The 72,089-nt window shown below is 35.7% G+C and overlaps 1 long non-coding RNA gene across 2 annotated transcripts; it reads right to left on the bottom strand.

The window, feature by feature from the left end:
- Positions 1–51,703: 51,703 nt before the first annotated feature.
- Positions 51,704–61,538, bottom strand: LOC134480957 (uncharacterized). 2 transcript variants are annotated; one of them, XR_010056024.1, is made up of 4 exons: positions 59,388–61,538; positions 54,903–55,014; positions 54,251–54,367; positions 51,704–52,035 (listed from the first exon to the last, which is right to left on the bottom strand). It is a non-coding gene; the product is annotated as an uncharacterized LOC134480957 (long non-coding RNA). The 2 variants fall into 2 exon arrangements; XR_010056023.1 differs by lacking the exon at positions 59,388–61,538 and having other exon boundaries at positions 54,251–56,385.
- Positions 61,539–72,089: the final 10,551 nt, after the last annotated feature.

Raw genomic sequence — 72,089 nt, 5'->3', positions numbered from 1 at the left:
AAACCTGAGAGGAAAAGTTGAAGACAGAGATTTCTGTGGTTATCTGTCTTCCAGAATTCCAAAATACTGGTGATTTATGAATCTTGACACAGAGAAAAGCAAACTGGACAAGGTAAATGGTACTACGAGTTTGCTTCTCAAATATTGTAAACTCCTCAACCAGCTGTGAGTGGGTTAACAAATCAAATCAAATGGTTCTACACACTGAGGTCAAGATTGTGTCCTTGATGAAAGGCACTGCAGCTTTGGCAAACATGGAGGAGGCTGAGGTCAGTATTGACTTGGTCCCATCAAGAGAAGTCTTTCACTGTTTGTCCATGTGATGGGAAACAGCAAAGTTTATATAGAACACATTTCCTTTGAAGAGATTCTTTGTCGTGATGTCTCCTCCAGATGTTAATCAACTCCCATCCCCACCTTGCATGAATTTTGATCCATTCCTTGTCTTGAGCTGTGTTTAAAATGATTTTCACAACTGCCACTTTTTATGTTTAACTGTGTAAGGATCGTGATGACTTCTGATCAGTTCCATGTGTCTGCCTCATTATTTACAGATCATGAACTGTGCACTTTTTAATAAAATTGCCACTCTGTTAAGACATGCTCCTGTCTACACAATAAATCAGACTCCGGGCATTAATACTTTATACTTTATGAAATAATATCCCCAAACAATTGATTTTATTATAGCAATTATATGTGTGTAGGAAGGATGAAAATGGGTATCACAATACCGATTTAGGCAGAGCATTTTTCCCCTCTTATGTTTGGCTTGATATACTGTAGCAGGTGAAAAACTCAAAGTTCAGGTACAAAAAAGAGAGTTTGTGGTTGGAGATGAACTCAGTGAATGAAGTTCATGCCATAGAGTATGAGCACTAAGCACAGTTTAGATATCTAGCATTTGCAAATTCCTGGGCAATCCTCTCAGGTGAACTAGTTTAATTAGCAGGAAACCTTAGTATATACCACAGCACACAGAGTGGCCAAGAAGAATATCCAATGCCACTTTTTATGCAGACATGTATATGTATATATGCATGTGCGACCTCATGTAAAGATGTATATCAAGACACAAAACCATACATGCATTCATGCATGGATACATATATGTATGCTTATTATTTTAAAAGGAATCACATTAGATAATTTTTTTTAAAAAGGTTACATTTGAAGAAAAAATCGAAAATTGCTGAATTCCATAAGGAATTCAGTCAAGGATGGTTGATTCTGTAAGGTTAATATCAGTTTCCCTGAAAAACTTCAGTGGAATTATGAAAGAAATTTAGAAGAATATGAAACATAAGAAATGACTTTTTCTATGGTCAAAGATATAAATGAGCAAAAAATTGATTCCCAACTAATGTTGACAATACCATGAACTGCTCAAGAAAAGAGATTCCTAGCCTCATTTTTTTTTTAACTAATGAACAAATGGTCTCAGAAATACATTCCAGGTGCATAGGGAGGATTACTTATTAAAAGCAAGTTGTTCTTGGTCATTGCCATAGTCATGCTCAGGAGGTGACTGGCAGGAGAGGGACCTGAAGTTTCAATGAAAGAGATAGACTAGAAGGTTCTATTAAAATGACAATGCACTAAAGAGCACTGAAAAAGTATAAGTATATGACATCTGGCCTTGGCCATAGGATGAGGCTTCTTAGAGGGAACATTTGAGAAACGTGAGAACTAGAACACACTCATACCGTTTCTGTAGTATGGGAAGTGGAGTTGGACTGAAAACACATGGCTTGGATCTAAGAATCACAGTAAGAACCAGAAAAGTTGATTTGATCAAAAATAAACACACAGCACTCGGCGGCACATATGCCCACAAATAAACAAGAGGTTCTTGTCAGAAAGGGACTTCATCCATTCACTGCAACTCCCACTGTAAGGAAAATTAATGAAGCATTCACCTGGGAGGGGACTGGAAAGGAAGCGGTGCATGCAGACATCTTGGTGCTGATTGGGAAGCAGCCATGGTCTCAGCACACTCCTTTCACACAGTTCTCTGGAAATGTAAGAAACCTGGGATTATTAATGTGTCCCTGTTACCTGTGTGTAGGAGACGATAATTGTTCAAATGTTTCCTTTGAAGTTATTTTAATATTCAAGAATCCTCTAGTCCGTCCTAATTAAAAGGTATAGAGTCATGGTGAGGTATCTGACTGGTCAGCTTGTGAAACACTGTGATTCTGAAAGATTTGACATGAAGAGTTTTATGCTTTTTTTCGATTTATCTGGGTCTTATAAATAGTAAAAGTGTAACTGAGACTCAAAGCAAAGTCCAAAGGCAGTGTCTAGTTTGGTATAAGGGAAGCAGTGAATGTTTCCTTTATATGAACTCTTCATAGATGTATCTACAGTTATTAGAATATTGGAAATTTATAGGGACTTCTGCTTACCAAAGCACATTAAACTGCTTGTTACAACCATAAATTTCATCAGTATTTAAATAGAAAATTCAGTTTTAAAGCTTTGTAAATATCATTATCATTTGTGTGGGTACATAGTCATTGTAGATTAATTATAAAAAGGTAAATATTACATTTCTCATGGTATAAACACAAGACTCATGTAAGTAGTGTATAAATTGGAAAGGAAGCCTTACCACCATGCAAAACATAATGTTTGCCTTAAGTCATCAACTTATTACCCATCTAACATTTATCTATTTACTGCTCTGAGTAACTGCCTCATCTTTCATCATACAACTACTTAATATGCTGACATATTCGCTTTTTAAAAAAACATAAGGATGGGGAGGGGAACACCCATATAGAAGGGGAGGGGTAGGGACTAGGGGGATGTTGGCCTGGAAACCAGGAAAGGGAATAACAATTGAAATGTAAATAAGACATCGCCAATTTAATAAAGATGGAGGAAAAAAAATAAGGAATTATTGGCTCATTACCTACATTTTCCACAACTAACATGACTAGTATTTGAAAATTAATAAAAAGTAAAAACCAACACAATTTCATAACCTCTTCTCAGTATCTTGCAAAGTCCCTTGTTTACAGCATAAATTCAGAAATTTGACTGAATTGATTTATGACAATACTTGCTCACAAACATTGCAAAGGAAATCAATATTTAAAATATATTTCATTCACAGAGGAACTAGCTCATCTAAAATAGACTTTAAAAGATGAGCTTTTGTAACATAATGCAAAAATATTATTTCATATTTTCATTTGTTGTCTTTTGTTGACAACAAAACTTTTTTCCACTTTTCCTTTTCAGAAAGTTTTATTGATTAATTTAACAAATATATATTGTATGATAGCATCATGCTAGCTACTGATGCATGGTTTGATATTTCAGGTAAAGAAAACATCAATAAAACAAATAAAAAAGGAAGATGTATCCTTTTGGTGTGCAAGCTATTCTTAGGCTAGGTATCCACAATGTAATGGACAGAGTTAGTGAGGCACGTATGCAAATGAATTTTCTGCATCTATACAATGGTGCTATATGTTGGCACTTGTTGCCATGGTGTGAAGGAAATGTTTTCTTTCCCACCTTTTTTTTTATTAGATACTTTTCATTTACATTTCCAATGTTACTCCCTTTCCCAGTTTCACAGAAATTAGCCTTCTATCCCATCCCTCTTTCCTTCTTCTATAAGGGTGTCCCCCTTCCAACAACCTTCCCACCCCCTGGCATTCCCTTACATTGGGGGGTCCAGCCTTGGCAGAACCAAGGACTTCTCCTTCCATTGGTGCCAACAAGGCCACTCTCTGTGTCTTAGTTAGGGTTTTATTGCTGCAAACAAACACCATGATCAATGCAAGTTTTTTAAAGGAAAACATTTAACTGGACTGACTTACACGTTCAGAGGTTCAGTCCATTATCATCAAGGCAGAAGCATGGCAACATCACAGCATCCAGGTAGGCATGGTGCAGGAGGAACTGAGTTCTACATCTTCACCCTAAAGGAGCCAGGAAAAGACTGAATATCCTCAGGCATCTAGGAGGAGGGTCTCCAAGCCCATCCCCCACAGTGACACACTTCGTCCAGCAAGGCCACACATTCTAATACTGCCATTGCCTGAACCAAGCATATGCAAACCATCACATTCTGGTACATATGCAGCTGGAGCCATGGGTCAGTCCATGTATATAGTCTTTTTCCCCCAGCATTTTTAAAGATATTAAAGTAGTATGATTATTTGGGAAGAGTGATAGGACCAGAAAGGCAGAAGACAGGATCAGTGGTGTGTGTGTGTGTGTGTGTGTGTGTGTGTGTGTGTGTGTATGTGTACAGACGTGTGTGTCCAAAATGAAGAGCAGGGAATAATGATCAAAATATTGAATTGATTCTGAAAAAAAAACTGAAGAAAGTAGATGAAAATATTCTGCAGCAATTTCTTCTTATTGACTGTTTTCTTTGTAAAATGAGACACAATGATCTTTGGAAAGAGTAAAGACAAACATTATACCATCTACTAAGAAAGGGAAGTTATCAAACACATTGCTTATAGGGCTTTCAATTTTACCTTGTAAGAGCTCTCGCCTTGAATTCATTGTGGCAGCTTAGTAGTGTATTCTAAAAGATAATTCATGGCAATAAAAATAATAGATTTGCAGAATCTGTCCTATATAATCAGTTGATAAGAAAATTGATTGTTTGTTTATCCTCATAATTTTAGAGGGGATAAGAAAACCTTTCACTCCCCTACCAGCTTTGCTTTTAATCTGATTTTATGTTCAAGGCAAAACATCGCATTGATTTCCTTTAGCAAATTGCTTATTCCAAGCTATGACTGCAACTCGTCTGACAGCCCTTAGATCAATGATAACGAATAAACAATGTTTGTGTCTTTGGTAATCATTTGTTTGCAAGCTGTAGAAACAGATCAGTATCTCTTTAGCAAACAAAAGTAATTTATTGGCAAAGTAGAGGATAGCCCACAGAATCCAAGCAAAGCCTGGGGAAAATATTATTGAAACTGGCTGAAAGAAGAACTCCAGCAGTTCTTATAATTCACCAGTTAGTCTTCTCCGGAAACCATGGATGTTTAGATTAACCTGGATAGATTGCTTAGCTTAACAACTTATTTCTTTATAGGTACTATGAAAAGAGTGTATACTTGTTACTTTTCCTCCATCCTTAGAATGTTACTGCTCCTGTGACATTTCATTTGCTCCAAGACCTTAGATTAATCGAACAATATATTGATTTGAAATTAAATCTAAAATAAAACTCTATCCGGCTTCATTTGCACAGTACTTTACAAAGATGTGTAGTACGGTGGAAGTTTTGTTTAATTAGTGAAACTTGGCATCCGAACTGGCTTTTAATGGTCTTTATATAGAATATTCTTATAAAACATTCTTCAGTTTGATAAGTTTAAACATATTCATTTTTCAAAATTACTTCATCAAAAATAGATACTACTTATGTTCTATATCACTACTGCCTTTTGCTATTTTCACATATCACAGCTTCAGATATTATTAAAGATTAATGAGCACATACATATTCTCAAAATGTGGTGAAAAATTAAACTTCTCTCTTTGTGCTAGCAGAATTTAGCATTCATTTAATTTTAAAATATTTATAGTTTACAAAATGTTCTGATTAATTTCTATCTATAATTTCTCATCTCTGCCCAAATCAATATTTCTTATTAGCAATTATAATCAATTATATTATTAATAATTTATATCCTGATATCAAAATAGATGGTAGGTTTCTTAACTTTCATCCAAGCCTCTTAATCTCTTGATTAACTATATTCCTACTTATCAGGAAAGTAAATTTTAGTATGTGATGCTGACAGAAAGATTAGTCATTAAAAACTTACCATTTCAGTTTCTTTATTGCTTGAATTTGATTGAGGTTTGTCAGCTCACTAGGAAGGAACTAGTTTAATCAAAGCAGGAAGGGAAGTCAGAACACAATTAAGATGTAGGACAGGAATGAGAAATAATCAAGAGAGAGGAAAGATGAAATAAAGATGGGATACTTATTAAGACATAGACATAACCGGGAAGGGGAATAACAATCGAAATGTAAAAATACTCAAGTTAATAAAGATGAAAAAAAAAAGACATAGACATAGCTCATCAAAAGGATAGACCTGTTCTACTGATTATCACACTAGGCCTTTGTGCAATACCCATTGAGCAGTCTTCCTTGTGGAAGTTTCTGGAAATCTGACTACAAATGCATGCGTCTTGTAAACTAGAAATGTAATCAATATCCTTCCTGTTAATTTGAGTATTATATGACAATTTTTCAAAGTCTGATGTTTTTTTAACTCTATGTTTATGTTACACTTTTCAACCTGTTTTTCTCTATTTTTACAAATATTTAGACTATAACATCTAAAATCATGTCTTCATAAAATATACAGTGGTATATAATATTTGAAATATATTCCATATAATTTATGAAAACTATTTGGGTTAATTTTGTTTGTACATATATACAAACACATATTTTAATCTTATTTTTCATATTTCATGTTTACCTCTCTCCATCCAGGCCACTTTTCTCTCATAAGTTTAAAGAAGTTCTGATATATGTATTATAGAGATATCTCTCTGATCTATTTCTCATCCACCATACAAAATATACCTTCGAATGACATGAGATTGTTGTGGGCAAATAATCTGAGGAGAAGATGAAGAATCACTGTTGCTTCTGCCACTGTTTATGAGACTGGCCTTGCCAAACTACTGTAGTTGAAACTGGAGGCAAAATGCACGCAGGTAAGACCATTTTTATTAGAACATCATAGTACACAATGAATAGAAGTGCAATCTTCAAGTTTGGTTGGGAAATTTATTTCTTTCAAAGTTTCATGGCTTTCTTATTGATTAATGACTGGGGAGGTAAATTCACTCTTCCATTTAAAAAAATATAACAGCCTCGAGGTCAGTAATTTAATTTTTTTCTGCTGGACTTTTTATAGTTATAAAACAGTCAAGCACTTTCCTTCTAAAAGTAAATTGAGTGTGGAACAAAAAGCAGGTATTCTTGGACTCATCACTAAAAACAAAAGCTCTCTTTAGCTGTCCCTTGTTTGAGTGAAGAGTCACAAATGCGTTTAGAGTGTGCATGCTGTAGCACATGACAAATGGAGTTCATGGGTCAGTTGTACATAGATTTTTATTTCAAAATATTTTCTTTCTGAGCAACTGAACCTGGGGATGGCAGGTAACAGGTAATAAAATGATGAAAGCTCTCTAAAACATATATTGTCTAGGAAGTTCATGTTTTATTATTTTTGTTTTAGTCAATTTTAGATATATGAGTATGGAAATATTTTGTGCACCACTTAGGTATCATAAAAGGTCAAAAAACGACAGTAGATACCCTGGAAATAGAGTTACAGATGCTTTTGTGCTGTCATGAGAGTACTTAGAGTTGAAATTTGAAAAGCACTTCCTGGAAGAACAGGAACTGTATTTAATAATTGATCTGTTTGTCTAGTCCCCGAAGTTCAAGCTTTTGTGCTGTATTGTGTGAATTTTCTCCCATGCTCCAAGTAACATTTGACAAATAAATTTGTTTTCGATATACAAAGTGGTAGATTAAAACCAGGAAACCACACTATGACCTTATGCTCAGAGATTATTAACACTGGGTTACTACTCCATTAACTTTACTTTTTCCCTGCCACATGTATCCTGTTTCTGGACCTTAGGATACTGTAAGGTTGATAGGTTGATAGATAGTCTACAAATTCATTGTTTTCTTTTTCATTTAAGATTTCTTTTTTTTAAAAAAAATGCATCTCAATTTGGCTCCTAATTCTTTTTCTTCATCTCTTATCTTAACTTCCAGAAGATTAAAGAAAGCTGGAATTAATGATATGGACTATGCCCAGGTCTGCCTCCCTCATTTGTATACATAAATTACAGAAAGCAGCATTGAAATATGGAAAGTGATTTGTATTGCAGGATGAAGTGATGCAGAGATTAAAATATGTGTTAAAAATAAGCATATGTTAGAAAAGATGTTTCCTCCTTTAAACATGTACAAGCACTAAGAACTTGTCAACAAATACATTAAATGTTTTCAAGACCTCAGTGACCAATGTTGATAACAGCGAGGAAAGAAAGTTGACAGACAATCTGCACTTTTCTGCTACAAATCAAATCCACCAGCTGTGCACGGACTGCATGTTGACCCTCCCTTTCTTCTCTTCCTTCTCTTCCTTCATCTTCAGGGCACCACAAAGATCTTCTCCTATAGTCCTCATCAACAGCCATCCAATTGTCTCAGCTGCCAACTCCCACAGCAGGTCTCTGGAAACAAGCTGGCCATGGTAGCCAGGGAAGCAGATTGGTGATCTTAACACTTTCCTCTGACCTCCAAATCAAACCCCTAGATTTATCCCTAGCTATGGCCAGGGATTACTACAGATTCTGGTGCCACATCTTGCTTTCCTCCTTCCTGTGAAGCCCTTCATCTGAACCTCCTTCTGCCTGTGTAACTCATTCCTTAATGTCAGTCCCAATACCTAGAAGCACATTCTATTTGGAACCCCAGTGGCCATACTTGGCAGCATCCTAGAAGCATTTCCTACCAAGCAACACAAAACCAACACATCTACTAAGACTTCACAAAGTGATAGAAACTAAGGAAAGTGACACCAACCAAAGAAGAGAGAAGCAGTTATCAAAACCTATAATTTCCATAAACCAAACCCCAGATGCCTAGATAGCAACATAAAAATAAAATTAAAGCAGTGAAGATAACATACATCCACTAGAGTCCAACAATCTTATCACCCTGGGCCCTGAAAGATTCAAAGAGCTGAAACATAAGACAAGGACTTCACATTGCATTTATGATAAGTTGTAGATTCTTAGAGAGTCTATGAATTAAAAGAGAATAATTCATTGATGTGAGACATTTGAAAATGCAATCAGTAGAGTAAAATAAACAATATTTCAAGACATGAAAATATATTTATAATTAAGGATGAAAATTTAAACTCAGAGAAAACTTGAAAGAATAAACTAATGAACTTGACCAGGAACCTCAGACATAAACCTCATCAACATAGTACAAGAAATAGAAGAAAAAATGTTAGGAATTGGAGACAAGGTAGAAGACATAAATACCTTGGTCATAGAAAGTGTTTACTTTTTAAAAATTCAGACATAAAACATTCAGGAAATCTGTAACTTATGGAAAGACAAAACTTAAAAATAATGAGAATAGAGGAAGTAGAAAAACACAGGTGAAAGGCACAGAAAATCTCTTCAACAATATCATAGAAACAAATTTCTCTTATCAAAATAAAAATTGTTTTCTCAGAGAGCACATATCCCAGATAGTAAAAGTTACAAAACAAAAGATGGAGGAAGTAATATATACCATGATACAACCAAATTTAAGCAATATCTATCTACAAACCCAGCCCTACTGAATTCACTAGAAGAAAAACTTCAACCTGAAACTGATCAACCAAATAAAACAAAGACTAGATAATATCAACCAGCAAATCAAAAGAAAGGAGAAAAATAACCACCCTAATCAAAAACCTGAATCAGCAAACACTGCTCATTAATTATCTTAGTGCTAAACTTAGTATCAAGTGTATAAACATCTGAAAAAAAAAAGAGAGATCGGCAGAATGGATTTCAAATGAGAACAGAATCAAATGGGATCTCATAAAATTGCAAAGCTTCTGTAAGGCAAAGGATACTGTCATTAGGACAAAACATCAACCAACAGATTGGAAAAAAATCTTTATAAATCCTACATCTGATAGAGGGCTAATACCCAAAATATACAAAGAACTCAAGAAGTTAGACTCCAGAGAATCACATATCGCTATTAAAAATGGGGCACAGAGCAAAACAAAGAATTCTCAACCGAGGAATATCAAATGACCAAGAAGTACCTAAAGAAATGTTCATCATCTTTATTCATAAGGGAAATGCAAATCAAGACAACTCTGAGGTTCCACCTCACACGAGTCAGAAAGGCTAAGATCAAAAACTCAGGTGACAACAGATGCTGGTTAGGATGTGGAGAAAGAGGAACACTCTTCCATTGTTGGTGGGATTGCAAACTGGTACAACCATTCTGGAAATCAGCCTGGAGGTTCCTCAGAAAATTGGACATTGAACTGTCTGAGGACCCAGGTCTACCACTCCTGGGCATATACGCAAAAGATGCTCCAACATACAACAAAACACATGCTCCACTATGTTCATAGCAGCCTTATGTTTAATAGCCAGAAGCTGGAAAGAACCCAGATGCCCTTCAACAGAAGAATGCATACAGAAAATGTGGTACATCTAAACAATGGATTGCTACACAGCTATCAAAAACAATGACTTTATTGGCAAATGGATGGAACTAGAAGTAAGTCAATATAACCGTTTCAGTATCTCACAAAATAAACTTCAAACCAAAATTTAATCAGAAAAGATAGGAAGAACAATATACAATCATCTATAGAAAACACATCATCAGGATATTTCAGCCCTTGACATCTATTTCCCCTCCAAGGGCTTTATAGTTCAAATAAGTTATAATAGGTGATTTCAATACTCCACTCTCACCAAAATCCAGGTCATAAACATGAAAACCAAGCAAAGAAATGCTGGAGCTGACATTATAAACCATTTGAACCTAACATATTTACACAATACTTTACCAAACACAAAGGGATATAGGTTCTTCTCAGCAGCTCATGGAACCTTAAGCCACATTGAAAAACATTCTGGAAACAAAGAAAGCCTCAACAGATACAGGAAAACTGAAATAACATCCCAAATCCTATCTAACCACCATGGATTAAAGGTGGATTTCAACCAAACAGGGATGATAGAAAGCTTAAAAATTCATGTAAACTGAGCAAGTCATTACTGAATGAAATAAACAAAGAGTAGAAAACAGTAAAAAGTTTTAAGAATTGAAAGAATCAAATGAAAATGAAAACAAAACATGCTCATACTTGGGTGAAATACTGAAGGCAGATTTAAGACAAGTTTATAAGCACCAATTGCCTACATTAAATAAATAAATAAATAAATAAATAAATAATAACTGAATAGATGAGAGATAGAATAACAGACAGACGGACAGATAGATAAATTCGAGATATTTTCCGTCAGTTGTTTAACAGAATACCCGAAAGCTCTAAAACAACATGAAAAGATCACATCAAAAACGAGTAGAGGGCAAAAAATAGTGTCAGGACTGAAATCAATAAAATGGAAACACACAAAAAGCAATTCAAAGAATCAGTGAAACAGTCATTTTTTGAGAAAATTAATGATTGACAAACTCTTATTCAACTAAAGGCAGAGAGAAAATTAATCCCACTCACCAAAATTAATGATGGAAAAAGGGATAAAACAAGACACCAGGACACTTAAGAGAATCAAAATCCATACTTTAAAAACTTGTACTCTGCAATATTGTAAAGTTTTTTTAAAAGAAAAGAATTTTTTTGATATATGCTACTCACCAATGTTATATCGAGTAAGTAAGTTCTATGAAGACAGCTGAAGTCCTAAAACCCTAGTGAAAAAGAACCAGTAATTAAATGTCTCCCAAACAAAAATGTTCCTGAAATTATTGCACAAACTAGAAATAGCAAAAACCTTATCATATGTCCAATTATTTATGTGATACCACATCCGTCTACCACCTCATGAGAAGAAAACCAAAGAAACAGAATTGCAGACCAATTTTCCATTTGAACATACGTGCATCAATTCATTTTTTAAAAAATTGGATTGTTTTTGTTTTGTTTTGTTTGTTTGTTTGATTGTTTTTACATTTCAAATGTTATCCCCTTTCTCCATTTCCCATCCATAAACCCATTTTCCCATACACCTCCCTCTTCTTCTATGAGGGGGTTCACCCACCCATCCACCCACCCCTTCCTACCTCCCTGCCCGGACATTCTCCTACACTGGGGTCCAGCATTGGCAGGACCAAGGGCTTCTCCTCCCATTAGTTCCCAACAAGGCCATCCTCTACTTTATATGCAGCTGTAGCCGTGGGTCTGTCCGTGTGTACTCTTTGGATGGTGGTTTAGTCCCTGGGAGCTCTGGTTGGTTGGTATTGTTGTTCTTATGGGGTTGCAAGCCCCTTCAGCTCCCTCAATCCTTTCTCTAATGCTTCAAATTGCTGACCATGTTCTCAGTTCAATGGTTGGCTTTTGGAGTCATCTCTGTATTTGTTATGCTGTGGCAAGGAAATCCAAGATATTACCCTTTCTGTTTCTATTTATTTTATGTTTATTTATATTTTTGTACCTTGACATTTTGTCTGCCTATATGTTTGTGTGATAGAGAAAGATCCCCTAGAACTGGATGGATTTACAGCCAGTTGCAAGCTGCCACTGTGTGCTGGAAAATGAACCCTAGACTGTTGGAAGAACATCCAGTACTCTTATTCCATGAGCATCAGAGCACAGGGAACCCTGTGGAAGAGAAAGTGGACAGAGTGCTAGGTGAAAGAGGACTCCAGAAGAAAAAGACACTCAGTAATAAAATGATCATATAAACTAAAGCAGCAAGCACAGACCCTACATGTGTCTGCATCTGGTTCTCTGCATGTATAATATTGTTTTTAACTTGGTATTTTTTTTATTAACTTGAGTATTTCTTATATACATTTCGAGTGTAATTCCCTTCCCCGGTTTCCGGGCAAGCATCCCCCTAATCCCTTTGTGGGACTACTGAATATAAAATGAAAGGGGTGTGTGACCCTTATGTCTCCTTTTGGTACTCTCCTGCTGTTGGTTTACTGTGGAGAACTCTAACATAGTAGTCTATGCTTCATCTTATAGTATTTTATTTTGCACATTTGGCTGTTATCTCTGAGAAGCCTTTTTTTCCCTCTTTTTAAATTCCAGACAGAAAAAGAGTGGATCTGGAAGGGAGAAGAGGTAGTAGTGGGGACTTAAAGGAATAGTCAGAATATACTTTATGAGAAAATACTTTATTTTGATATATCAAGTATATATTCAAGCATATATATGTGTGTGTGTGTGTGTGTGTGTGTGTGTGTGTGTTTGTGTGTGTGTATTCAAAGTCAATTTATTGAAAAGTATATATTGGAAAACCAAATGCAGGAACAAATCAAACACACCATCAACCATGATCAAATAGTCTCATGATAGAGAGGCAGGGCAACATTTGTATATTTATCAATGTATCTGCCTTAGTCAGGGTTTGTATTCCTGTACAAACATCATGACCAAGAAGTAAGTTGGGGAGGAAATGGTTTATTCAGCTTACACAATCACATTGCTGGTCATCACCAAAGGAAGTCAGGACTGGAACTCACACAGCACAGAAAGCAGGAGCTGATGCAGAGGCCATGGAGAGATGTTACTTACTGGCTTGATTCCCCTGATTTGCTCAGCTTGCTCTCTTATAGAACCCAAGACTATCAGCGCATGGGCTGCACCAACTGCAATATGTTGGGTCCTCCAACTTTGAAGCTAGTTGAGAAAATGCCTTACAGCTGGGTCTCATGGAGACATTTCCTCAACTGAGGTTCCTTTCTCTGTGATAACTTCAGCTTGTGTCAAGTTGACACACAAAACCAGCCAGTACAGTAACCAACAATGATACAATCATCTCATAACGTATAAAAAAGGCCTTTCCCAAAATCCAATTCTTCATTATGAAAGTATTGGTGAGATGAGGAAAACCTGGGACAATACTTCAATATAATAAAGTCAATTTACAGGAAGTCCATAGACACCATTAGCCTAAATGTACAAAAACTCAAAATATTTCCATTGAAATTAGAAAGAAGGCCACCTTGCCCACATTCTGTTCAAATTCATATAGTACTTGAAGGCCAAGATACAGCAATAAGCCAACAGATGAAAAAATAAAGAAGGTGCAAACAGAAAGGGAAGAAGCCATAGCATCTTTACTTGCTATGATATGATTGTATTAATAAGTGACCTTAAAAATTCTACTGGGAAAACTGCAGCTGATAAAAAATCACACACACACACACACACACACACACACACACACACACACACTCATTAAGTAGTCTTTTTATATAAAAATAACAAACAGATTAAGAAAGAAAACTGGGATACAACAACTCCTTTCATAATATTCCCAGAGAGTTAAAATATCTAGAGATAACTCTAATCAAGCACGTGAAAGATCTGCATGACAGTTTATGATATTAAGAAATACACTGAACAAGACATCATGTGTGAAGAAGATCCTCCCATGCTCATGAATCAGAAAGATTAACATAGTAGAAAAGGTCTTCCTACCTACCAAAAATAACCTAAAGATTCAATACATTGCTAATCAAAATTCCAGTACAGTTCTTCACAGGAACTGAAAACAATTTTCTCCTTCTTAAGGAAATATAAAAACCAAGACTAGTTAAAACAATATTGAATAATAAAAGAACTGCTAACAAGATCTCCTTCCCTGTTCTCAATTTATACTACAGAGCTATAGTAATAAAACAACATTTTCCTTCAACCCTTCCCCCAAATGTAAACAAATAAATGAGTAATTAAAAAAGTCATGTTATTGGGTTCAAACAGACCCACTGGTCAATGGAATATAATTGAAGACTGAGAAATATGTCCACATACCAGTGACACCTAATTTTTGATAAATAAGCCAGAAATGCACTCTGGAAAAAGTCAGCTTCTTAATCAAAGGCTACAGTTCAAGTTCAATGGCTGCATGTGGAAGAAAGCAAGTAGAACTGTACTTATTACGCTGCAACATACTCATCTCCAAATGCATCAAAGACCTCAATATAGAACTTGATACACAGATTCTGATAGAAGAGAAAGTGAAGAGTAGTATCCATTGACTCAGGAAAAGACTTCGTAAACAGGGACCAAGGCCAGCAATTAATTATTGGGACCTCATGAAATTAAAAAGTATGGTACTCATCGCCTGACAAAGTGACAGACGAAAATCACGAGCAAATAGAGGGCCCATATGCAAAATATAGAGAGAACTGAATACACTTCACATCAAGAATGCAAATAACCCCATTAAAAGTTGGGACACGTATCTAAACAAAATTGTCAAAGGATAAAACTCAAATGGCTAAAAAACACTTTAAAATGCTCAACACACTTTGGAAATGAAAATCAAAACCAATTTGAGATTTAAACTTACAGCAGTCAGAATAGCCAAGATCAATGAAACAAATGGCAGCCAATGCTGGCAAGGATGGAGAGTAAAGGGAAAAGTTCCCTATTGGTGGTGGGTGCGCAAACGTGGATAGCACTGTAGAAATCAGCATAGTATTACCTCAGCAAGATGGAAAGGGTATACCTCAAAATCCTGCTATGCCACTCTGTGCACATACTCAAAGGATAATTAATCTTATCACAGACTAATTTGCTCAACCATGTTAATTGCTGCTTTATCCATAATAGCCAGAAAGAGCAAAAAAATTTATATCTCTGTCAGTGGATGAATTGATAAAGAAAATGTACTAAATTTACCCACAGGAATATTAATTAGTTATAAAAAATGAAGCAAAAAAAATTTGCAAGTAAACTTACAGAACTAGAAAAAAATCCCAACCTAAGTGACGAAACCCAGACCTAATTCATCAAAATGGTATGTGTTCACTTGTATGTGGATTTTATCTGTTAATTCATTGCTAAACAAAAGTGCAATCCATCTAACCATAAGAGTCATAGAGTCAGAGACTGGAGGGGAGGGATAATAAACCTTCCTAGGAAGGCAGAAATAGAACATATTGTTAAGGGCGAATGAGATTAGGAACTAGAACTGGTGACTGAGTGAGGAAATATGGGAAGGAGCAGAGAAAGCTAAGGGCCATTTGAAATGTCATATAGAAACATGAGACAGTAGAAACTTCCTAAAATATACACATATGTGAAATTGGCTTAGTCAGGGTTTGTATTCCTGAACAAAACATCATGACCAAGAAGCAAGCCAGGGAGCAAAGGGTTTATTCTGGATAGACTTCCACATTGTTGTTTATCACCAAGGAAGTCAGGACAGGAATCTACACAGGGCAGGAACTTGGCAGGAGCTGACACAGGCCGTGGAGGAGTGATTCTTATTGAATTGCTTCCCCTGGCTTGCTTGTTTTCTTAAAGAATCCTAGACTAACAACCCAGGGATGATAGCTCCCCACTTGAAACTAATTGAGAAAATGCCTTACAGCTGTATATCATGGAGGCATTTCCTTTCTCTGTGATAACTCAAGCTTGTGTCAAGTTGACACACAAAACAAGCTAGTACAGAAGTCAAGAAGAAATTTCCCAATAATTGGGAAGAAAGAGTCCCAAATGCATAGCTCTCCTCACTTTGTGAAGCTTCCAGTCCCAGGAATGGGTTACATCTAATAGAGTTGTTGACCAAAGTGATCCCATGAGAACGAATAAGCAATTCAGGTCATTGCCAAGGATATTGGCTGCTTTCCATAAACTGATGGTAAGGCCATATGGCTGAAAACAATATCTATACAATTCCTTAAAACCTGAGAAGTGTCCTACTGCCTATGTATAGCCTTCCACTATATTGAATTTGTTCATAGTGCTAGAAGTATTATGAATGATACAAAACAAAAAGAGTAAAGAGAAACCCAGCCATAAACTCTTCAATCTATAATGGTATACTCTGTGTATGATATAGTGGCACAATGGTAGCACACAAACTGTGGAAGTAACCACCCAAAATCTGATTTGATTTATAGCCCATGCCATTAATAGGACACTATATCCAAAAGTACTTTGGTGTTCAAGAACCTGAGATTAGGTATGCCAGACATCTATGAAAAACAAACAAACAAACTCCTCCTCCTCCTTCTCCTCCTCCTTCTCCTCCTCCTCCTCCTCCTCCTCCTCCTCCTCCTCCTCTTCTTCTTCTTTCCTCAAGATTTATTTATTTCATGTATGTGAGTACACTGTCACTGTCTTCAGACACACCAGAAGAGGACATCAGATCCCCATTGTGAGCCATCATGTAGTTTCTGGGAATTAAACTCAGGACCTCCTGAAGAGCAGTCAATACTCTTAACCACTGAGCCATCTCTCCAACCTGAGGAATTTCTTTTAAACTTACAGATCCTCGGATATATATTATTGGATTTAGGATTTTGGGAGGAAATTCCTGTATATATGACCCTGTTTATCAGCCTGTATGTTATGTCTTTGTATGTTTTATTTGACTCTTGTTCTTCTGTTTGTTTTCCATGGTCTAACTTGTCTCAATTCCTTCCTACTCTCTATTTTACTTTCCTTTATTGTATTATTATTCCTTCAATATGTATCTGCTTTCTAATGAGAAAGAGTGTGATTCCTGATCAGAGGAAAGGTGGCAAGGACCGGAGAAGACTTAGAGGAGGAGTTATGTAATCAGAAAATGTTGTATGAAAAATACCCATTTTTCTATAAACAAAGGAACCTCAATAAATGTACTATTTTGTAAGAATAAAATACTGTAATTTTCTAAATTACCAAACTCTGTATCAGAGAAAGTTTTTTTTTTAAACTTTTGCCATTTTCTCCTAAAAGTCACTTCAGTTTCAGTTGTGAATATTGAAACCACATGAAACAGGTGATCAGATGTGTCATCAGGAAGGTACAGGCCTCACAAAATGTCCCAAAAGAAATTCAGATGGTAAAAGCAAAAAATAAGAACAAAAAAATCAAAAAAACAATATGACACAAAACAAAACAAGAGAATGGCAACAGAGAGAGTTTCTAGAATGCTGTAATTACAGTATTACAAAATTCAACATGATATACTTTCAAATGACTGAAAGTAATGAGAATTAGGAACCATAATTTTCAGCTAATAGAAAGCACCTTGGTAACTGGAAGTACTGAAGCTTCCTATGATGCTACAATGTAAATAAAATCTTTATTGTGCTGCATAATGCCTTCTCACCAACTCAAAGGAATCAATTTTATCTCTTTACCTGGGACATCATGAAATCTTGTGACCCAAACTTTTCTTGGAAAATATTTTAATTATATGTCCTTTTAGTATTTTATATCACCATAAATCAAAGTTTATTATATTTAAGTGTTAGCTATCTTCCTGTCTTCCCATCATTTTGACACAGTCCATATTCCATACAACTACCATCAGAGTTCCCACTTCAGCATAATTTAACATGGCCTTGTAAATCATATTAAGAAAATTAATAGTCTTTCTCAAATGAAACCAGGTGTTGCACATATTTGTCAAGGGAAACATTTGTTTGGTACAAGTCCACGCTTTAATTTTGAACATAGTTCATGACAAAATTTAATTTTGAATATTATTTGTTGAAAAAATCAGTGAAGAAAATATCCTCCTCTCCTTGGGAACATAATGTATTATTTATAGTTCTATAGCAATTAAATAGAATTAGTGTTGGGTACATTGGTTTTTTTTTTAATAAATCCTATTTGAATTAACAACCTGGAATATTTTCAAGAATACAAAATTGTGTTAGTTATGTGTGTCTCTCTTATAGAGAAAATTTCTGTTTTAGAATATTAAAATTGAATGTCTAGAGTGGAGCATTATGAGGAGGAGATCAGAGCATCAATAATGAACTTCAAAAAAGATAGATGCTCGGAACACGGCTAAGCAGTAGAGTGCCTATTAAGCTGAGTCAAGACCATTAGTTTAATCCCCAGAACCCTCTGAAAGAAAACCAATAGGTTATTTTTCTATTATTTACTTGTTTATTTACTTACTTATTTACTTTGTTAGTTATTTTATTTATTTACATTTCAAATATTATCTGCCTTCACAGTTTTCCCTCCACAAGCCTCCTATCCCCTCACCCCTGCTTCTATGAGAGTGCTCCCACACCCATCTACTCACTACTGCCTCAGCATCCTAGCATTCCCCTATGCTGGGTCATTGAGCCTCCACAGGACCAAGGGGATTCTTATAGGTAGAAAGAAACACCATGAATTTATGCTACAGAGGGTCATAAATTCTTATGGTCAATCCTTAATATCAATGAGGATTTGTTTAAAGACAAAACACAACTAAAAGTCAAAATCTGTTTATGTAATAGTCATAAAATGACATATTATTCCAATGTAAAATATACTCACTGGTGAATGCTCTTCAAGTCAGCTCTGTTGTAGGTCCTGAGTTACTTCTCAGTTAGACATAAAAACAAAGTAAATAAAAATATAATTAAAAATAAGGTAAAAACAGTAGTTCAATATCTGTATTCAATAGGTAAATAGAAAACAATGGTATAGGGAAATCAGTTTATTTTGGTTTATTTTTTCATTGTTTTGTTGGGTAAAATTGATAAGTTTCATCGATAAAATTGAAATTCTGAGTTCTGTTCAAGTATTTCATTACTTTCTACTCAATCTGTCTAAGTGATGCTATGTTGCAAAGCAAACAATGTAGGCAACACACTGTGCATGTGTGTGTGTGTGTATGTGTGTGTGTGATAAATTTCTATATTCCCTGATGCTTACACAGTCAAACTCAAACTATTTAATCAGTAAAGAAACATTTGTTCTTCATGAGTTCAAGATAAGTTGAAGGCTAACTTTGAGCTGACATTCTCCCCACCTGCACCATCATAATCCAGCTTTCCCAGAACAAACTTTCCACGTTCACATGACAATGTCCTCCTATCCTTCAATACTATTCTTCAGATCATACAAAATGACTGTCTCCATACATTGCTACTCTTCAGTGGGACAGAAAGTATCATTCTCTAAGCAGTCAAACAACATTCCTGAGTCTGGCTTTTGGTAAAGAGACATTTGAGACTTTCCTGAAGCAAAAGGTTATTATTCAACTAAGTGGATCAAGGCAGTAACTAAGTCTGGTTATCTCTGCGAGGTTGAGAGACTTTCAGTATATTATCCAAGTGAATGTCAAATAAGATCTAAAACATCATGCTCATATACCTGAACGTGTACTTACTTAAGCCCCCTTTTCAACAAACTCTGCAAATATTATGTGATTGCATATGTCAGATGTGGTTTGGATGATTGTAGAGAGTTGTTTTTGAGGAGCCAGTCAGATTCCAAGTGTTCCTAACTTTTAAATCTGTTGAAACGGAAGTTGGATTTATGAGATACCTGAAGCAGCCTCAATGCCATAAACTATTTTATTTCCAGGCATGCACAATACTGCTTGTGTTGCTTTTCTTAATGTTAACATTTAAGATCACCAGCAATCCTTGTGCATCTGTGTGCTCTCACATATGTACACATGAGCGCACACTCTCTCTCTCTCTCTCTCTCTCTCTCTCTCTCTCTCTCTCTCTCTCTCTCACAAATATGGACCCTGGAAGGGTAAAAATATCTAGCTTAAACTTTTCCTAAATTTCTGTAAATATTATCATGTTTTGCTAGAAATACAGTTCTGATTTGAGTTGTTCAATATAAACCATTGAACTACACAGGCCTGACAAACTAGGGTGCTATAAATACACTTCATTTGTTGCTAGTAACTACTCAGACTACCATGCCACTTGCAATCGGAAATAAATTCAAATGAAATACTTTACCTTGAGATATTAAAGCAACTCAAGACTTTTATTGTAAACTGTAGCAAGCAGGATAGGACAAGGAATCTGCAAGGTGATTTTTCAAGTTGCTACTTTGTCTTGTGGTTCTCTTTGGGGTATTAATCATTTGTATACTACACTGCACTCTGTGTGTTCTCAAATATTTCATTGTAACCATGAGTGACAACTGAAATTTCCAAATAGACTACACAGGTTTAACTTTTCTTTCACTTTTTTTGTTACTTTTTTTCTCTTAAAAAAAAAGTCACACTATTTGCCTTTCCTTTTGAGGCAGACAAGACAATCAATCCTCATTGTAAACATAGGAATTCTCTCATCGAGAAATATCCACAGCTCTAGAGTTCTTCCTTCAGGCACCAACCTGTTGAATTGCATACACATATGCATTCTCAAACTCACATTTGTCCTTGGCTTACTGAACAGTGGTTTCTGGCCAGCCATGTTTGTGGCCCTCTGAGAAATTTTAGTGCAAAACAAATAAATGAATGAATAAATAAATAAATAAATAAATAAAGCAAACAAGCAAACAAGAAAAAAATCTAAGGATTGCATAGCTAATACAATTAATAAATTAAATCATAAACACATTGAAATTCTTCAACTAAAATACAACCCCATTGTATTTTATTTTAAACTTTACATAGAAAAATGTGTAAGCCAATGCTTATCTTTCTTACCTGAGTATACAATACAGTATCCTGATTGTGGGAAAAATTGTAAGATATTATATTAATGGTTTGTCTGCTATAAAATATTTTGTTCACAAAGAATTTTTTTAAAGAATTTGAGGTTCACGATTGGTATTCTAAGATGTACAACTTCTATCTTCTCTCACAGCAATGCAGAAACACATTTGCTAAGACCGCGGGGGCAGGGATATTCTTAGACTTGATATTATTCAAAGTCACCATTTCCATTGCAAGACTAATAGTAACCAATAGATGATAAATTAACATTCTATGTTAATCCTGCTGTCACATGCTGTTTATCCAGAATTGTCATCTCAATGATGACACACTGGGTCATATTAAACATTAAATACACTTTCTATTACAAAACTACTCCACTTTCCTCTTTGCTGTATTGTAACAGATCTTTAATTGTGCAGTCAGGCACAACGGATAGTTTATAGTTCCTAGATCAAAAACTTTATTTAACTCTAGAATAGTTTGTTACTGTCTGCAATATTGTACCCTGTCGCCGAGTTCTAATACTATATCTCTGCTCCCTAGATTTTCAATTCTAAATTGAGATAATAATATATGTTTCAGTAGATTCTTTGTTTGGCTAAGTGAGAAAGTCTGTGTGTAATCCTTAAAATAAACCTAGAACCAGTGAGAATATGTATTCATTATTGTAATTATTTTTATGCTCAATTAAGTCACTTAATAATTACTTAAATTATCGCAGTTCCACATATAGACTAACAGGGGAATATACAGAATTCAGTGTTTTTATTTGTCTATATGCAGATGTGAGGAAGATGAATGTAACTTGCCTAAAGTTGTCTATTCAAATCATTTATCCTCATAATTGAGTGTCCTGTTAGGGTTTGTGTTCCTGTCATGGAACACCAGGACTCAAAAGCAAGTTGAGGAGGAAAGTGTTTGTTTGACTTATATTTGAATATCACTTTTCACATTCAAAAAAGTAAGGGCAGGAATTCAAACAGGGCAGAATCCTCATGGCAGCAGCTTATGCAGTGGTCATGGACGGATACTGCTTAATGGCTTGCTCCCCATGGTTTGCAGAGGCACTTTTCTTATGTGAGCCTGTACCACCAGAGCAGACATGACCTTACCAATACTGGCCTAAGTCTTGTCTCAGAAGTTACTAATTAAAACAATGTACTATGGCCATAGTTAATACAGAAATATCAAATTATTAACAACTGCACAAATCATGTGGCCGGGTATATTCTGACATTTTTATTGTTATTCTGTAGCATGTGTTTATCCTGCTCCTTAGTACTCATTTGCTATTGTGCAAAATGGTAAGAGTTATCTTCTGAAATTTACATTTTCCATTGTACATGCATGCCTGTACATAAACAGATTATTAAACATGTAGGTAGATAACTAGACTATGAAGAAATGAATAAATATATTTTTAAACTTCACTGATTAACTTTGGGAAGGTGGGGGAAGAATTGTAGGAGTCAGAAGGTCAAGAACACACAAGAAAACCCACAGATCAACTGAGCTGGAGACAAAATGGGTTTACAGACACTGAACTGACAACCATGGAGCCTGCATGAAAGTAACCTCCATGGAAACTGCATAGGACTAACTTAGGTTCTCTGGAAATATATTATGGATGTGTAATATAGTCTTCTTGTGAGATTCCTAACAATAGGAACAAGGGCTGTCTCAGACTCTGTTGCAAGCTATTTGAACCCTTTCCTCCTACTGGATAGCTTTTGACAAGCATTAGTAGGAAAGGAGGTATCTAGTCCTCCTGCATCTTAATATACTATTTCTGGTTGATATTCAAAAGAATCCTTTCCCTTTCTGAAAATAAGGGGAAAAGGCGGGAGTGAAGGGGTGGGGAAAGAGGAGTGATGGCATAAGGCACAGGGTGGAGAGAAGGGAGGAGAAACTGTTGTGAGGATGTAAAATATATAAATAACATAGCAAAAATACTATGAATACTACACATCGTTATTCGAATGTACATAGAATATATTTATTTATGTTTAACATCTAATGAGTTACAGAGGATAGCAAAATCATTACTGAAAAATATATTCCTTAATACATGTAGTGGAGAAGGGATAGTTTCTATTGTATTTTGGTAAAATTGTGCATCTATTTTCTGGAAAGACCAGGACTTCCACTGTGTATCTATGAATGATTTTAGGACTCAAGGATTCCCATACCATATACCTGTCTTCCAATGTAACATTTACATTTGCATACAATACATTAGTTCTCTATCCTTCATTTGAATACGGTGGATTTTGATGTTATAGGTGTCACATGATTCCACACCGGATATTGGCACATAAAAGAATGTGGGAACTTCAGAGCCATTGACATCAATACAAAAGATACAAATCTGTTATGCTCAGAGACAATTCAAAAGGACTTAAGTGTCTGATTAGGACAGTAGTGATCTCTAGTTACTGTCACAACTGAGACCAAGCATCTCATATGCCTATGCACCAGTGCTTTGCCAGGCTGATTAGGCCTTATAGGAACTCTTCTGACATCAGCCTTGTTCTAAAATAAATCTGTATTTTTCATTGTGCTCCAAACCCACATCATCTGTAATAATTCAAAATTATGCATTTATTTTTTTTTTAATTATGCATTTAAAATGAGGATTTGTGGCACTAGAAAGGCATTTATAGGTAACTGGAAGAGATTATGAAATTGTCTTTGAGCCTTGAGATTTTTGTTAATGAACAACACAAGAGAGTTGAGGGTAACATTTTTTGAAGCTGAAGTGGCCTGGAGAAATCTGCCAGTGTAAGTTTCTAGGGGATTAAGGGAGACAGCCGTGGGAAGCAGGAGAAAAGGATGCTTATGTTGGAGAGTCAGGGGATTGGGCAACACTCTTCACCAAGTTTCTCTGTAAAAATGAAGACATGCCTCATAAAGTCTATGATCTAGGGAAAGACTCTCCAGGCAAAGTTTTGAAGATGCCACCTGGCTTTTCCCCTCATTTTTGAGTCAAATAACAGAGGACAAATAAGAGTTAAGGAATGAATGGCTAGGTGTGCAAATAGTCGGGGTTGAAGAGCTCTAAATTAAAACTGCACCATGGTGCCAACAACTCCAGATGGCAAATCATTCACAAATTAAGAAGCAGGTTCCAGGCAAGGATTCAACTCAAGGTAGATTGACAAGATTCTGTAATGTGACCTTAAAAATAGAAGAGGAGTTCTCCTAAACTCATTAGGTAGACAAATATTTCTCTAGGGATCACAGAATTACTGCATGAAGATCTCTATTAAACAATTCAGTCTCATAGAATCTTAAGCAGTGTTCCACAGTAATAAATCAAACATGCCAGAGATGGGTCTGAAGAAATTTACTGATCTAAAAATCTATCTAAAGAATTCTAAAGATTTTCTGTGCTCTAACCAGAAGCTTAGAAATCAACAACCTGTACTTAAATGAACAGCAGGAAGCATCCTTTTGATGCAAAATTCTAGAATCACAAAGAACATTAAAAAAGTAATATGGAGAATGTATGTTCCTATTATTTCTGGTAGATCAGGAAGACTGATAAGGCAGGATAAGAGGTCCAGTCAGCCTATTTAAAAGATACATGGAATAACTCTTAAGTTAGCACTATTAATATTAAATCTAAAGAATATGATTAAATCAGTTTCGAAATTAGAAAAATTTGAAACACAGAAAATGAGACTCTGAAACTATCACTTTTCTCATGGCATAAAGACTGTGCAAGGCAGAAGACAATGAAAGGTTCACATTTTAATAACAGTCATATCACCAGTACAAATCTACTTACAGCACTACGAGTACCAGCCTGTGTAAGGATGGTTGTTATTCCTTGAAAAGAATAACCAGAGTGGTTCATCAGGAAGTAATTCAGATGGCATTCTTCTTCAGTTGAACATCAAGGACTTCATATTTCAATTATGTTATAAAATGTTGACGACCAAACAAGATCTACATAGTAACACCTGGTGAGAAGCCTAGCTAGATGGGATCAGGCCTCACACACAGGTCAAGACAAATAACGTGCGTTGGGAGAGGGAAGGTCCATCTTTTCCTGGAATAGAAATGAGCAGCCTGTTAGGGTATTTTACACAGATATAACACTAAAACAAGACAGCAGAACATGTATATGTACAGAAAGATCAGGAATTTGACATTTTACAGAGGAGGAGCAGGAGGAAGATGGGGGAGATACTGTTCAGTTAAAGGGAGAGAAAAAAGAGAAACAATGATTGGCGGATATACATCACCTAGAAAGGGGAAAGGAAGGGCATGCTGAATATTATCCATGTGCATAATAGGAACTTGTCAAAGAATTAATGAAGATAGCCTTAATGAAAACAAGTGTTCCGATCTACACTAAAAATGAAAGGCAAATCTTTATGGGTTCTCTGTAAAGAAAGCTGTTGCCCATACCTTCTCAGCATGAGGTGGGTCCTGGTGGTCATATTTTCAATATTATACATATTTTGTTCATTTCCAAATCATAGTATTCAGGAGCTAAATATATAAAATGTTCCCATAGAGTGAAATTTAATCTATAATTTTATGTAGAATACATATTTAGCATAGATTTGTATGCCTCCAGAGACCATTGTAGAACTTTAACTTACACAAAGATAGATGCCAAAGAATGATGAGTTTTGCGGTATGTGGGACCCCAAAGAGTCTACTGCCACATACAAAGACATAACATTCCATCAGGGAATTCTCTAGTGCCTCTCTGTGACAAGCATCACGAGGGAAACTTACCTTAATATGTCGCTAACTTGGAAATGTAACAAAATTCAGATAAAAAAATGAAGATCTATCTTTGGTGAGAGCCATATTGAGTGGCTAAATCCCCCAATATTTTGTAAGTTGCTTCAACAATCTCAGAAATGTTTCGAATCACCTTAAGAAACTGGAGGATAGAAATAGCTGCTTAAATTCTGTTCTTGTGTCTAAGAAACTCTCTTGAGTTATTTAAGTCTGAGAGAGCATGTAGGGGCACAGAGACATTAAATATATCTTTCTGAAAGGTATATTTTATAGACGGTGAGTAGTTCGGTTGTTTCGGCAGTTGAGCAATTACCAAAGTTAAAAATGTGTTTCTTCTCTATCTTGTCAGTTTCACTGTTGCATAGAAAATATTTATGGTCATTTATGCATCATTTATGACTTTTAAGTTAGAAGTGAAAGCAGAGGTTTAGCATTGGAGATAAATGCATGATTAATTCTTACATGTTTTTACAATTCACAAATTATTTTTAAATCAATACCTATTTATAACAAAATAACCTCACACATAGCTAATTTACAGAGATCAAAGATTTTATTCTTCTTTTTTTGGCCTATGCAAATTAGGTCTTGAGACTGTGATTCCTGAGAAGGCATTACTGATGTCTATTGGCATAATATTTGTCACTGAATTTTCATTTCAGAAGTTTGCCATATTATATGAAATATAATGAAATATGACAGGTTGTAACTATGGGAAATCATGTCTCAAATGATTTCACATGCTCTTTTAAGAGGACACAACATCTGGTGCCCTAGTTAACCATATGTACCAAGTATTAGCAATAGTTTTGTAAATCTTCATTGTAAAATATGTAGTTTCACTAGATTTATTTAAAGAAGAACTAGGCTATTAATTGGCACTCTGGAATTCTACATAATTTTGTGCTGCAACATCATAGCATGCCCCACTGACTACAGTATTAATCTCAATTTAAAATGCAAAAAGGTGCACAAGAAACTGGAAATGAAGATCAAATCTTTACTAATAATTTCTCTGCATGGTTAAAACGAGTTTTCCCTAATTTTAGATCAGGTTTTAATGAATTTGATCTTTTCTAATTAGAGAAAATGAATCTTCCAGTTTTTGAGATGTAGAGATTTCAAAATTCAGTCTGGTTAGTTAAATAACTAGTTTTTGCAGTCTATTTTAGGTGTATCTGCTGGGATCCATTAAGGAAATAAAAATGAGAGGTTGTGGAGAATGTCCCAGTCTGTTGAAGTTCTTGACTTGCAAACACATGAACCTGAGATTCATATACAAACCAATGTAAGACAAAAAAGCATGTTGGTTGATGTTTTCAATCCTGTTCTGAAACAGAGATAGGAAAGCCCCTAATGGTGTTCACCTGGCTACACAACATAGCCTACTAGTAAAGCTTTATCCCAGAGAGGATTCTCTCTCAAAGAGAACAAATGAGATGATAATTTATCTCAACACTGGTGCCTACTCTTGCCTTCTGTCCTCTCCACGTTTTATAGATATGTTCATAAAACCCAACAACTATGCTTCTGCAAACATGTGCATGGCAGAACACATCAAAAATATGGAAATGGTAATGGTTTGGTCATCTGAACACTATCTCAATTAATTTAAATGTTTAGTTTTTTATTTCAGAATGCTTGCTTTCTTATGTGTATATTAATTAATGTATTAAAAGAAGTAAATATTTGTAAGATTATCCATATTACATTTAACATTTAAAAATTTGCGCATTTAATTTTAGATGTATTTGATCCTTTGAAGGCTACAATATGGACACAGTAGAGGGGATTTTAAAATGTCTTCCCTGCATTTAGTAATAATACTATTAAATTAATTTATTCAACATAAAATGTTGGCACAACAGGAATAAACTGAAAATGTCTTCTAAAGACAGAAATTTTCTGTATGAGGGGAAACCAAATATGAAAGAGTTTCAGATCTAAATAAATGTAATCTCACCAGGAAAGGTTGAACAAAAACCTGCATGCATTTTAAGTAAAATATTAATATTTAATTTAGGATGTTGTATATTGGCAATTATTAGAACTGGTGCAGGAAAATAAAACAAGTAAGTAATAAGTTCAAAGTTTGACAAAAAAGTCATTAATTTACATAATTAAGCAGGACATAAATAATCTAATTCTATATTTTTGTAATATTATATTATATCTTAATGAATATGGAAGAAATTTATTTACTTTTATAAGGATGTTGAGTATCTTCGTGTAAACAACTGAATCAATAATTGAGTAGTACATGTTACTAGTCATTATTATGGCCAAATAATTGGGAGTGTAAACTGATAAAATTTATAACAATATTATCCATTGACACAAAAATAAGTAACCTTCAATTTCTCAGGAAATAGGTCACTCCAAGGGATAGAACAGACTTCTCAAAATGTAAGCAAAAGTGAGCAAGTGTAGGGATTGCCCAGGGACCATGAATACCATGCTATGATAAAAGGTGAATAAGGAGGGATGAAGTATGCTTCATGTGGAACAGAAATCAGGTTATTAAAGTCAGGTACATTTCCTCACCGAGGTAACGTTTTGTATTTCAAGGATGAAGACAGTGGTTTTATGATACTGTTTGAAATTTATTTGGGTCATTTTATATGTAGTGAAGCTGCGTTTCATTTCCACATAAATGGTAGTTCAGAGCTTATCTCTTTTACACACAAATTCACAACCCAACAAGGACTGCAAGTGCAAGCAATCGTGGTAAAGTATTAATCTGGATATATGCTTCAGCTGAAGGCCATGCACAGCACTGCCAAGATTTTCTAAACCAGATTTCTAGACATCACTAGAGTATGTATGTCTATCTGTTTCATAATATCCATCTCACTGTCACTTCCTGTGCTAAGTGTCCTCAGTGTCCACACATACTTGTTAAGGTCTCTACACGCTATTGTGGTATAGTTACAGCAAACTTATAGCCTGCGTGAACCTACTGAGTGAATATTACTTTCATTTTCAACATTATTATATTTTATTTCTTTATATATCCGGTTGCATAAACTAGTCATGAGCAATAACCTAGTATACAATTTTACAGGGGTGGTGTTTAAAATATAAAGAGTATTTTAGGATGTTCCTATTCTGCATATGGTAAACTCCAACATTCACCACTGAAATTAAGACATCCATTAGATTTCTTCCTTTAGATAATGTGGAAATTTTATTTTTTTTACAAATTTTAGGGTGGCCTAATAAATCATTACTCACTCTCCATGATTATTGTCTGTATACAAAGCTTATCGGTAGTAGATCTAAAACCCAAATCATCTCTCTTGTCAATTGATTTTTAATAATCCACATTATCTATTCAACAATTCAATGTGACGGCTATGTGAAAACCTAGTCTATAACCTTTACCTGAAGGCATAATCATGACCATTTAAAATTATATATGGTGATATATGGATTTATTTTCAACAACATACTGTACCAAGTTATTTATTTGAATATTTTCCAAAGGAAAATTTATAGGCCTACTACTCATCATATGAAACTTGGGACCAAAGAAATCTCTAATTATTATCTAATCTAATTTAACAGATGAACTCTGTCAGACCAGCTTTCTGAAGACAAAAAAATCTAAAGCTTGCATTTAAATAACTTCTAGTCTTTCTGCAATCCTTTTTTTTTTCAGATAAAGTTTGCTTCTCCTCTGCATTTCATAAATACTAAAATACTATTACTTGTAGTGTAGAAGTAAAGTCATGAAATACAACTTTAGCTTGGGCTTTCTGTGTGCCCGTGAAACAGAACCAAACAAGTCACACAGCTACCTGCACCCAAATTCCATGGTGGAAAGAGCTGGACTCTCACGAGTGCAGGCGCTCCTGAGAACTCAGAGGAGACAACCACATTCTGCCCACATTCCTGACACAAGAGGAAATCACCTAATGCCATCTGTTCCCCCTGGGCACAGGAACCTAGGAGCAGTCAGGGGTAGGACCCTTTCGGATTCTGTCTGAGCCAAGAGCTGAAAGACAATCACCAGGTGCGCCTACATACCTGAGAGCATAGCTCTCTGTTTCCAGATCTGGCTGAAAGAAAACAGGTCTACAGGAGGGACAAGCCACTGTCAGATACAGCAAGACAACCTAACACCAGAGACAACCTGATGGCAAGAGGAAACACAGAAACCTAAGCAACAAAAAAGACTACTTGGCATCATCGGAGCCCAGTTCTCCCACCAAAGCAAATAGTGAATATCCAAACACACATAAAAGCAAGATTTAGATTTCAAATCACATCTTATGATGAAGATGGAGGACTTTCAGAAGTACATAAATAACTCCCTTAAAGAAATAAAGGACAACACAAGTTGTTAGAATAGAAGCCCTCAGCTATCAAAACAATGACTTTATGAAATTCATAGACAAATGGATGGAAGTGGAAAATATCATCCTGAGTGAGGTAACCCAATCACAGAAAAACACACATGATATGCACTCATTGATAAGTGGCTATTAGCCCAAATGCTTGAATTACCCTAGATGCCTAGAACAAATGAAACTCAAGACGGATGAACAAAATGTGAATGCTTCACTCCTTCTTTAAAGGGGGAACAAGAATACCCTTGGGAGGGAATAGGGGGGCAAAGTTTAGAACAGAGGCTGAAGGAACGTCCATTCAGATCCTGCCCCACATGTGGCCCATACATATGCAGCCACCAAACTAGATAAAATGGATGAAGCAAAGAAGTGCAGACTGACAAGAACTGGATGTAGATCCCTCCTAAGAGACACAGCCAGAATACAGCAAATACAGAGGCGAATGCCAGCAGCAAACCACTGAACTGAGAACGGGACCCTTTTTGAAGGAATCAGAGAAAGGACTGAAAGAGGTTGAAGGGGCTTGAGACTCCATATGAACAGCAATACCAACCAACCAGAGCTTCCAGGGACTAAGCCACTACCCAAAGACTATACATGGACTGACCCTGGGCTCCAACTGCATAGGTAGCAATGAATAGCCTAGTAAGAGCACCAGTGGAAGGGGAAACCCTTGGTCCTGCCAAAACTGAATCCCCAGTGAACGAGACTGTTGGGGGAAGAGTGGTAATGGGGGAGGATGGGGAGGGGAACACCCAAAGAGAAGGGAAGGGGGAGGGTTAAGGGGGATGTTGGCCTGGAAACCCAGAAAGGGAATAACAATTTAAATGTAAATAAGAAATACCCAATTTAATAAAGATGGAGGGAAAAAAGTGAAAAAAATAAAAAAAGGAAACAAAAAGAATTCCTTAAAGAATAACAGGAAAACACAATCAAACAGGTGAAAGAATTGAACACAACCATCCAGGATTTAAAAATGGAAATAGAAACAATGAAGAAAGCACAAAAGGATACAACCTTGGAGATAGAAAACATAGGGAAGAGATCAAAGTCATAGATGCAAACATCACCAACAGAATACAAGAGATAAAAGAGAGACTCTCAGGGGCAGAAGATACCACAGAAAATATTGACACGACTGTTAAAGAAAATGTAAAATGCAAAAAGCTCCTAACTCAAAACATCCAGGACATCCAGGACACAATGAGAAGTTCAAACCTAAGGATAATAGGTATAGAAGAGAGCGAAGACTGTAAAAATAAAGGGCCAGTAAATATCTTCAACAAAATATTACAAGAAAACTACCCTAACCTAAAGAAAGAGCTGTCCATAAACACACAAGAAGCATACAAAACTCCAAATAGATAGGACAGGAAAGAAATTCCTCCTGACACATAATAGCTGAAACACCAAATGCACAAAACAAAGAATGAACATTAAAAGCAGTAAGGTAAAAAGGACAAGTAACATATAAAGTCAGACCAGGCTTCTCACCAGAGACTATGAAAGCCAGAAGATCCTGGGCAGATGTCATACAGACCTTAAGAGAACACAAATGCCAGCCCAAGCTACTGTATCCAGCAAAACTCTCAATTAACATAGATGGAGATACTAATATATTTCATGACAAAACCAAATTTACACAATATCTACTAATCCTGCCCTACAAAGGATAATAGATGGAAAACTCAAACACAAGGAGGGAAACTATACCCTAGGAAAAGCAGGGAAACAAAAAAAAAAAAAAGAGAGACGCAAAAACATAACTCCACCTCTAACAACAAAAATATCAGGAAACAACAATCGATATTCCTTAATACCTCTCAACACTAATGGACTCAATACCCCAATAAAAAACACATAGAATAACAGATGAATACATAAAGAGGACCCAGCATTTTTCAGCATGCAGGAAACATACGTCAGAGACAAAGACAGACACTACCTCAGTGTAAAAGGCTGGAAAAGAAATTTCCAAGCAAATGGTCTAAAGAAACAAGCTGGTTTAACGAATAAAATCTACTTTCAACCAAAAGTCCTCAAAAAAAGATATGGAAGGACACATCATATTCATCTAAGAAAAATTCCACCAAGATGAACTGTCAACCATAAATATTGATACTACAAATGCAAAAGCACCTACATTCATAAAATAAACATTACTATAGCTCAAATCACACATTGCACCACACACAATAACAGTAGGAAATTTCAACACCTCACTCTCATCCTTGGACAGATCAAGAAACAAAATTAAACAGAGACATAGAGAAAATGTCAGAAGTTATGAACCTAATGGACTTAACAGATGTTTATAGAAAATTTAATCCTAAAACAAAAGGATATACCTTCTTCTCAGCACCTCATGGTACCTTTTCCAAAATTGACCATATAATCAGCCACAAAACAGGCCTCAACACATACAGTAAGAGAAATAATACCATGATTCTAACAGATCACCAGGGACTAAGGCTGGTCTTCAATAACAACAATAAAAGAAAGCCCACTTTTAAATGAAAGTTTTACAATGCTTTACTCCATGATAACTTGATCAAGGAAGAAATAAAGAACTAAAGACTTTTTAGAATTTAATGAAAATGAAGACACAACATACCCAAACTTATGGACAAAATGAAAGAAGTGCTAAAAGGAAAACCCATAGCTCTGAGTGCCTCCAAAAAGAAACAGGAGAGAACATATATTAGCAGCTTGACTTCACAACTATAAGCTCTAGAACAAAAAGAAGCAAATACACCCAAGAGGAGTAGAAGGCACAAAATAATCAAACTCAGGGCTGAAATTAACCAAGTAGAAACACAAAGGACTATACAAAGAATCAAAAAATCTAGGAGCTGGTTCATTGAGAAAATCAACAAGATAGATAAAACTTTAGCCAGAATAACCAGAGGGCAGAGAGTGTATACAATTTATCAAAATCAGAAATGAAAAGGGAGATCTATAACAACAGAATCAGAAGAAATTCAAAAGACCATCAGATCCTACTATAAAAACCTATATTCAACAAAACTTGAAAATCTGGAGGAAATGGACAATTTTCTAGACAAATACCCTGGTACCAAAGATAAATCATGAACAGTTAAACCATCTAAACAATCCCATAACTCGTAAAGAAACAGAAGCAGTCATTAAAAGTCTCCCAACCAAACAGAACCCAGGAACAGATGGGTTCAGTGCAGAATTCTATCAGACTTTCATAGAAGACCTCATACCAATACTCTCCAAAATATTCCACAAAATAGAAGCAGAGGATCACTACCTAATTCCTCAATGAAGTCAAAATTACTCTTATACCTAAACCACACAAAGACCCAATAAAGAAAGAGAACTTCAGACCAATTTCCCTTATGAATATTGAAGCAAAACATAGGCAATGTAATTCTCCCAAAACATATCCAAGACACATCAACGATCATCCATCAAGATCAAGTAGGCTTTATCCCAGTGATGCAGAAATCGTTCAATATAGGGAAATCCATCAATGTAATCCACTGTATAAACAAACTCAAAGAAAAACACGTGATCATTTCATTAGATGCTGAGAAAGCATTTCACAAATTTCAACAGCCCTTCATCATAAAAGTCCTAGAAAGATCAGGAATTCAAGGCACATAGCTAACTTAACACAGTAAAAACAATATATGACAATCCAGTAGCTGAGATTAAATTAAATGGAGAGAAACGTAAAGCAATTCCACTAAAATCGGGGACTAGACAAGGCTGCCCACTCTCTCCCTACTTATTCAATATAGTTCTTGAAGTTCTAGCCAGAGCAATCAGACAACAAAAGGAGGTCAAGGGGATACAGATTGGAAAAGAAGAAGTCAATATATCACTATTTGCAGATGATATGATAGTATATTTAAGTGATCACAAAAGTTCCACCAGAGAACTACTAAGCCTGATAAACATCAACACAGTAGCTGGATATAAAATTAAGTCAAACAAATTAATAGCATTCCTCTACTTAAAGGATAAACAGGCTGAGAAAGAAATTAAAGAAATGAAACCCTTCACAATAGTCCCAAACAATATAAAATACACCAGTGTGACTCTAACCAAGAAAGTGAAAGATCCAGGACTAACTTCTTTATGTTTTTTCTTATCTGCCTAACAGCAATGTATGAACTTTCTTTTTTTTTTTAACTTATTCACTTTACATCTTATTTACTGCCTTCCTCCTGTTCAGCCCTCCCTCATCCTCTTCCCTTTCTTCCCAGAGAAGTGGAAACCCCCTTGAGTATCCCTCCTCCCAGGCACATTAAGTCTGTGAATCTATACACATAGTTTTCTACTGAGGCAAGATAAGGGAACTTCTTACATGAAGGTTTCTATACCAGAAAGGCAGCAATAACTCTTTTAACAGAGTGTAGAGTCCACTCTACAGAGAATCTGTAGAACCCTGCTAAAACATATGTCAGTTTGCACTAATGTCCCTCAAATAACTTTTAGTCTCTTCCCCAAATAGTTTGTACACTAAAGCTCAAAAATCCTTTTCTTTGCTCCTGAAGTTTGTGTTTGAGCTCCCTAGTCTACTTGCTTTGATTTCACTTTTTCCTGTACATTTCCGTGAACCTAAATTATTAATAAAATTCTGTATTTTTTCATAAAAAAAGAAAGTGAAGGGTCTGTATGACAAGAACTTTAAGTCTCTGAAGAAAGAAATCAAAGAAGATCTCAGAAGATGGAAAGACCTTCCATGCTCATGGATTGCCAGGATTAATATAGAATGAAAATGGCCATTTTTTTCAAAAGCAATCTACAGATACAATGAAATCCCCATCAAAATTCCAACACATTTTTTATAGAGACAGAAAGAGTAATTTGCAAAGTCATTTGGAATAAAAAAACACAGAATAACTAAAACTATCCTCAACAATAAAAGAACTTCTGGGGGAATCACCATCCTTAACCTCAAACAGTATTACAGAGCAATAATGATGAAAATTGTATGGCATTGTTACAGAGATAGCCAGGTAGATCAGTGGAATAGAATTGAAGACCCAGAAATGAACCCATACACCTCTGTTCACTTGCTCTTTGACAAAGGAGTTAAAACCAACCAATGGAAAAAAGATAGCATTTTCAACATATGGTTCTGGTTCCGCTGGAGGTCAGCCTGTAGAACAATGCCCTGTACAAATCTTAAGTCCAAGTGGATCAAGGCCCTCCACATCAAATCAGATACATTCAAACTAATAGAAGAAAAAAATGGGGAAGAGTCTTGATTTCCTAGGTTCTGGTGAAAATATCCGGAATACCAATCAGTTATTCTCTAAGATAAATAATTGATAAATGGGACCTCATAAAATGCAAAGCTTCTGTAAGGGAAAGGACACTGTCATTAGAACAAAAAGACAAGCAATAGATTGGGAAAAGATCTTTAACAATCTCACATCTGATAGAGGTCTAATATCCAAAATATACAAAGAACTCAAGAAGGTAGATTTGAGAGAGCCAAATAACCCTTTAAAAATGGAGTACATAGCTTAACATAGAATTCTCACCTGAGGAATTTCGAATGGTTAAGAAGTATCTAAAGAAATGCTCAACATCCTTAGTCATCAGGGAAATGCAAATCAAAATAACCCTGAGACTTCACACAAGTCAAAATGGCTAAGATAAAAAACTCAGGTGACAGCAGATGCTGGAGAGGATGTGGAGAAAGAGGAACACTCCTCCATTGTTGGTGGTATTGCAAGCTGCTACAATCACTCTGGAATTCAGTCTGGAGGTTCCTCAGAAAATTGGTCATTCCACCACCTGAATACCCAGCTATACCTCTCCTGGACATATACCCAGAGGATGCTCCAACATACAACAAAGACACATGCTCCACTATTTTCATAGCAGCCTTATTTATAATAGCCAGGATCTGGAAAGAATCCAGATGCCCATCAACAAAGGAATGGATGCAAGAAATGTGGTACACGTACACAATGGAATATTACTCAGCTATCAAAATCAATGACTTGAACTAGAAAATATCCTGAGTGAGGTAACCCAATCACAGAAAAACACACATGGTATACACTTACTGATAAGTGGATATTATCCCAAAAGCTCGAAATACCCAAGATACAATCCACAGATCACATGAATCTCAAGAAAAAGGATGACCAAAGTGTAGATACTTCACTCCTTCTTAAAAGGGAGAACAATACTGTTCATAGGAGGGTGTATGGAGGCAAAATTTGGAGCAGAGACTAAAGGAACAACCATTCAAAGCCTGTCTCACATTTACCCCATATATATACAGTCGCCAAAGCTAGATAAGATTGAAGAAGCTCAGAAGTGCATGCTGACAGGAACCAGATATAGATGTCACCTGAGAGACACAGCCAGAGCATGTCAAATATAGAGGCGAATGCTAGGAGCAAACCACTGAACTGAGAACAGGGTCCCTGTTAGAGGAATTAGAGAAAGGATTGAAAGAGCTGAAGGCACTTGCAACGCCATAAGAACAGCAATGCCAAACAACCAGAGCTCCCAGGTACTAAACCTCTACCCAAAGACTATAGATAGACAGACCCATGGCTCCAGCTGCATATGTTCCAGAGGATAGCCTTGTTTGACACCAATGAAAGGAGAAACCCTTGGTCCTACCAAGATTGATCTGGTCAGGGGGCAGGAAGGGGGTGTTGATGGGAAGTGAAAACTCTTACAGTAGAAGGGGAATGGGGGTGCTTTAGGGGGGCTTATATCTGGGAAACAAGGAGAGGTAATAACATTTGAAATGTAAATAAAATATATCTGAGAAAAGAAAAAAGTGATTTTCAAAAAAATGTAAAAGAGCTTATGAATGTTTTTAGTAAATAGCATATGATCTCTATTCATTTACTTCAAAATTCTGAATTATATACTGATTTGTGTACAAACATATAAATTAGATATATCCAACATTTTGAATTTACTAAGTGTTTTTATTACTTTACAATAATGAAATAAAACACATAGTCAATTGAAAATTTAGATGACATCTAAATTCACCATACTATACTGTTAAGTCCTCTTTCCACCATCTTATTATCTCTTATCTAAGATTCTAAGAGGGTGAAGCACTCTAGATTTGGTAAAGAATATCATCATGTATATAATTCAATTTTTTGACATTTATATTCAATTTTTTCCCTTCTCTTGGTTTCATGACCATAAACTTCCTATCTGAAACCTCCTCTACCTTCTTCTTTGAGGGTATTCCCTCAACACCCCCCCCACTCCTTCCTACCTTCCTGCCCTGACATTACCCTACTCTGGGTCATTGAACCTTTTCAGGACCAAGGCCTTCTCATCCTATTGATGCCCAACAAGCTCATCCTCTGCTACATATGCAGCTGGAGTCATGGGTCTGTCCATGTGTACTCTTTGGATGGTGGTTTAGGCTCTGGGAGCTCTAGTTGCTTGGTATTGTTGTTCTTATAGGGTTGCAAACCCCTTTGAGCTCCTTCAATCCTTTCTCTAACTCCTCTGATGGGGAACCTGTTCTCAGTTCAATGGACAGCTGCAAGTATCTTCCTCTGAATTTGTCATGCTCTATCAGAGTCTCTCGGGAGAATGCTATATCAGGCTCCTGACGTATGCAATTCTTGGCATCAGCATTATTCTCTTGGATTGGTGGCTCTTTTGTATATGGGCTGGAACCCCAGGTAGGGCAGTCTCTGGATGGCCTTTCCTTTATTCTCTGCTCCAAACATTGTCTACCCATTTCCTCCTGTGAATAATTTTGTTCCCCCTTCTAAGAAGGACTGAAGCGTCCTAACTTTGGTCATCCTTCTTCTTGTGCTTCATGTGGTCTGTACATTGTATCATGAGGAATCTGGGCTTTTGAGCTAATATTCACTTATCAGTGAGTGCTTACCATGTGTGTTTGTTGTTGTTGTTGTTGTTGTTGTTGTTGTTGTTGTTGTTGTATGTGCATGTTTGAGATACCTCGTGATATTTTCTAGTTCCATCATTTGCCTATAAATTTCATGTAGTCATTGTTTTTTAATAGCTGAGTAGTTCTCCATTGTGTAGATGTACCACATTTCCTGTATCTATTCCTCTATTGAAGGCCATCTGGGTTCTTTTCAGCTACAATAAATAAGGCTGCCATGAAAATAGTGGAGCACGTGTCTTCTTGTATCTTGGAGCATCATTTCTGTATATGCCCAGGAGAGGTAGAGCTGAGTCCTCAGGTAGTGCAATGTCCAATTTTCTGAGGAACCTCCAGACTGATTTCCAGAGTGGTTGTACCAGTTTGCAATCCCACCAACAATGGAGGAGTGCTCCTCTTTCTCCACATCCTTGGCAGGATTTGCTGTTATATGGCTTTGAGAATATAGATGATATTCTTCCTTCTTCTGTGGACAGTGAATATATGATTCTGTCCTCTAACCATGATGGTATCTCCATGCTGAACTTTCAGTGTTCAGCAGCATGAGAAATATATTTTTATTGGTATAAACCATCTAGTTTGTGTGTTTCTATATTAGCAGTAAATGACTGTATATTACCTGTAATGTGCAAAACTCTGGAACCTGGGCTTCTAGTCGCCATTTTCAAAGGAAGCATGAAGAGCAGTTTTTAGTATTAGAATGTGTTTTTTAAAATATACATTTTTGAATACATAGTCATGTGCACACAAGAAAGATTATTTGAATTAGCATGTTGGATTTATAAATTTATCAACCATGCAATGAAAAGACACCAGTAATTTAATTGAGGACAACTGATTGGAAATGATTGGAATGACAAAATCTAGGAGGAAAATTATATAATTACATTTTAATTTCCAAAAATAATGTTATACTTTTGTTCTTAATGCTTAATATTTCTTATTCTGCTTTGTGTTCTATAAATGTTTTGTGTAATTACTTGACCTACGTGAACTTTATTGTGTGAAGCTATTTTTATTAATTTAACTATAGAAGTCTGGGCACAAACGCACAAAAATCTTCCCCTATTTTTACCTATTCTTTTCATCTCTGGACACTTCTTCATTTTTCATATCTAGAAAAGAATGTAAAATCTTATCAAGACCAATTTCCTTTCGAGTGTCCTACCTTTGACAACAGGCTGTAGGACAGTTGTACCAATTTCCGTCTGACCAGAATTCTGCCCCAACAAAGATGAATCAAATCAAAGCTACCTAGTGGCCTTCTCTTCACGCCTGCAGATATTTGAATCTTATGGACACACGTTGCTTCTATAGTTCAGGAAGAGTTTTGCTTAGCTCCATATCACAGTTTTTAGAAATTCTTTCCAGACCAGGGCTAAAAAATGCTGTTAAAAACAAAAAACAAAAGAAAACAAACAAACAGGTCCGTTCCAAATCAGCTGGACCACTATTCTTTGTCAAGGATCAAGAAAATAGTTCTTTGGAACATCAGCCTTTTAACTTGTTCATATGTCTTTAGGAAATATTTGATTTCTTTCGCAATACTGTTTCTTCTCCACTTTCCTTCTCCATCCTACATTATGGTTAAGGTTGTTGCATCTTCTGCTCACTTGCCTGTATTTTGTATTACATTGCATTATTCTGTAAGTTTATTCTAACTTTATTAGTTACTAAAGAGTAATTCACAGCAGGAAGGAATGGTGCTGTGCTCCCTACTCTCAAATTATCCCACATCATCTTCATGCAAAATGTGGCACCTTCTGTGAGCCAATTTTAGTGTATTCTTTCCAATGTATTTCTTCTCTTTAATGGACATCATAATTATTCCCTGTATATCGTCAAATTTTCAAAAATTCTCTACACGGAACAAGAAGCCTCAGTATTCTACATTAAGATGCTGTATCACATAAATAACTTGCTATATTTTGTCACTCATTTTATAACCCATCCTGGGTCATTGACAACTAAAATATCCTTGAAGTTTCTTTCTTAAATTTCCAGATATGTAGCCATAGATTTTTATAATGAAGGGCTGCTTCTTTCTCCATGTAACCTAAATCCATGGACCATTATTCTGTTATTCTTTTCATTCCCTTAACTCCCTGACTATCTGTCATTGTACAACTTCTCAGTGTCTAGCCAAGTACAAAGTAACTTTATGTAAAGCCTCTAAACCTTCCTGCAAATGGTAGGAACAGATAGGAATTGGTCTAGCTTGCTCTCCTGGTAAATGAGGAGTCCTAGTTTATAACCTCAGTCAGATTTCATGGATTGTCACAAAATTGCTGTTGTGTTTTTGCTTTATGATTACTTTAAACTACTGTAGCCATCTATTTTTTAATGTTTTCCTTTAATTTTGCTTCGACTTCCTTACAAATCCAATATTTCTTATCTACACACACACATACACACACACACACACACGCGTGTGCGCGCGCATACACACACACATGCACACACACACACACACACACACACACACACACACACAATAGGTGATTAGAAGCTGTAAAAACCTTTGTTCGACAATACAACCAAGATAGTTTTTCCTGTAATACTTTAGTCCACTGTTCTTGTTATTTTCCTGTGTCTACAGTTGCCCCGCCAATCCTCCTTTATAAAATCAATATTTACTGTTATTTTCTTTTCATTTTTGAACACAAAACGTTTTAATCATCATTCCTCACAAAAATTCTTTGAAGTATTCCTAATTTTCAAATAAAATTGTGAGAAATACATAAAATGGTTGATATTTAATGTAGTATTAAATTCAATACATCAAAAAGATGAGAATCTATGCATATATTGTTTAATAACATAAGACTGGGTAAATGCACCTTACATATTCTTCTAGACTTGACATGTTTTATTGTGAAAAAATGAGGTAATTATTGAGCATTCTAGCAATGTAGCTATTGTTATGTTGTAAAATCTAACAAATGTATCAACATTTTATTTGTTAGGATACAACTGATGTTGCACCTATACAAAAAAGGGCAGGGACTATATAAACAGGTAAGATCCCATAGCTGGGAAATAAATCAAGGTTTTATCATTTGAATCAGTCCCCCCTTCGAATGTGTAGATGTTCCATAGGAAAACAATTTTGACTAAACCAATTTGATTATAATTCAAGTAAAAAGATATACTTTAGTACTTTTAGTATGATTTCTTACTTTTCTAGATAACTAATTTAAAACTAGATAAGCAAGTTATACTCTGACAATTTAAAGTTATTGCATTTAACTTTTTTAAAAGGAAGAAAAGCATGTGCAATGAATTTCACAACTCTCCTATTAGGGTTTCCTTTCCAGTGTGAATAAATGATAAGCCAGACCAGCTTAGGGAACACGTTGGAGATTACATGACCACAGCAAGCATTTTACTTATAATGAATATATGACACACTATTTAACCAGAACTTGAAACATCATGTGTTACACTGAAGGACTCTAACATACTTTTCGCTATCACATTTTTAAAAGTCATCTCTGCTATGCCAACTTCTACCAGTTTCATTATAAAACCATCACCCTGAGCTATCTGTTTATCTTATGAAGGAAGAGAAACATTAACAGGGGATGTGAGGCAGACAACTGTCTCTCTTAGTATCATTTGTGGGAAGAGCTGGATAAATGCTATTTGACCTTCCTAAATGAGCAGCCTGCTTTCAACACCCGCAACCCATGTACATACATGATCACTTGGCTGTGAGTATCCATAACCATCTGTTACAATGGCAACATGCCTGATCTCAAAATGGTATTCCAGTTTAGACTGCAGGTGCCAGCTAAGTAGATTGGCAACCTAAAACTCTAAATGCTCTCGTGTTCTGCAGAAAACGATGACACATTAACACCCACATGGCTTCTTACCGACACACCACCTGTTCATTATTTTTCAGCCAAAAATATCCATACCAAAAGCTACAAGTGAACAGGTGAAGAAAGAACATTGAATATCGATGGGATAACTCAATGAACAACATGATAGGTCTTGGTTTTGAAACTTGAATATTTTTGTTGTAAAGTACAAAACTTTTATATTTTAAGTTTGCTCTCTAGAACTATTTACAAAGAGAATGGTTGCCACAGTATATGACATTCAATGTAACCCTAATTTTAATACTAAATATATTTACATTTCTAATTTTAGAAAAAATAGCTGGAAGATCAGTAGTACATAAATTTACTGGAAAAATCAGATTTTGTTGCCTATGTGTGTCTTTACATGTGCATGTATATATTCATGTGTGGATGAATTTAATAAAGGTGAAAAATATAACATGAAATATAAATTTTTGTATAGCAATTCAGTGCTTGTTAAGCTTCTGGGGGCTCTTGAGAAGCACAGAATACATACTTGAATTATAATCAGTTGTATATAAAAAAAAACTCTTCCACTCAATTTTTCAAGCTAAAAAATAAGAGACTTCAACTCTCTAAAATGTAAATAGTCCAAGGCATCTGTAATGATAATGCAATGACAAGAGTGCTTTTCACACACATGGGCTAATTACCTCCAGTTGCCAAACTTGTCATTCCATTCAATTAATGTCTACCTTTTCATAGAGAAAGCCTCATTTATCGAAGGGTAATCACTGCTTGTCTCACCAGTAGTTTTGTAATATGTACTCAATCCTCTCCCTCCTTCCTACTGTGCCTCACCCAGTCCTTTTCTTGTGCCATATTTCTGGTTCCAGAACAGCCTTATTTAAACCTTTCTTTTCCTTATCCATCCTCCAAATTTTCTTACTTTCTAAGCTTGTAGTCCTGTGATAAGCCATTTCACACTCCAGTAAAATTTATCCAGATTCTGTCTGCAAATTAAGTATAAGTTCCCAACCACCCCATTGCAACCTCTAAAATTTATCTATCTATAAAGTGGATATCTACCTCCATATACCTCCATTTCATCAACATCCTTCCTGAAATCAGAACAAATCATGAATTGACATTGGAACAAAATTGCATTAACATTCTTCAATGTTCTACATATCTACTTTTATTAGATTTAATCTTCTCATGTAGCTAAACACAGTGTTCTACAGGGTTGATTATTTCTATCTTTTCAGTGGGGTCAGAAGGCGTAGACTTGAAACAAAAGTTATTATAGGGAGTTAGGAAGGACCACAGTTCAAAACCTATGAGAGCTACAGCATGATATAAGGCTACTCTATCTAGGAAGCTGTGAGTTGAGGCTCAGCTAAAAGAAGAAAAAAGTCTGAAAATCCAACCCAGAGGACAATCTCAGCATTCAGCCTCAGGATGAATCTCCAGTGTCAAACATAAATACATAAAATTCAATATTCATCTAGGTAGTTTTCAGCTTCTGGCTATCACAGATAAGGCTGCTATGAACATGGTGGAGCATGTGCTCGTCTGGTATTATGAGGCATCTTTTGTATATATACGCCCAAGAATGGTATAGCTGGGTATTCAGGTAGATCTAATTTCAATTTTCTGAGGAACCTTCAGACAACCCAGATGTTCTACAGTAGAATACAGAAAATGTGGTTCATTTACAGAATGGAATACTATTCACCTTTTAAGAATGAGGACATCATGAGTTTTGCAGGCAAATGGATGAAACTAGAAAATATCATCCTGAGTGCGACACTATAGAGCCAAAATGACAAGCATGGTATGTACTCACTGACAAGTAGAAGAGAAGTCCAGAATATCCAGGACACAATCCAAAGAACTCAGGAAGGTTAACAAGTAGAGGGCCTAAGTGATGATGCTTTCAATCCACTTGTGAGGGAGAAGGAGTCAGGAGAGGAAAGGGGAGAGGGAAAGGGTAACATGATCAAGTATGGGTGGGGGAGGGACAGGAGACAAGCCCTAAGGGCCAGCAGAATGAATGAAAATATGCAATCTTGTGGGGTTGGGGGTAAGGGGAATGTACCAGAGACATGGGACAGGACAGACTCTCAGTACTTAAAGGGAGGGACCTTAGATGAAATGCCCATCAGTCCATATAGTCCACCTCCAGTAGAACATCATGTGGAGGGATGGGGTTGCCATCCACAGTAAAAAACTCTGACCCAAAATTGTTCTTGTCTGAAAGAACTGTAGGAACAAAAATGGAGAAGAGACTGAAGGAAAAGAGGTCCTGTGAAAAGCCCAACTTGGCATCCATCTTGGGGGATGGTGGGGGATTCCAAGGTCTGACACTATTACTGACACTTTGGTGTGCTTACAGTCAGGAGCCTAGCAAGGCTGTCCTTTAACAGGTCTAACAAGCAGTTGACTGAGGCAGAAGCAGATACTTGCACCGAATTTACTTACACAGGTTAGATTGTACAAATATAAACGACGATTGTTTGTTAAGCCTTTTTTGTTGTAACAATGACAATTTAGCTAAGTAATAATCTATCGGGAACATAGCTTAAATTTAAGAAAAACTAAAGAAAAAAATGAACTCATTTGGGCGTCACTGAGAATGGAACAAGCTAACCTGCAGGACCCTGTGGAAGAATGGTAAAGAGTATTAGGTAAGTTTCAGTAGAAATCGCTGTGAAGATGAGATGTTGGTGTGGTTTCAGACGAAATTTCAGATACATTGTGAAGTCAAAATTACCATTTTGAAAATGCTCCAAGTGGATCAAGGACCTCCACATCAAACCAGATACACTCAAACTAATAGAAGAAAAACTGGGGAAGCATCTTGAACACATGGGCACTGGAAAAAATTTCCTGAACAAAACACCAATTGCTTATGCTCTAAGATCAAAAATCAACAAATGGGATCTCATAAAACTGCAAAGCTTCTGTAAGGCAAAGGACACTGTGGTTAGGACAAAACGACAACCAACAGATTGGGAAAAGATCTTTACCAATCCTACAACAGATAGAGGCCTTATATCCAAAATATACAAAGAACTCAAAAAGTTAGACCTCAGGGAGACAAATAACCCTATTAAAAATGAGGTTCTGAACTAAACAAAGAATTCACAGCTGAGGAATGCCGAATGGCTGAGAAACACCTAGAGAAATATTCAACATCTTTAGTCATAAGGGAAATACAAATCAAAACAACCCTGAGATTTCACCTTACACAAGTGAGAATGGCTAAGATCAAAAACTCAGGTGACAGCAAATGCTGGCGAGGATGTGGAGAAAGAGGAACACTCCTCCATTGTTGGTGGGATTGCAGACTGGTACAACCATCCTGGAAATCAGTTTGGAGGTTCCTCAGAAAATTGGACATTGAACTACCTGAGGATCCAGCTATACCTCTCTTGGGCATATACCCAAAAGATGCCCCAACATATAACAAAGACACATGCTCCACTATGTTCATAGCAGCCTTATTTATAATAGCCAGAAGCTGGAAAGAACCCAGATGCCCTTCAACAGAGGAATGGATACAAAAATGTGGTACATCTACACAATGGAATATTACTCAGCTATCAAAAATGACTTTATGAAATTCATAGGCAAATGGAGGGAACTGGAAAATATCATCGTGAATGAGGTAACCCAATCACAGAAAAACACACATGGTATGCACTCATTGATAAGTGGCTATTAGCTCAAATGCTTGAATTGCCCTAGATGCCTAGAACACATGAAACTCAAGACGGATGATCAAAATGTGAATGCTTCACTCCTTCTTTAAAAGGGGAACAAGAATACCCTTGGCAGGGAATAGAGAGGCAAAGATTAAAACAGAGGCAGAAGGACCACCCATTCAGAGCCTGCCCCACATGTGGCCTATACATATACAGCCTCCAAACTAGATAAGATGGATGAAGGAAAGAAGTGCAAGCCGACAGGAACTGGATGTAGATCTCTTCTGAGAGACACAGCCAGAATATAGCAAATACATAGGTGAATGCCAGCAGCAAACCACTGAACTGAGAACGGGACCTCCATTGAAGGAATCAGAGAAAGGACTGGAAGAGCTTGAACGGGCTCGAGACCCCATATGAACAACAATGCCAACCAACCAGAGCTTCCAGGGACTAAGCCACTACCCAAAGACTATACATGGACTGACCCTGGGCTCCAACCTCATAGGTAGCAATGAATAGACTAGTAAGATCACCAGTGGAAGGGGAAGCCCTTGGTCCTGATAAGACTGATCCCCCAGTGAACGGGATTGTTGGGGGGAGGGCGGTAATGGGGTGAGGATGGGTGGGGGGGAACACCCACAAGGAAGGGGAAGGGGTGGGGTTACGGGGATGTTGGCCGGGAAACCGGGAAAGGGAATGACATTCGAAATGTGAATAAGAAATACTTAACTTAATAAAAAAAAAAAAGAAAAAAAAGAAAGGAAAAGAAAATGCTCATGACTGATAAGGATTTTGGACTCTGGGAAATTATCATTTCTAGTTGTTATCTTATTGACGAATGCAAGGAAAGGTGAACAAAAAAGTAATAGACATAAAGGAAAAGATAAATACTAATTTTTAAATTCTTAATTATAGGTTGACTCCACCAAGCTATGAAAGAGAAATATATAACTTTAATACAACTTGTGTATCCACAGGGGCCAGCCATATAGCTATTTTAGAATAAATGTGTGGTAAAAGATACTGTAACTGAGAAATTCCACTAAGTTTATTTTTGCTGTAAATAGTAATGAACATATATTAATTTTCTTTTCTGATCTAGAGCTAAAGTCAACCCTGATGTCTATGAAACATCACTGTTGTTGTAAAATTATAGAAAAATAAAATGCTGTCTTTTATCCCCCACTAGGTCCTGCACTGCAGTGTCCCAAGATATCTGGTAGATAGTGTGTCAGAATGACACATCCCAACTCTGTGGTGGCCCAGTGTATATAGCCTCCACGCACTGTCTTAAACTTAAACCGCTATATGATAGAACACACAACACAGTAACCTTTCTTCCAATTGATAAGCTATAATTGTCCACCTAAACATACAAAGCCCTATACACATCCATCCTTTAAGAATATTCACAAAAACCTATAAATGCACAGTAGAATCTTCACATCAGCCTGCATGTTCTCTCGGTGGCTTCTCTTCTCTCCTTCCATTCCTGTCTCCTCCTCTTCCCTCAAACGTTTCTCCCACCCATCCTTCCTTCTCATCCAATGACAGGCCTCATTCTATCTTGTACCTGCCTTCACCTGTGACATCATCCCACATTTCACCCTTTTTGTCTAATTTAAAAAAAAACTTTTCTTTCAAATATAAGCTGAGCACAATTATTATCATTTTGTAACTGATAGCATAAAATATATCTAACACCCAGTCCAACAATTTATCAGTTAAACAGAACATTTAGTTATCTATTCTAGCTAAAGAACGGCTTAAAATCTATGTTATATCCTAGTTAGCTTGTATACTATCTGATAACTATCTAATAAAATATATACTTTTAGAGTTAAACAGCCTGATAGGTTATGAGACTATCATCAGTCTTCAACCCCGTCAGAAATCTGAGAATGACCAATTATCTATACACAGAAGAAGCCTAACACAGCTTCCAGAACTGAGAGGTAGTAAGACAAATCTCTAATAGCATATTCCTCTGTAGGCAAAATGTGAGCTCAAGTCTTCAGCCTTTTGGCCCAAAATCAACTGACAGAATCTTGAAATGTAGAAGTCTTGAAGCGCTGATAATTCTGGCTTGGCAAAATTATTAGTCGACTATTCTGCGTAAGGTGTTTCTTTTGGACAGTATTAGTCTGCAAATGAAACAGGCAGTTTCTGCCCAGTGACTGCCTAGACACAAAGTATTACCTCACCTGGAGATAGAGATGTTCAATTTCTTTGATAAATCTGCCAAAGGGGAACTGTTAAGAGCAGATGTGTTTCAACCAAAGATAAATAACTTTATATCTCATATTTTGTGAATTTCTGACAGTTTTAAAAACCATCTATCTATATAAGGTAATCTGGACTATTGTCCCTTAACTATCTTATTATCTTGAACAAACTTAGAGCCATGGATTTGCTATTTGGCCCTTAACTCACATGTGTAATCAACTCAAAAGTTTGTAATGGCATCAATAGAAGGACTGGCTCTAAACCTTTTATTTTTAAACTTTTTTAAGAAATAAATTTTATACCACAGCAAAGATATGATTTTAGCTTAGTTAACAAATGAGACTATGACTGTACAACTCAATCTAGCTAATTTCTTCATGTTAAATTACAACTATTTCTAGATTTCTCATAAAACAATCTTAGAATAACCACGTTCAACCCTCCAAAAGTCCAGGGAATTGGGTCAACAACTCTTCTATAACTTCTTCAAGTTGTACATGTGCGTTGAGATATCCTTGGGGATAAAGGGTAGGAAGAATGAAGCAAATACTGTAACCAGATGTGTCCTGACTGGACCCAGCTGTAAGTCCTTGAGACCAGGAATCCAAGTAGGCACACTCTGTAAAATACAACTCTCAAGACAAAAGTTTAGAATTGAGATATCTTTTTTTTTTTTTTACTGTTAATATTATACTAACTTTTTTTTTTTTTATTAACTTGAGTATTTCTTATATACATTTCGAGTGTTATTCCCTTTCCCGGTTTGAGATATCTTTTTTTTTTTCTGGAGCTGGGGACCGAACCCAGGGCCTTGCGCTTGCTAGGCAAGCGCTCTACCACTGTCGAGATATCTTTTTTTGTTTGATTCTCTTGAATCTAGTTTTTTAGGCAGTCTCCCTCTCTCAAATCTGATCAATATGACTCTGTGAGGTTTCCAGAGCTTAAGCACACTTTTTTTTTATTAACTTGAGTATTTCTTATATACATTTCGAGTGTTATTCCCTTTCCCGGTTTCAAGGCAAACATCCCCCTCCCCCCTCCCCTTCCTTATGGGTGTTCCCCTCCCAACCCTCCCCCCATTGTCGCCCTCCCCCCAACAGTCTAGTTCACTGGGGGTTCAGTCTTAGCACACTTTTTAAAAACACAAAAACAAAACCTTTTTCCCAGAATACTGTGCTCCTTCATCTGTAACTAGAAAAGTATCTTGCTCTTTCTCCCAGTGTAATAATATAACCATAAAACTCAATATCACACCCATTATGAACATTAAACAATTTTTAAAAAAGGAAGTAAGCTCAACACTAGCTTACTTCCTGTGTGAGCCTGATAGGCTTTTGTATTCTATCATATCAGGAAATTAACCCAAAATTCCTGTTAAGAGAATCTGAGCTTCCTGTTGTGGTAAATATCAAAAGTGACCACAAACCCTCATTAGCCAGCATCAACAAGCCACATGGCCTTTAGCAGGGCAATTCATAAAACAAACTAAACACCTTCTATCAATTCCAATATCAACAAGCAACTTATCAAACCAGAACTTTAGCCCAAAATATATCAATCTGTTACATTCTCTACAAGGAGCCTCGGATTTTTATCCAAACCATAGATGAAAATCCCCACATGATTCAGGTAATCTCTGACTCTCCTTAAAACACTCTGAATCAGCTTCTAATAATACCTGTCATTAAGAAGTAGCTTGTCTAACAAGGATCTCAACCCCAAATTCCCGTGGAGGTCACATTAGAAGGAATATGAATATCCTGAAAGACTTCCTTTAAAAAGCAGCTTTTGTCTCTAACTCTCTGAGCTGTACCTACTTATCACACAGCAGGACACCTACATCCTGTCAACCCAGCTGTTTCTGTTTCTTTGTTAAAGTTCCCAGGCTTGAGACATCACATGACTCAACATGGTGCTGGCTTTCTCTTACTCAGAAAACAAAACCTTTCTCTCAACTCAGGATTTTTAGTGGATTCTCGTCCACACATTAGTTCGCCATCTGTTGTTGTAAAAGTATAAAAAATGGGCTGTCTTTTACCCCCTCTAGGTCTGGCACTGCAGTGCCCCAGATATCTGGTAGATATCTTGCCAGAAACACAAATCCCAACTCCATGGTGGTCCAGTGTATATAGCCTCCACACACTCGCTTAAACTTAAATCGCTACATGAAAGAACACACAACACAATAACCTCTGTTCTGATTGATCAGATTTAATTGCACACCTATACATACAAAGCCCTATACACATCCATCCCTTAAGAATATTCATAACAACCTGTAAATACACAGTAGAATCTTAACATCAGCCTGAATGTTCTCTCTCTGACTTCTTCAGCTGTCTCCTCCAGTCTCCTGTCTCCTTCCACTCCTGTCTCCTCCTCTTCCCTCAGACTTTTCTCCCACCCATCCTTCCTTCTCATCCAATGACACACCTCATTCTATCTTGTAACTTCCTTCACCTGTATGACAATCCGACACATCACAGAATCCAGGATATGTCCAAATTGAGAAAAGCCTGATAATTGCTGACCACACAATATTTTGCCAATAATGAGGGACAGCCTAAGCTTAATATTCAAATAGAAGGAGAATGATTTGGTTTGTAAGAATTTTATTGAGTATGTTTGCATCAGTATTCATAATTGAGATTGGTCTGAAGTTCTCTTATTTGTCCTTGTGTGGTTTAGTTGTTAGAGTAATTGTGGCTTCATAGAATGAATTAGGTAGTGTTCCTTCTGTTACTATTTTATGAAATATTTTGAGGAATAGTGGTATCAGGTCTTCTTTGAAGGTCTGGTAGAATTCAAACTAAATCTTATGGCTCTGGGCTTTTTTGCTTGGGAGGTTCTTAATGACTTCTATTTCCTTATGGGATATGGGCTTGAAATGTGGCATCTGTCTAGAAAACCATCCATTTCATCTAGATTTTCCAGTTTTGTTGAGTATAAGCTTTTGTAGAAGGATCTGATGATTTTTTTAATTTCCTCTGTAAATGGTTTAAATGAGTGCAGAAGCATGTTGTACGATCTTTCAACATTCCAATTTAAAGGGATTAGCTCACAGAAGGTGCAAGGAAAAGTTAAGAACCAATAAAGCTAACAACATTTATTACTTAAAGAAAATATTAATGTTCCAAGTGATATTAATGTTTGTAGAATGGATGTAGTAATAGATTTAGTGCAAATTATAGTTTGTCATTCGTGACACTGAGACAGACTATATTTGCCTGAGAGGCATAAAATTATTTGAATCTTCTTATCCATTGAGTGAAATTGAAATAAGATATGAATTATGTGAAATAATTTATACTTGTTTGGAGACATGCATATTTCAAGTATTATCAATCATAATTTGTAAAAATAATAAAATGAGAATCAGAATTATTCTCATTTGGGGTTTTTCCAGTTGTTTAAAAACAATGCAATTTTTTTCTCTGTTAAAATTGTACTGTATTTATTTTCATGAGATAATATACTGTTTTGGAAAACTAATAATTACAAATACTTTATATAATTAAAATTAAGTTTTATTTCCATTATATATATGAATATATATTTCATAATATATATACACATAATAATATATTTTTGTATCATGTACACAATATCAAAGTTTTACATGCATGTACTTTAATACCTCACAAGGTTACATATGGATGTATTAGGAATATCTAACTTTCATAAGACATTTGGAATTTTAATCACAGATTTTACCCATTTTGCTCTCATCTATAACTTTTTTATTTTAAATTATTGCTATCATAAGTATAATTTGTTAAAAATATTTATTATCTCTTTATTGGCATGTTACTTTCATTTTATTATATTTTAATTAAGTATTCTATTTATTTACAACCCAATGTTGCCCCACCTTGGAGCCCCTTTCCTCTTGTGTCTGAGAGTGTGCTACCCTCCCCCTCTGCATCTTCCCTCCTGGGACAACAAGTTCTACAGTATTATGGAGGGAATCCATGCAGCACAGAACATTGATTTTTCATTTGTAACTTCCTCTTCAGGTATCATTGAGATGTTGTATCTCTTCAAATAAACCTTCTTTTCACATGGCCATCTTTCTTGAGTTGCACTAACTCCTGGGTTTCCTGTTAAATCAACAATAGAATACGAATAGATGCAATAAAAACATCAATATTGGGAAAGACATTTTGTATAGTTACTTCTAAAAGGCTTTTTAAAAATTTTGCTTATTCTTATCCAATCTTGCTATAATACAATTTTTATTTTATTTTAATCTAAATTTGGTTTCATCCAAGTTTTTGTTTTAAATTTGAATTTGAATTTCATTTATCTGATTAGAAAATAAAAATATATTAGAATAATTATGAACAACAAATTTTGTTCATACACACAGGTTATAAAATTTTGTTCTTTATAGATATCTTTGTGTTTTATGTTCTAAGTTAGACTTCAATTTTAGTTTGTAATATTAGTGTAAATTACAAATGTTGTTAAACATATGAAAACCACAGAAATAGACTTTCCAAGAGCAGTTATACAGCCACATACAAGACTATGTTTTCTTAGGCAAAGGGTGAAGATTAAAGGAGTAGGAAAAAACAGGACTTCAGGAGCCACACATCTGTTATCTCAAATCAAAGCTCCCATGTCTGACTGTCAAACATCTATAACTATGTAAATGCACAGATAATGTTAGAAATAAATACTTTTACCCATACTTCAACAGTTACAACATCCTTAGTGATTATTTCCAATGCATTTAAGAACAGAGAGTCCATTAAAGAATTTATGAAGTCTCTACAAACATATGCTATTTACATGAGATGTATTTGCATCTGAATCACTGGGATGTAGTAAATTATGATTATAGAGAAAAAAATCTACATATCAGTGTAGGTGTCTATGTCTGGCCATAATTAACATTAATCCAGCTTCTAGACATGTTGTTTGACAAATTTTACTTTAATTGACATCTTGACAGCAGAATTTTATTGGAAAGGGCTGGCAAGCTCCTATCCAAACAGCCTTCAATATAAAGTAGACTCTGGCAATATGAGGGAATTGATTACCATTCTCAGCATTTACTAAGAGAGAAATGCAGAAAAATGAAATAAAAGGAAATGACCATCCATCACAAACCCATAAGAGAACCTTCATCTCCTATGTTCATTAATAATGCTACAACCTGACACCAGTCTATGAAAAAGATTCCCTCAACATTCTTGGACAACATTCATGCTATAAGTTATAGACATGGCCATAGCAAAGACATTTCCAGAATTTTCACTGAACTTAGTCCAACATCATTGTGTGTTTCACTGAAGTTCAACCAAAGTCTCTGAAATCATGGTGACATCATTGTGTGATGCATGCTTTCTTTGAGTTAAAGAAGATAATCAAAACATGCAAAGTTTTCACACATGGCAGCAACTAATTCTCCAGCCGTAATTATTTTATTGATTATAAAAATTTAGTAAAGCGATTTGATTATTGCTTTAAAACAAACTAGTTACTTAATACTTTGCAGACAATATGTTCTGTAGTCTAACTGATCCTATGTGTCCAAATCAATGTCTCTGTTGTTTTTATTATTATTGTTATACATATTCAAACACTTAAATAAAATGATAAATACAACCTACTGATGCTATACAGCCTAGCTTGTATGTATATTATTTTAGGGCTTTTCCACTTGGTGAATAACAGTATTAGGACATCCATCTTTGGGTAAGGCAAATTCTCCTCTCTCACCTTTTATGAGGTGTTTATTGTTCTTTGTCTAGGTTTTGGATTCGAGAAGTATAGTGAGTGTTTTTTTAACAGAAGCTTCTCTGTTCTGACATTGTTCAAGTTTTGATTAGCCAGACTTTTTTCTCAAGGAATCATAGATATAATTTTACTGTAATTTCTACAAAAACAAAAAATCAGAGCAGATTGCTTAGTCTGACTCTTACAATGTTTTCAGCTTCTCTTCTGCAATGTCTTCGTGTTAGGTGCAGGAGTTGTAATGTAGATTACATTTGTATGGCCATATCAAAGTGTGTTTTCTGTTTGTTGACCAGTGGTAGTTTTCTGTAATGGTTTCAGTCAGCTGCAAAGAAAGGCTTCTTTAATGAAGAATGAGAGTTACACTTATTAAATAGGGCCCTGATACAAAATATAATTTTATCATCAAAAATATAAATTCCATTCAGAGACTTGAAATATGTTTTTGAATGTGTATGTGTCTACAGACAACCATATAACTGTGTCTATGAGGTAAAATCAACTCAGTTACACTGGTAGATCTCTATAAATTCCATATAGTACAAAAATTCATGGGATCTTATTTAGGGCTACCATTGGTGAGATGAAACGTGATGAAATGCATCTTGAAGAAAGGAATTTTGGCTTCCTCTTCCACATCACAGTTTATCATCAAATGCAGCCAGGGTGGGATCCCAACAAGACGGAAACCTGGCAGCAGAAGCAAATGCATAGTTTATGCAGGTGTGTTGCTCCCTGGCATTCTCTTCACGGCTTGTTTAGCCTTCTTTCTTATAGAATTCAAGACTGCAATTCTAAAGATTACAGTTGACCACCATGGGCTGTCTTTCATCCATAAATCAATAATTAAGGGAATATTATACATTTTTTGCCTATAGCCCAATCTTGTGAATTCATTTTCTAAATTGAGGTCCTCTTCTCTCAGATGCCTTTAGCATGTGTCAAGTTGACATATAACTATCCAGAAAATATATATATAGAGAGTACAGAATGACATTTTAATACATGTGCATAATGTGTAATGTCTACGTCTGCACAAATAGTAATTCTACCATTTCAGGCCTTCTAAACTTATTTGGCTAGAAAGTATTCAAAACATTTTCTAATTGTGATTTTGAAACTTTCATTAAAAGACTGTCAGTCATATTAATATTAATATGAGTTATCAACTTTCATCTTACTCTTTTGGACGAAATAGAAACATGAATGAGTTGTGTAGCCTTACCTTGCTGTCTTATGCCTCCAGATCTTTTCCTATTATATTATGGGTGTGCCACAATTCAGATATTCTATGCAAGTGTACTTTATTTGATGTAATCACAATTAAGGTATTCACACTACAATTAAAATGAATAACAAAGTTTCAGGAATTTGCCTAACTGTTGCACTGAAGGAATGAGAGACACCTTAAAAGAAGAAAATTTGTACATTTTCAGGGGAAGAAGCTGTGCTGGACATTTTCTGCTCTTGCAGTCAATATTTGCACCTGAGGAAGTCTTTGCCATCCATCTGACATAACTTTGTCATGTCAACAGTATAAAATCACCTAGGAATTTACTTGGTCCCCACTATTCCACTGATGTATTTATCTGACACCAACACTTGGTCTTCCACATAAAACAAATTTTATTTGTCTTTCTGCATGCATCTCATTTCTCTCAACATGTCCTCTCTTCTATGTATATTATTGCAAATAAAAATATTCAGTTATGTTTAAAGTTGAATAATATATTTTGTGTTTATAAACAAATTACACTTAAACAATATTAGAGTAAATATAGGAATAGGAATGTTTTCTTGAATATGTCTATATCTCCCAGTCCTGAGATTATGTGTCAAATAATAGATGTTTTTCTACTTTTGAATGAAAACCCAAACTGATTTGGGTTGGTAGGTAAGCTAACTTATAGTTATCTATGGTGTATATAAACTTACATTTCTCCATGTACATCCTAGCACTTTTTTATAATAGCTATTCTAATTGAATTTAAGTGATATCCCATCATGGATTTAAACTGTTTTTAAGTGATAGTGATGTGATCACTATTTTCTCCACACTATGATGGTTTGTTCATTCTAATTCAAAAGGGCTTTAATGTTTGACATGAACCCACTGGTCAAATCTTGCTTTTGTTGACCGTATGCTTTTGCTCATAGAGAAAAGTCTCAGAGAAAAAAAATATCAGAAAGCATTTGCTCTTTGTTTTTGCCCTAATAATGTTTCCATTCTAATGATTATTTGTGTCGTATTGAGATAACTGTTTATGTATTATCAAATATAAAGATTTAATTATTGTCTTCTGTGTATGTGTATTAACATAATGACCATTGTTTAAATGTTATTTTATGTGTATATTATTTTACTTATTGTGTATGTATTTTTCTGTGTCCCAGGTAGCAAAGGAAGGGAGCAAAAAGAGGGAAATTAATTCCATGGAAGGTACTTATATGCTTCGATAAGTCACCTACTCCAGAGTTGTTACTTATAGGAACAAAAGGAAACCGCATTATAGATTTTTGTAAGAGGAATGCTGTGTATGCACTGTGAAATTATATAGCTCCAGATCTAAATCTTTTGATCCTAAAAAAAAAACAACTTCCTACTTATGAGATCAAGCAGCATTTCATAGGTTGAGTACAGTACAAATATTTCATGGCATGAACAACCTGAGGTGCTGACTGTCCTTTTCAAGGTTTTCCTCAGCTTATCATCGTGCGTCAAGAAAAAGTAAGTCTGTGCCTGTGTTCAAAGAGAAGCATTCTACTGTCTGAAAAAATCAGCAATGTGAATAGCGAATACAGTAACAGCAAAACAAATGCGTGCAAATAGTTTCAAGCATCTTGTACCATGAGGCATAATAATATTGTAGTTGGTATAGACTTAGAAAAGCCTCTTTTTTGTTTTCTTTTCCCTTCTATTGAAAGTTATGTTATTTTTTTGCATACCATAACTGGGTTATAGTTTACCCATCCCTCTGCTCCTTCGACTTCCTCCCTACCTCTCCTCTGCTTCGTATCCAGTCCCTTTCTGATTCTCATTGGAAAACAAACATAAAACCAGGCTTCTAAGAGCTAAGAGTGTCTTTTTCAATGAGTTAGGATTTAATATCCTATCAATGATACATATGTCCCAAGGAGGAAGTTCTGACATGCTTATTATGCTTCTTAAGACTTCTATTTAAGAGAGTGGAAACTTATAGGTGCAATATACAGAGGCAGTACTAGCTAGGACTCTCTTATTGTTTGTCTAATACTCTTGATCTCCCAGCTAAGGATCATTTGTCTAACCATAACAAGCTTTTGGGGGATAAATATATTAACATAATTCTTGTATCAGTTCCCTGATATTAGAATAAATTTGCAAGAACAAGAACAGTCACTAATTTTATGTTATGTGTCCATATGCAAAAGTTGAAAGGTCAGATTGGTGGTAAATTACATGAAATCTCCAATCAAAAATAAACATACAAACAAGAATGAAAACAAAAATCAAATCTAGATAATGATACAGAATAACAGACTGCCCTAAACTGAACTCGTTAATTGTGCCTAATGTCTATTTACTCACTATTTCTGTTTTTTTCCAGTGTTTACCACATGGAGTTTGGAACTCAGTTTACAGCAACTGGTCAGACAAATGTATTCTAGGAGATCACCATCAGAAATACTTCACAAAACAGCAGGATTCATTACTTTCTCCCCTGTGGCTGTAGTAATTTTCCTTCTGCTTCTATAGAAACTACAGAGACTGTGGCTATCTAAACTATGGTTTGGCAAAGGTGAGCTCATTGACCAAATTGGAGCTCTAGTTTTTATGCCTTAGAGCTAAGATTTTTTCAATATAAAGATAGTGAATAAAAGGAGGAAAAATATTGTAAAATTAGTGTTCTTCACATTGTAAATATATATTTTCTGCTCTGTTAAAAAATCTGATAACCCTTCAATGTAGAAAATGTAAAACTTTTTCTCTTAGATGGCTATAGCAATAATTATGCATGTATTGATAGCATTAACCAAGTAGAAATATATTGATTCATTGAGTCTCAACAGCAATCCCGGTGGTACTATTATCTTTATATTACTCGTATTGGTTGGAAGACTCTAGTACTTTCATAGTTTTCCAAATCAAGTAGTTAGTAAGTCAAATATCTAGTGTGGATATATTTGATTATTTACCCGCTCCTCTTGTGCTTCATAAACTTATGGTCAAGTATATTGGGCAAGCTATAGCCTGTGCATTTGTAGGAAGTAAAATTCAAAACTATTAATGTATGGGAATTCATAAAATGGATACAATCATAAATATAAAAATGTTTCATTTTAAGTTCCCAAAATACTTAAATACATTTAATTATATCTGCATGAATATTCAAGAAACAGAAATGAGTAATAATCCAGTTATAATTTATTCAACAACATCATAATTGATAATGAATTTGTTATTGAATGGAACGTGAATCAGTCCATGTATGTCTTTTGCATGGAGTCATGTTTTTATATTATTATCATCTGTATATTAATATATTGCTTTGTTAAAAAGTAAAATGTGTGTTTTATGAGCACAATTTTGGATATCTTGTACCCATGCAAATAATTTCAAGTCAATAAGTTAATTTTACATTAAGTATATAAAAAAATGGTATATCATTTGAAAATATGCAATCTCTTTTTTTTTTTAGTATAGAATAGAGTTTATTCAGGGCATGGGAAGGGGAGTCAAGAGGGTAGTATTAGCAGGCAAAGGCAGAGAGAGGGGGGGTGGAGGGGAGGGAGAAGGGAAGGGAAGGGGAAGGGAAGGGGAAGAGGGGGAAAGAGAGGAGGAAGGGAAGGGAAGAAGGGAAGGGAAGGGAAGGGAAGGGAAGGGAAGGGAAGGGAAGGGAAGGGAAGGGAAGGGAAGGGAAGGGAAGGGAAGGGAAGGGAAGTAGAGGCAGGCCATGAGCGCATGTAGAGGAAGAGGGGTGCAGGAATGGGGAGAGAGCAGTAGTAGGAAGGTAAGAGCAAAAGAGAAGAAAGAGAGAGAGCAGGGGGCAAGCAGCCCCTTTTATAGTGAGTCGGGCATACCTGGCTGCTGCCAGGTAACTATGGGTGGAGTTTAAGCAAAATGCTAACACTCCCCCTTTTTGGTTTAATTTACCAAGGGGAAAAAATTAGAAAGAGGCAATGGTGGAGCAGGAATAGTGTTGTCATGATCTCTGACTACTTTCTGCTGGCTTGGGTGTGACATATCTCTGTCAATACTAAGAAAATGGGTACGGAGATATTGGTCCAGTCTTACAAGAGTTGGCTGTAGATTGATCAGAAGGAACAAGCCAAGTGGAAGCATCTTTTCTTAGATGTACATGTGAAACCCAGAGGAACCCCACCCTCTGAAATATTTAGTTAGTGGGAACTTTAGGCAGATGCACTTATCTGGGTGGAGTCTCTTTGGTCCATGAGAGGTAGATCTGACGGGGTTTCCTGTAGCTGATAAGTTTACAAAAGTGTACAAACATGTACAATCTTTAAGATAAGCTTTTTGTGGAGCAGAAGTAACAAGAATTTGTGAGTTGGATCATATCGTGGAATGTTTCATTAGAGTTAGGCAAACTTAGAAGAACTGAAATAATGTTAGGACTGTGGCATAGCAAGAAGAGGAAATATGAAGCATTTAATCAATGGAGTCAAAGTTTAGGTAAGGAAGTAACTGATTACATCGATGATCTGTAGTTACCTTAGCTGTCAATGCCCATTTCTAAATGGAAATTTCATCTTTCTCTTAGTGGGCATGTTAGTTCCATTGCTTCCTTGTGTTTTTAAATAGCACAAGATCTAGAAAGATTATGAAAAAAATCTATTATCAGTGGTAAAATTAACTAGGATAACTACCTCACTGCTTCTTCAACATCATGGCTGTGATCTGATTTGCAATCCTGTGGATTTCCTAACTGAATTTGAAAAAGTGAGTTTAGGAACTGTAGAAAAATAAGCACACTATGTTCTCTAGCATCAAAAATTCTCACGTGAGATTTCAGTTTTAAGTTAAAAGAAAATAAAAGCCTTTATGTGATATATTTATAAAATTAATAGTTCAAGGTTCAAATTAACCAACTACCAAAAAGGGACCCTACAAAACAAAAACAACCACCACCACCACCAACAGAAATCAAAAGCAGTAAGAACAGTAAAAAAACAAACAAACAAACAAACAAAATGTGTCTAACCTGCCTCTTCAGGCTGGGATAAAAGTCAGTAGCTAGAGAAGAGTTGGTCACACTGAATACATTACAAATAAAGCTCCTGAGTGATAAAAGAAGAACAACTAACTGAATAATTGAATCTCTATCTCTCAAAAAGGAAAAAGTCAATAACTATTTGTTCATTAAAAACATTACAGTGGTTACTATGAGAATTACATTATCTCCATGTTCACAGGCTCCCACAGAAAGAGCTCAGATTTACTATAAATGTGGGCCTTCAATATCTTCCTTTCAAAAGGTTTTTGTTTTTCAATCTTATATTTCTTGAAAATAATTCTGGAAATATTCCACTGTGTCTGTAGTGTTTAATTTTTACTTTCTTTAAGCTTTGTAGATTCAAAGATTCCAAAAACTTATTAACATAAATAATTCTTTAATTACTGACTTATTTACTTTTTGCCTTGGAATTTTTTTTTCTGTAGTTAAATACAGTTAGAGTGGCCTCAGCAATTTTCACCTTCTTCTAAGATTCTACATGATGGAACAGAGCCAGAAGGAAAAGGAAACATATTTAATATGATTAAGACGGGATAAAAGGATTGTTTCCATCCTGATATATCAGTAGCATGTAGAACAAAACCACAGAAGACCAGCAACAACAATTAAATGTATCCTTGAAGATATACAGAAAATGTGAATTTAATACATAAGTTTCATGGACAGAGCGATGTCTCTGTCTGCTGGACAACAGTAAGTGAGTTGGTGAGCAGCAATATCGTTCAGAGCTGAAATGAGCAAACCAACTGAAGTAGAGATCACAAGAGTCCATTTTTCATCACTCAATTGTTGCTATCTTATTGTATCAATATCATAACCCACTATTTAATAGCTAATATGTGTCTGAAGATTCATCAATGTGACTCTCTTCTCTCAAAGACTACATATAAAAATATTATTCAATAGGATTTGACAATCACTAGCTCACACTATTGAATAAATATGTTTCTGTGACTATTTCTGAAACTTCTTCATGAAAATATAAAAATAATAAAGATAAACATAAATTTCACTAACTGCGGTTTTAATGTCGACATCTAGTTAAATAAAGTTGGAAATATTGAAAGACCCCCAGAGCGGGGAGACCCTCACTCAAGTCTCGGGATGATGCGACCCCCCAAGAACTCACGTGATACCGTTCTTGCTGTAATAAACATGAGGTTTATTGATAGGAACCAGTGCACTGAGGTCGAGACTCATATCCCATGCAGGGGCAGTGGAGTTCGACCCCCAGTAACTAAGACAAGGGGAATTTAAAGGAAGAAACCTCAACCCCAGCAGGTAGGGAGGGCATCATTGGAAAATGTCGAGAATACCAGTGAAAAATCACAAGGAGGAGCTTCCTGTTTCTCAAGATTGTTTACTTTATGGTCCATCAGTTCCTGGGAGAAGCTTCCTGCTTCTCAAGATTATTCTCTAAGATTTTAATCTAACTTTATGGTCAGCTAGTACAGGTAGAGGGCAGGGTCTGGAATTTGAGGTATTTAGGGCTTTTTTTAACTTCTGACTTCTTAGCTGCATTTTTTATTCTTTCAATATCCAATAAAATAATCAACAATTACTCTTTTTTGGTAATATCTAAAAGACAGAAATAGGTGTCATGTGTCCATTAAAATATATATCTTCAGCAGATGTCTTTTTAATTTGTTTTCTAGGAAACAAGATGTGTGATTATAAAATGCTGAATTTCATTTTGAGGATACTGTACATCATGTTTTTTATTTCTCTGCATATAATATTTTTCCTTTCTTTTCTGTTGTATCTTGTAAGCACAGGTTTTTTGAACCTGTTCTCCTTCCTGCATTTTACCTGAAGCAGATTCTCTGTCCTCCAAACCTCATTAAGTTCACATCTCCTCACAGCAGAAATTTGCTGACGCACTATATACTTAAGGGTCAAAGTTTCTTTCAGCCATTCTCAAAGGAAGACTTTTCTAATAGCGTTTGATTTTGTAATGTTCTTTTTCAAGTGAAAAGTAGAGACAGCTAAGTGTCATAACAAAATCCACACACTCAGCACGCTTCATGCTCTAATGCAAAATAGTGGAATAGTTCTATTCTTGGTTAAATTATTCATATTTAAACTAACATTTTCTGTTGTTGTTTCTCTCTGAATATCAGACACCTGCAGGTATAAGATATTCTATGCTGTTATCCAAATTTAGACATGTAATGCACCATATATTTTAGACTTTTTTTTCTTTCTGATTAACACTAAAACAGTTTCACCAAACTCAATGGATGCAGAATAGCGAAGAATTTAAAATGACAAACTTTAGGAGTTGAAGAAGCAGTGGAAAGAGGAAGAGACATCCCTAGAGTTAATATAAAAAGCAGAAGGTTTGATCTGTAACTCAGTGAAAGAAGACTTCATTACTCACCACAGTATGAATTTATGCATGTTCTATATTATGTCGACAGTCTAAAGAATATAGCCACTGATGGCTTCATCAAGGGGTGATTAAAGATTGTGCTATTTCTCCATTTAAAGCCCCCTCTCCTTTTCTAATATCACCACATGTATTAGGAATGCAGAACTAATAAATTATGAAGAGTGGATTAAGTGGGTAGATATCTCTGAGGAAGTAATTCAGAGCGTAATTCACCTCTTTCTGGATCCAAGGCCAGCAGCTGCAATGAAATAAGTAGGCTTTAAGCTAGTCATAGCATAACTCTACAATTCCACAATAAAAGAAAAGTGTAGAAGCTCACAGAAGAGGGATTAAATATTTACATGCTGACTCAATTGCACTAAGGACATTAATTCTAAAGCATTAAATATTTAAGTACCTAGAATGCTTTCTAAAAGGACACTTAATTCTGTTTATATTGTACGTTAGAGAAAAGAGATATTGTTTTAAAAAGTGAGAAATATATAAGGAAAAAGTGTAAATGATTGAAATGATGTTTCTAGGTAAACTTGATAACTTTGTATTTTCATGTTATATAAATTTTAATATTAGAACTATTAAATTATACATTACTTTTCCAAATTGACTTAAAGTGCTATTCATGTACTGCATAGAAAGACAAACCTATCCCATAATCCATTTAGCCACCTCTTCACATAGGTACAACAACAAGTATACCTTGTACAGCTGTAGATTAGCAAAGAGGTTTACACCACCTAGAAAGAATAAAGCTTGGTTGGTTATTTTGTATTAAGCAGACATCAAAGGTAATATTGCAGTAGAAACTAGGGAACTGATTTCTAGGCTCAGATCCAAATTGCTGACACCTTAATTCTGGATTTGCTAGCCTATTGTGTTGGGAAAATAAGCATTCTTTAAAACGTGCACTGCATGGTGTTTTTGTGGTTGTAAGCTTAATGAATTTCAGAAGTGATCAAGTAATTTTAATTTACAATGAACATTCACTCATATTATGTTTTCTTGTTTTATGAGTGCTTTTGAGAAAGACAGACAGAGATTTAGACATTGACAGGTAGAAGGTTCCCATCTTGCTTGTGGATATCGGGAATACATGGCAGAAACATCTTTTGTCCTACTGTGAGGATTTTGGACAGTCCAATTAACTGTTATTCTAAAGGTCACTTATTTTACTATTAATCAAATAATTACTCTCCAGCTATATTTTTCTATTTCTCATTTATGAGAAATAGATTTTTCCCCTACAATAAATTTTGATTATGGTTTCCTTATCCCAATTACTCCTAGAATCTCTGCGCCTTCTCTACCAAACAAATCCACAATTTTTCTCCCCCAAACTTTTTTGGTTAAAAAACAGTTAAGCAAAAACAAATAAAGCAAAAAATGAACAAACAATAAATGTCCCAAGAAAGCATTAAGAGACAAAAAAACTCCAAAAAACAATCTTCGTAAATGCCATTTTTTTCTTGGTCATCTACTGCTGGATATGGGACCTGCCCTCATGTGTGGTCTGCATACCCAGTGAGACTACTTTGGCGAGAACTAATTTTTCCCTTATGAGTGCTCATCAGCTGGGGAGAGCTTTGAGTTAGTGTTGGGAGTTTGTGTCTACTCCCCACGTCACCGTAGAGATAACATCTGGCACAGATCCATGCAGGTCTTCTGTATGCTGCCACAGTTTCTGTGAGCTCAGTGCACATGGGTCTTACTATGCTAAGAGAGCTTTGCTTTCTCGTTGTTGTCCATCTGCTCTTATTCTTATGACCTTTCTGCCTACACTGCTTCACGGTTTCTTTTCCCCAGAGATAGGAATTGATGAGAAAATCTCATTTGGCACAGAGTGTGCCAAGCAAGGTCTCTCATTCTCTGTACTTTGTCCAGTTGTAGATCTTTGTATCCCCATCCAATGCACGAAGTAGCTTCTCTGATGATAGTTGGGCAAGCCACTGATCTATCAACATAGCGTAGTATCCTTAAGAGACATTTTTGTTGCTACATGCCTTTTTCTTTTAGCAGAACAGTATTATTCAGTTTTCCTCTAGCTCTATGGCCTATTTAGACTTCTAAACTTCCCCACCTCCCAACATGATAGGATGTAGATACCTTCTCATGGAGCAGGTCTTTAATGCAGGAAGATATTGGTTGGCTATTTCCACAAGCTTAATGGACCATTCCCCTAGTGTGTCTGACAGGAAGAACAAAATTATAGACCAAACCTCGACAGAGGGATTGAACTCTCTAGGTAGATATCAGCTCAACCTCTCAGAATTCATTGGTTTGTACAGGTCTTATCTTCAGTAATAAAGCCTTACCACCAGTTTGTGGAAATCTTCCAGGACTTTGGTAATAGCCTAGGTTGCTTGGGGGTTTCAAAGGGAACCTTTGGTCATCTCAATTAGATGTAATCCATACCTGAAAATGGAAATGTCCTTTAGTGATGAGAAATGTCCAATTGTGGTTCCATCTCCACCAATATTATGACATTTCAATTATATAGCCTTCTAATATGTACATGTTTTAGTTAGTTTCTATTATTTTAGGTTTCCATACAACCCCTCAGCTGGCCCTTAGTTCTAGTGGTCCTTACTTGTAATCCCTCCCTTACCTACTCTTACCTCATTTTCCCTTTTGTTACTCCTGTTTTCCCCAATAGATAACCATCTAATCTGTTTCTCCTTCTTAAAAGGATCCACGCCTACCTTTTAAACAAATACAACCACAGTTACATTCATTGTGTGTGCTTTTACCCTTTAGGAATTGGGACTGGAGTCAAGCAAACACTTTGAATTGGTTCCGTGATTCAGATATTAAAGTGTGAAACTTTTAATTGGTTTCTAGTTTATTTTGTCACTCAGAGTCATACCACTGTACTTCACAGAGTACAGCTTTACAAAGTATATGACTGCTAGTTCTCTTATTAACACTTCATTGGTTAAAATATACTCACAAATCACCCAGAAAGAGCCAAAAAATTATCCTCAGCAAAGTGGTGGTACCCATATCTTCTAGTAAGAACGCTTTCTTGTAGAAAAGTGTAGGTCCATGGAGCCACATCTCCAGAAATCTACATTTTTCTTAGACTAAACAATTATCATTACCTTCCTTAGATCATTATGGGAAAATATTTTAATGTTTTTGTTGTGTTTATGCATGAGGACCACATTCTCCAATTATTTTCTTTAACCATCTCATATCAATTAAGTCAAAACCTTTTAAGGTATCTAATGGATGTGCTACTGGACCTCTAATAAATAATATTATAGACAGGATGCTCTCCTTTTGTATTTTGAACCTAATATAGCAAAATACTAATAATTTCTAAGTGCATAATTAGCTTCCTTCAACCCACTATGGCTCAACTAAACATATGCTGACGTTACATAATCTAGATTTCTTTTTGAAGAAATGTCCTCCCCTTCTATACACAGATGGGAAAAGAGTTCTTTTAAAATTGCACAGACACTGAGTCTATTTGAAGTGTGTATAATTATGGTCTGTTTTTATTTGGTTTTGATACTCAAAAGAGACTTTCAGATTTTCTGCTCTACAAATATTTAATTTCACAAATGAGGATGATGCTAATTTTGAAAGCTCTTCTGGATTCAAGAGGGAATACTTTCCAATAAATGGAACTGCATTTTTTAAGAAACCAGTTTGCCTCTGAATGCTTTACCTGACATTAGCCTGGTTTATTTTTCTTTGAGTAATGGCTTGTAGCACTAAAGCACAAGGTGTCTGAGAAATATTGAATTGTATGTTCTCAAGATCCTTTGAGTTGTAAGGCTATAGATATTTTATGAGCTTCATATCATGAAGTCACTCATCAATATTTGGAAAATTGTTTAGTCAGCAAGTATAAAACTCTTCTTGCAAAGATTAAATTAATATTTTTTAGAAGTTATAATCCTATCAATCCTGGGAATTTATACTTTCAATCACTCTTATCCTAAGAAAGTAAGTTATAATGCTTAAATCTGAATATGTACTCAAAACATGAGTCAGCCTTACATAAGTACTTTTCAATCATAAATTTTAAAATATATATGTATGTTTAATAGCACCTCAAACATTAATACTTGATAAAGGATATTTTAATGTTTGTCCTTTAAGCGGTGGTTGATGCAGAAGTGTGGTAGCAGATTGGCATGCTTTGCAAAAACGATACAGACTTTCTACCACTTTCGTGAACACTGTCTTTGAGAGGACCACATTTTTGTTTACAACAGCAGCACAGTATTTAGCCTTTATGTTCTTATCTTTTTAGATTCCTTGCATATTTTCATTTTATCTCAAATACTTCACAAATTGTTATATTTAACTTTGCATTTTAATCATGATAAGAACTGTTTTATTAGTTTTATCTTCATTATGATTAACAACACTGATTGAAATGGCTTAGAATGGAAAGGCTCACATATTAGCTGATAATAATCGGTCATGTGAGAAGAGGCATATGTCTTAGGGTTATCATTGCTTTGCTAGAAGACCGCCCAGAGCATCTTGAGAAGGGAAGGGCTTATTTGGCTAGTGCTTCCACCGCTCTGTTTATGATTTGGTGAAACTTATACACAATGGAAACCTGGAGTCAGTTGCTGATGCAGAAGCCAATGTTGGGAACCAAGGCTTAATAGCTCAAGAATCTTCCCAGACTCGACCTTCAGATGAGGATCAAGCCTTCCAATATGATCTTCTGAAGAATATTTGAATTAAAACCACAATGATTGTTATCTTTATAAAAGATTTCCCATTATTATAAAACTACCTTCTAGTTGTGCTGAAATCCACTGTTTTCTAATACATCCTTATATTTGTTATTGTTTTTGACTGAAGCTTCATGGTTTTCTAACTACCAAATCCTGAACCTGGACATATCTCTATTTGTGTAGCTGTTCTGATTTTTACTTTATCTATTAATTAATTAATTAATTTATTTATTTTCCTTGTATAGGGTGCATCTATGTGTTTATGTGTGATTATGAGTCTCACTCCTCACCCCCACCATGTGTATGTGTTTGTTTCTGTGTCTCTGTGTGTATCTGTGTCTGTGTGTGCCTGTGCCAGTGTGTGTGTGTATGTGTGTTTGTGTGTCAGAGTTGAGGTCTAGTGTCTTCCTCAATATCTCTCCACCGTAAGTAGAAAATCAGGATTTCTTGTGGTACAAGATGCTTTCCAATTTGATTAGTCTAATTGGCCAGATTGCTCCAGGATGTCCCTTTTCTCCTCCTAAACTGATTATTGGCAGTCTATTAGGGTTTCACATTATTTTTTCAAAGGTGCTGGGGAATCAAAATCTAACCTTTATAAATATATAGGTAGTGCTGTAGCCATTGGAACATCTACCCAGCCCTGTGATTTGTTGTAAAATCACAATGAAGTTGGTAAGTCATGCAGATTCTCTCTGTCTGTCTCTCTTGTTTAAATCTGAATAAGAGTCTATGTATGTACATACACTTTCTTCATCTACTGCTTTCAACAATGGAAAGGCTCTTCTCCCCTTTAGGACAATGGGAATAGTCCTGCAATTAAAACTGGAGTAAGGTTTTTTGGGTTTTTTTTGTTTTTTGTTTTTTTTGGTTTTTTTTGTTTTTTTTTTTTTGTTTTTTTGTTTTTGTTTTGTTTTTTTTTTTTTGTAGATTACAACTTCATCTCTTTGAATTTTGGTGACAATGGATAATTGTAATTAATGTTGAAAGCTAGTTAAGTTGAAAGTCAATTAAAACTTTGCTTAAATTGGTATTGACAAACAATTAAATAGTCACAAAGTATTTTCTAAAAATCTTTTCCCTTTTGATATAAGACAAATAGATAAATTTTAAAGATCTTATGTGTATACCAGGAAATAATTTTTGTAGTTGAACTAACGACTACTGACCTGATTTAAGTCCTTTACAATTCAGAAAACTCACTGATGTCACAAAATGTAAGATGTTTCAAAGATTGATAAACTATTGTTAGCAAACTGAATTGTAATAAACATTCAAATTATTTATATGTAAGGAATTCTTCCCAATGTTTCATTGACATTTTCTGGAAGACATTTTTTTTCTTAAAAAAGATATATTTATTGTGTAACTCACTGTAGTTTTCTGTTGGGGTAAATACTTTAAAAGGCATGGGACACCAAACACCACTCTGTTACCTCCTGCTACTCAATGCGCCCTTAGGTGATCTTGGCTCCATGGCTAGCCTCCATGTTGGCACCAGCTATTTTCTGGCCGCGTAGTTGCTGTCTATCCCACAGCTCTCTGTTGTGGACTCTGCTTATATTTCCAGCATCTGCCCCTGTGGTTGTTGTCAAAATTCCTATATCCCATTAAAATCAAATCTCCAGAATATTGTAATTTATCAATCATATCTAAATCAGTAAATTTTCACTCCACAAAATGTCTAAACAGTAAATGCAGAGCCTTTTAATATTGATATAAACTGCCCACCTAGATACGACAAATTATCCTGTAATAATCCACCCCTTGTAAGATATTCATAACTACCTGTTGCTATTTAAAGCCCCATTGATCTGGGTGTCCTTCTCGTCCTCCATCTTGGTTCTTTTTCTTTCTTTCTCATCTCTCCAGCCTTATAAATCTCCGTCCCTGCCTTTCTTTTTCAGTGCTTAATGACAGGGCATGCCATATCTTGTGCCTGTCCTTACCTGCTTGTAGAGATCAATCTACAGTCATCATCTCTACATTTGTCTGATGAATGACAGCAGAGGTTAATGGTTTTGTTTTCTTAAAGAAAATATTTTATGTTGTGGCCGTTTAGAGTTATAACCTCAGAACAGGTTCTCATATACCAACAGTAATACTTTATATTATATTTTTGATAATACTAAGCAGTGTGACATCATTTTCTTAATTAAGTTTTCAATTAGTAGAATCAAAATTAAAAGGTTAATCAGAAAATGTATAATTTCACTGGTACAGAGACAGGCAGGTAGATCGGTGGAACAGAATTGAAAACCCAGAAATGAACCCACATACCTATAGCCACTTGATTTTTGACAAAGGAGCTAAAACTATCCAATGGAAGAAAAATAGCATTTTCAACAAATGGTGCTGGTTCAACTGGAGGTCAACATGTAGAAGAATGCAGATCGAACCATGCTTATCACCCTGTACAAAGCTTAAGTCTAAGTGGATCAAGGACCTCAACATCAAATCTGATACACTCAAACTAATAGAAGAAAAAGTGAGGAGGAGTCTCGGACATATGGGCACTGGGGAAAATTTCCTGAACAAAACACCAATGGCTTATGCTCTAAGATCAAGAATCGACAAATGGGATCTCATAAAACTGCAAAGCTTCTGTAAGGCAAAGGACACTGTGGTTAGGACAAATCGGCAACCAACAGATTGGGAAAAGATCTTTACCAATCCTACATCTGATAGAGGGCTAATATCCAAAATATACAAAGAACTCAAGAAGTTAGACTCTAGAGAGCCAAATCACCCTATTAAAAATGGGGTACAGAGATAAACAAAACATTCTCAGCTGAGGATTATCGAATGTCCAAAAAACTCCTAAAGAAATGTTCAACATCCTTAGTCATCAGGGAAATGCAAATAAAACCAACCTGAGATTCCACCTCACACCAGTCAGAATGGCTAAGATCAAAAACTCAGGTGACAGCAGATGCTGGCGAGAATGTAAAGGAAGAAGAACACTCCTCCATTGTTGGTGGGATTGCAAACTGGTACAACCACTCTGGAAATCACTCAGAAAATTGGACATTACACTAACTGAGGACCCAGCTATACCTTTCTTGAGCATATACCCAAAAGATGCTCCAACATACATCAATGACACATGCTCCACTATGTTCATAGCAGCCTTATTTATAATAGCCAGAAGCTGGAAAGAACCCAGATGCCTTTCAACAGAGGAATGGATTAAAAAAATGTGGTACATTACACAATGGAGTACTACTCAGCTATCAAAAACAATGACTTCACGAAATTCATAGGCAAATGGAATGAACTAGAAAATATCCTGAGTGAAGTTACTCAATCACAGAAAAACACACTTGGTATGCATTCATTGATAAGTGTATATTAGCCAAAAACTCAAATTACCCAAGATGCAATATACAGACCACAGGAAGCTCAAGAAGAAGGATGACCAAAATACAGATGTTCCCACTCTTTCTTGAAAGGGGGAAAATATTTATAGGAGGGGCTATGGAAGCAAACTTTAGAGCAGTGACTCAACGAATGACTATTCAGAGCCTGACACACATGTGGTTCATATATATAACAAAACTAGATAAGATTGATGAAGCTAAAAATCCATGTGGAAAGGAACTGGATATAGATCTCTCCTGAGAGACACATCCAGAGCATGTCCAATACAGAGGTCAATGCTAGCAGCAAATCACCAAAGTGAAAATAGGACCCTTAGAGGGAATTAGAGGAAATATTGAAAGAGTTGAAGGAGCTTGCAACCCCATAAAAACAACACTAACCAACCAAAACTTCCAGGGACTAAACCACTCCCAAAAGATTTTACAGGGACTGACTCAGGACTCCAACTGCATATCTAGTAGAGAATAGTCTTGTTGGGGCACCAGTGGAAGGGAAAGCCCTTGGTCTTGCCAAGGTTGGAGCCCCAGTGCAGGGGAATATGGGGGAGGCCAATAAGGGGGATGTACAGGGGGAATACTCATATGGGAGAGGGGGAGGGAAGGGAATGGGTGATTATAGACAAAACCCGGAAGGGGAATAACCTTTGACATGTATGTAAAGAAATATATAATAAAAAATTTTAAAAAAGAAAAAAAAAACACTTGTTCTTAAGCTTCCATCACAAAAGAGGGAACCTGATCAAAAAGAATTCCACGTCAAGGAACTAGTGATTAGCAGACAGAGCAAGACAGTTGCACGTGTAAGTCTCCAGCAATAAAGACAGCGTGAACCAGTTATACAAGAGCAATCCAGGAAAAATCACAGCAAGGAGAAGGAAGGTCAGCAAAAAGTCTCATATCTAGCAAAGGATCTGATGAAAATTGCTAGCTTCTGGGAATGAAAGATTTAGGGGGTCTGCTCTAAAGAACTGACCACTTTCCAGCCGAAAGCCCCACATCCCATGAGAGTATGGTCAGTTCCAATGCTACTACACAGGCTTAACTATAAATGGTTAGGTAAGAAATGATGGGATGGATGTTGGAGCATTGGGAAGAATGATGAATATGATCAAAATACAATTTATGAAATTCTCAGAAAAATGTGAAAAGTAATAAAACTGTCATCAGTAATCCCAAGACCAAGAACAAGCAATTCATTTAATCATGATGACCTCAAAATTATGACATAGTGTACAAAACATTATTACTTAAAATATATAAGTTTTAGTTCTTAATTTTATAAGATTGTTTAAGTAAAACAACATTTTTGACTGCTTGAATAGACAAAATAGGAGGGACATAAATGGTTCAACTCTAGGAAAGAAATTTTGAGAAAAATGCTACTTACTTTAATCTATATGATACAGAGAAAAAAGGCAAAATTGAAATATCAGAATATATTATTTCTCTGCTCAGTTTAATATGTGCTGTATTTCTATTCAAATATCAGTAAAAACCACCAGAGGTTGAGAACTCTAATTATGTAATATATTACTTTGAAAAATCTTTATAAACTGTTAGGACATTGTTTATTACCAAAGATATTTATTCTCAATTTTTTGAATGTCTTGGATATTTAGAAATGAATACACTTTCTTCGTGTAGAATGAATATTTTAAATATGAATGTGACAGATATGAATATGCCTTAGTAAAGATAGCCCATATA

The sequence above is a fragment of the Rattus norvegicus genome, chromosome 11 (genome assembly GCF_036323735.1).
Source record: "Rattus norvegicus strain BN/NHsdMcwi chromosome 11, GRCr8, whole genome shotgun sequence".
NCBI classification, from domain to species: domain Eukaryota; kingdom Metazoa; phylum Chordata; class Mammalia; order Rodentia; family Muridae; genus Rattus; species Rattus norvegicus.
The sequence above is the reverse complement of the archived record's forward strand: the minus strand, read 5'-3'. Positions and strand labels throughout refer to the sequence as shown.